This window comes from Chenopodium quinoa, unplaced genomic scaffold, assembly GCF_001683475.1.
Source record: "Chenopodium quinoa cultivar QQ74 unplaced genomic scaffold, ASM168347v1, whole genome shotgun sequence".
NCBI classification, from domain to species: Eukaryota; Viridiplantae; Streptophyta; class Magnoliopsida; order Caryophyllales; family Amaranthaceae; genus Chenopodium; species Chenopodium quinoa.
In genome coordinates this window covers 75,513-136,153 of record NW_018744572.1, presented here as the reverse complement: position 1 = coordinate 136,153, position 60,641 = coordinate 75,513, and the positions used below count along the sequence as shown (strand labels likewise).

The 60,641-nt window shown below is 39.4% G+C and overlaps 1 protein-coding gene across 2 annotated transcripts; it reads left to right on the top strand.

Annotated features, from left to right (window-relative positions):
• The first annotated feature begins 9,936 nt into the window (after positions 1-9,936).
• Positions 9,937-39,413, top strand: LOC110699115. 2 transcript variants are annotated; one of them, XM_021876607.1, is made up of 11 exons: positions 9,937-10,221; positions 10,298-10,381; positions 22,363-22,517; positions 22,611-22,704; positions 30,152-30,222; positions 30,333-30,439; positions 32,857-32,978; positions 33,459-33,547; positions 35,262-35,321; positions 38,215-38,340; positions 38,916-39,413. In XM_021876607.1, the coding sequence occupies exons 1-11, from the start codon at positions 10,095-10,097 to the stop codon at positions 39,033-39,035; spliced, it is 1,155 nt and encodes a 384-aa protein (XP_021732299.1). In that variant the 5' UTR covers positions 9,937-10,094; the 3' UTR covers positions 39,036-39,413. The 2 variants fall into 2 exon arrangements, with proteins under 2 accessions (XP_021732299.1, XP_021732300.1); XM_021876608.1 differs by having other exon boundaries at positions 9,938-10,221; positions 38,236-38,340.
• Positions 39,414-60,641: the final 21,228 nt, after the last annotated feature.

The window sequence follows — 60,641 nt, the reverse complement described above, 5'->3', positions numbered from 1 at the left end:
AACCCTTGAAGGTACATCAGGTTGGTGAATGCCATCAGATGGTCTTCTGGGTTAGTAGTGCCGTCATAGGCACCTACTAGTACATTTTTCACTTTGGCCGGCTGAGCGGCTTCAGTAATTTCCTTGGAGAAGGCCGACGGCTGTTCACCAAGTCTAAGCAACCGTAGCTGCCAGTCCATAGGTTGGACGTTTTTTGCTGCAGGTCCACCAAACGGAGGTGGCTGCAAAAAATACTGTTGTTGCGGCACAAATGGTAAGTTTGGTACCGGCTGGTCACTATGAAAGCCGGACTGACGGGAGGTGCCGCCTGACTGACTCTCATGGTACGACTGAGTATGCCTCATCGAGGCATTTCGCAAACTGTCTTGAAAGTTTGAAGTAGAGGCCGACTCTGACAATCGGTCACTCTTCTTCTGCTCTGTGAATGTTTGCTTCGACCCGTCCGCCTGAATATGACGAACAGGTTTCCTATTTCCTGTAGGATAACGGAATTTTGCGAAATCAAGGGCAGGTGGCTCTCGCTTCCTAGATTTAGGATGAGGAGTCGCCTCTCGCCCTTGAACTGGCTTCCTCTTCAGTGAAGTGAAGGGTTTCTTGGCCGACTGCTCCTTGACTGGAGCAGGCGGCTTCTTGTTGATCAACTCTTGAATCTCTCCCTTGAAGTCCCTCATGAAGGTCATGAGTTCGTTCCTTGTGATGGGAGCAGACCCATCAGTCGGCTGTTGCCGAACAGGCGGTGCGCCTGCTGGCTCGCTTCCTGTTTGAAGATGCTCCCGTTCCCTCCTTTCGGTATGACGGGTACGTCGGGCCCTTAGGGTCCCGTCTGAAGCTGTATGAGCTTCAACTTCAAATTCACTTTCGGTATCATGGTCCGACTGAACTTGAGGGTCGTCTAGGGGACGCCTCTCTTCAGGAGTCGGTACAGACTTGGATGCCATCTCAGAAGTACTCTCCCCACAGACGGCGCCAAATGTTTCGGGGTTTTCTGATGTCCTGCGGGAGAGTTACAATTCCGAGACTGGAACCGGACGCCTGTACCTGCAAAATAACGGAGACTCCTGGGAGCTCCGCCTCCAACGGTCAAGTTAGTACCTGATTAAGGAGTAATTAATGCGGAAATTAAAGTGATTTGGTCTCTCTAGGTGAGAGTGTTTAATGTAGGTAATCTGCTTTGTTAGCGAGATCAGCCGGTTATTACTGTGTGTAATTAATGTGTTTTTTCCGTAATGTTTCTGTTCTCTTCCTTAATGAGGATTAAGGGAGGTATTTATAACCTTGGAAAACGTGCCCATCCTAGGTTTAGGTAAACCTAGGGCCGATTGGGCTTCCCTCGGAAGTTGGGCCTGGGTGGCCGGTTTCTCCATTAGGCATGGAGTATGCCACATGTTTTGACATAACAGGTCCAAGGTGGACGAATAAGCGCGTGCCACGTCGGAAGCCCTGACTGTTCCAACTTGGGGACACTTGGCAAGACCTGATTGGTCCACGTGGCGCATTCCGATTGGTGGGAGCAAAATCCCCTAATCAATACACAAAACACTTTTATGCATAAATCTATCCGATTAAAATTATGAATCATAAAATAAATCGAATTAAATCAAAATCAAGCACAAAAATCATATTTTAGGGCTAGGATTTTCGAAAAATTCGAAATTTAGGGTGAGGGGGTTCGAAAATTTCGAACATGTTAGGGCTAAAATTCGGTCTCTTCATGGCTATTTTGAGCATAATTAAATCACATTTAATCGAATCCAAAAGTTTAATCACATTAAATATAATAATTAAACCATACTTAAATTAATTTCTCTCTCTTAATTGATTATAAAATTAACGTGGACATCAAAAAATCGTATTTTTATGATCTAGCGCGTTCATGCAAGTGGCTAACTGATACCACTGTAGGAGTTTATAGTTACTACGCAGCGGAAAAACATGAATCATATTCAATCTAGTACCAATCCCAAGAATCACATGCATAACACACAAGACACATAATCATACCTTTGACACGTGAATTCCACGAAGCTATTCGACAGGCAAATCAGGGAGAGAATAGAGCCCCGCGTTGCTCCTCTACTTAGTCCACGAGATTCGAACGAGCCCTCCACCAATACTAGATTGGTCGAGTGATTGAGGAAAACCGCGATCACCACCTTTACGGACAACCGACCACCGCACGAACCACCACCACCACGACACACCACCGACGCCTAGGAAAAGGAGAGAGCCGTGTGAGAGAGGACTATGAGAGGGGTTGGGTTTTGTGTTTGCTAATTAGGGTTTGATCACACTGATCAGTTAATTGCTTACTTGCTGCAAACCTAGGCACCTAGTCTATTTATAATCTCATTATAATTAGACTAGGGCACGAAGCCCAAAACTCCCTTGTCCACTCTATATGGCCGGCCACCTAGAGTGATGAGGCCCGTGATGTGCCTCGTCCTCTAATGCTCGATCTAGCCCCTTTGTGTGACCTTATAGGATCCGTCCAATTGGGCTTTGGGCTATTTTACTAGTCCAAAGATCGTTAGTACCTCTAGTTATGGCAAAAAGACGACCCAAATGTACGAACTTAATTATCTCCATAATTTGATCCAATTATATATCTAGTAATTGCACACGACGAAGACATAACTCCTTCAGAGGATAGTGTTAATGGATGGGATCAACAATATGAATTTAGAAGGAACATGTGGGATGCATTAGTTAGGTAGTTTTTAATGTACAATCACTGACTTTGAACATTTGTAAGAAAATTAGAATTATAAATATAATTTTTAATGTGCTTGCTTTTAATATAACATGATATGCAACAAAACATTAAATAAAAAAATAAATCAGTGTCCAGTTTTTACATTACATGAAAAAAAAATCAGTTCAACAAGTAATTAAAACCACTAACACGACTTCCAATCAAAATAATCTAAAGCCCCATTTTTTACTTCCAATCGAATACAAGCTGCTCAGTCATTGTCCGAGTCTCACTCGACATGTGAGGATACTTAGCCAGTGCTCTTTGGTGAATCTCTATGGACCGACCCATCCACTGCAAATCAAACAATAACATATTATATACAAAACAATTAGTAGAAGTCATTCTTAATATTATAATAAGCATCGAGACTTACATAATCAGTGTTAGTCCACTCAGGTAGGTTGCTTGTAACTCTTACACCAGGAGATACCCGCGGGTGAGAAAACCTGTACAGCCACTGCATGTAACCAGGCGCTACCGAAGGAGCTGCAGCACTAAGCCTAATGAGGGCACCTAAAACTACACTCTGAGATACCCTAGGGACAAACCTCTTCCACATCACATCTGTCATCTCGGTCGGGAAGTCTACCCGGTACATCTTCAAGTTGGTCGGCCTCTTGGCCTTCTCTGGCCTGATGATCTCACGGGGAATGCCTTGCACGAAACCAAGATGTCGCACCACTCTATCAGGCATGTACGGCTCAATGATGTTACGGTACTGGATGCAGCCAATGAATAAAGTGGGGGGCACTCGTAATGCAGGATCAGCTCCGTACGGTAGCCAGTTCACCTCACGGTCAGTAAGCGCATCAATTCTAGTACGAAAAGATAACAGGCGCTCCAGGTTCTTGCTAGGACATCCCTCTCCAACATCCCAAGCAGACGCACGAGGCATTTGAAGGTCCCGGATCAAGGTACCCTAATGTGGCCGAAAGCACGGAAAGTACTCGTAAATCCACACTTGCAGAAGCGTGAGACAACCAGCAATCTAATCAGCACCTTTACGTGATGTCGTGCCCAGATGCCGATACAAGTAAGCCAGTGCAGCTGTTCCCCAAGCATACTCGTTAATAGGGACATCCATATAACATAGCTCGTGGAGGAAGGAAGTATGCGTACGGTTACCACTCTTGTCTACAGACAATGTACCTCCAAGCACTAATCACAAGTATCCATTAAGCTGATCACTAAACTCCCACTGAACCTCCAATGTCGACTGAAAAATCTTATCAGTCAACACCCCACTACCCTGCCAAATCGTCTTTGTGCCGCAAATCTTAGACAAATCATCTGGAGTCAATCCATGGTGATCGAGCACGCGTCCCATAACACGTCCATGCTAGGAGTAGTGGTGACCATATTGCCTTTGACACGTAACCCAAGTATGTTGTACACGTCGTGCAACAAGATCGTAATCTCCCCAAATGGAATATGAAAGGTGTTCGTATCTAGCTGCCATCTCTCAACAAATGCAAAAATTAGCGAACAATCAAGTCTTTTAAACATCAGCCCGGGTAAGTGAGACAACCAACTACCATTAATCACCACGATGTTCTCCACTGATTGACGACCTCGCCACGTAAACAAGTCAGAACATAACTTTGTCCTACTCAAATAACGCAAAACGCTACGATCCTGCTAGATCTAGATACATCGTGCCACGTGACCACCAAAACTAGGGATAACAGTCCCATCCTCAGGACCACCCGGCATCGGTTCCTACACTAACCATGCCTCTGTAGAGCTGGTAGTAGGCTGACTCGATCCACTACCAACAAATCTCCCAAACTGACCCCTATATACCATATGGTAATCCCGAGGGTCCGGTTCTTCATCCCGGTCACCTGCATGACTAGCCGAGAATTCGTCTTCCTTGTCAGATGTAGGTGCTCTACTTGCAGAGTACAAGGGCCGACTACTACCAGACTGTGGGTCTCCCGACCAACCACTAATAGACCCGTATTGCTGCTAGGGCTGAAACGGTGCTGAACGAGATGACTGTCTCCTAAAAGACGCATTCAGACGTTGTGATATTGCATGTCGAGCACCAGAACCCTCGATCTACATAAAATAAGTACAAAATCCAATTTTAGTAATAATTACAACAAATACTACTTGTTTAAATTTGGACTACAAAAAATACTATTCAAATTAATTAATTTCATACCAACACACCATTAACAACAACAACAACAACAACAACAATAATAATAATAATAATAATAATAATAATAATAATAATAATAATAATAATAATAATAATAATAATAATAATAATAATATTTATCAAACTTACAAATAATGTACTAATAACATAATAATCACAATTACAACAACAACAATCATAAACACAACAACAAAAATCATAATCACAAAAATCATGCTAATAATAATAATAATAATAATAATAATAATAATAATAATAATAATAATAATAATAATAATAATAATAATAACAACAACAACAACAACAACAACAACAAAACAACAACAACAACAACAACAACAACAACAACAATAATAATAATAATAATAATAATAAGGAAAAATTGCTCCCATTAATCTGAACTTTGCCTCATCCGCCGAAATTAATCCCAACTTCAGTTTATTATCTATCACTCCCAACTTTGGGGGGTATTAATTTTCGTTGCACCCAACAGGTCATCTAACCTGATGTAGTAGGTTACCTAGACACATGTCAACACGTGATAGGTCCAAAAAAAAACAAAAAAAAAATTAAAAAAAAGGAAAAATACCCAGCCCCCCACCCCTATCCCGGAATACACCACACCCCCACCCCCTACCCCGCCGGAAAAACCGCCCCTTCCCCGAAAACCCCTCCCCTGCTACCGGAAACCGCCGCCCTGCCACCCCTTCCCTTCCCCCACCCCCGATAACCCCTCCCCAGCCCCGATAACACCCCTCCCCATCCCTAATAACCCCTCCCCAGCCCCCGATAACCCCTCCCTAGCCCCAATAACACCCCTCCCCAGCCCCGATAACCCTTCCCCCGATAACCCTTCCCCAGCCCCCTAATACCCCTCCCCAGCCCCGAAAACCCATCCCCAGCCCCGATAACCCTTCCCCAACCACTGATAACCCCTCCCCACCCTCGAAATCGGCGAACCCAGCCACGAAATCGGCGACGCCTATGCACGAAATCGGCCACAAACGGCCGAAATCGGCCGGTTTAGGGTATTCAGCCCCAACATCGGCCATTTGTGGCCAATATCGGCCATTTTTGGCCAACGGTGGTGGTGGTTTGATGTGCGGCGGCGGTGTTCGTGTGGTGGTGGGTGCTGCTGGGTTGTTCTAATTTTTTTTTTTATTTTTTTTTACATTTTTCTTTATTTTTTTTAATTTTCTTTACTTTAATTTTTTTTTTAATTTTCTTTATTTTCTCAACCAATTACATATTGACACGTGTGCAAAAAAAAATCACAAAGGTTTACTTGCTTTACCGGTTGCAAGTCATTAGGGTGCAACGAAAATTAATACCCCCCAAAGTTGGGAGTGATAGATAATAAAATGAAGTTGGGATTAATTTCGGCGGATGAGGCAAAGTTCAGATTAATGGGAGCAATTTTTCCTAATAATAAAATAAAAAATAATAATAAAAAATCATAAAAAGAAGAATAATAATAAAAATCATAAAAATAAAATAATCACTACAACAAAAATTATAATCACAAAAATCATGCTAACAGTAACATACTACTTATAATAATAGTAATAATAAAAATAATATAATCACAATAACAACAACAACAATCATAATAACATCAACAAAAATAATAATTACAATAATCATGTTAATAATAACATACTAATAATAATAATAATAATAATAATAATAATAATAATAATAATAATAATAATAATAATATTTATTTACAAAAAAAAATTGAAATTGGGACTTCCGCCCAAAATTTCCGGAAGGCCCTTGGAGGATCCGCCTCCAAGGTTTTTCCGGAAATTTCAAGCGGATCTGACTTCCGCCCTGAATTTCCGGATAAACCAAGGAGGATCCGGAAATTCCAGGCGGATCCTCTAAGGGTCTTCCGGAATTTTCGGGCGGAAGTCCTAATTCCGATTTTTATTTTTTTTTTCAAAAATTTTTAGTTCAGTACAAGCCCTCTGGGCCAAAGAAGCAACAAAATCAAAGCCCGAAGGCAAAACAAAGACAACAACTACGGAACCTCTAACTAACAAAGGGAGAGGAAACCGAAGCTACAACCAAAAGTGGGTAAAGAAAAAACCTAAACAACCAAAGATAACAAATAAGGTGAGTATAAAAAAGCACCAGCTTAGCTTGAAAGCATACACCATCCGCCAGCATCATCATAAAAAGCAGCTTGATAACAATCCCACAGTCAGTCTGCCAGGACAGAACAACAACATGCATGCAGTACAAACCAGGACAAAAGATCACAGCTATGAACCATCATCCAGCAACACAAACATAAGGAGGCCCAAGCAAGGCAGAGAAGCATAAGATGCCACGACAAAGGTAGAGCAACAATTACCACAACAGAACAGGCATAAGAAGGAGTCCTGGTAGAAGCAACAAACAAGGTAGTAATAGGAATACCACCCACCATACAATCCAGGACATCAACTAGCACCTCATGCTAGGAGACAACACTAAAAAAGGGCCTCAACCCACTACAGACCAAGCATGCTAGAATAACAAAGACACACCCATGACAACCAACCTCCACCACGACAAACAATAACAAAGCATACACCATCCACCAACATCACCATTAAAACATCTTGAAACCAGCCTCGAAGTCAGCCTGCCAGGACAGAACTATATCATACATGCAGTACAAACCAGAACAAAGGATCGTAGCCATAAACTATCAGCTAGCAACACAAACCCAAGGAGGCTCAAGAAAGACAGAGTAGCATAAGATGCATAGATAGAGGTAGAACAACAACCACCACAACAGAAGAGGCATAAAAAGGAGCCCGGACAAAAGCAAGAGACAAGGTAGAAAGAGGGATAAAACCCACCATACAATCCAAGCCAACAACTAGCACCTCATGCTAGGAGACAACACTAAAAATGGGGCCTCAACCCAACAAATACCAGGCAAGCTAAAATGACCAAGACTCAACCATGACAACCAACCTCCACTAAATAAAACAAAGGAAAAATGTCTTCCACCAGCATCACCATAAAATCCGCTTGATAACAACCCCGTAGACAGCCTGCCAGGACAGAACAATAGCATACATGCAGTACAAACCAAGCCACAGGATCGCAGCCATGAACCATCAACCATCAATACAACCACAAGGAGGCTCAAGCAAAGCAGGGAAGCATAGGATGCCAAGACAGAAAAAGATCAACAACTACCATAAAGGAAGAGGCATGAAAAGGAGTCCAGGTAGAAGCAAGCAATAAGGTAGTAATAGGAAACCACCCACAATACAACCCAGGCCATCAGCTAGCACCTCATGCTAGGATAGCAGAAAAAATAGGGCCTCATCCCACTACACACTAAGCAGGCTAACAAACCCAAAACTCAACTATTACAGCCAATCCCCCCAAAAAAACCATCCACCATCAATAGGCATAATCATAATATCACAACTAAATAACAACCCAGAAACCAGTTTGCTAGGACAACGGCATGGCAAGCATACAATACAAAACAGGACAAAGGATCACTACCATAAATCATCAACCAACAACACTGATCACTAGGAAGCCTAAGCTGAAAAAGTATTGCAAAACGCCTAGATAGTAGTTACAACCAAAGAAGCAATTCCCAAATTACATAAAGATAATAAAAGGAAAGCAGAAAACAAAATCAGCCTTCCTTTTACAGATGAAGAACAACAGGGAATACCCAACCTCTACAAATCTGCAATTCAAGGAAGCTGCCACCAACCCTCGAGTTCAACCACCAAAAAGAACCCGGCAAAATCCCCTGAGAAAGACGAACCCCAGGATACAAAGCAACCCCTAACACCAACACGCCAGCTAGGGAGGAAACCCATCCACCCGCAAACAAGACCAGAACACAGCAACAACCTTTAGCAAAACCCAGAAAATCGAGGGCTTAATCGCAGCCCCAAAAGCCTGAAATCAGCCCAACAAACACCAATTCAGCGATTTCCGCCTGCTGGGAAAAAGACCCGACCCGAAACACCGCCCAACAGCCGATTGAGAACAGAGCACAGCCCCGACAAAAGAACGCCAATCAAGGGTTGAAGACAACCGTCGAACCTACACTCGACAACCACTTTGAAGCGCACCCCAAACCCACACCAGCAGGGGTGAAAATCGACAGTCGAAACTCGCCGACCACCTTGAAACGCACCCCACATCCAAAGAACTAGACCCGCCACCGGCAAACCAGTTCAGAAAACACCATCAACCTTGAGAGAAAAAACCCAGAAAATCGCGGGTTTGAATAGAAAAATCGAACCCCCAAAATACCGGAATCAACCCAACAATTGATAAACAAAACTTCAGCAATTTCCGACTGCTGGGAAATCGATTAACCCCGAAACACCTTCCAGCAGCCGAATCTTCCAATATCGCCGCCGGAACAACGAACTCTGACCCTTCTTCAGCCTTGAGTGAGGAACCCAAAAGGTCGAAGAAAAATCCGAGAATTTCCAAAAAGCCCTTAGGGATTGTTTATTTTTAAGAAATTGAAGAACAAAGAAACCTACTTCTACAATCTAACCTTTTGGAGAACGAATCCGATGAAGGCAACCACCGAATCATTCTCCATTGGGTTAGAGAGAAGCAAGAGTTTCTCTCTCTAGAAACAAAACCCTGTTTTTATGTAATTTCCCTTTGCCTTGTTTTTCAAGTGGTGGTTGTAAGGTGGTTGTTGGTGATGGTTGTTGTTGTTGTTTTTTTTTTTAATTTAATTTAATTTAATTATTTATTTATTTATTTTATGAGATTTAAATTTCAGATTTAAAAAAAAATTCAGATTTCAAAATTCTAGAGAGATAAAATGAGAGTGAATGAGGTTAGAGAGTGAAATGTGTAACTCGTGAGTACAAAATTCGTAATTATATGTTAGGGGTAAAAAGGAAATTCTTTATAAAAATGGGAGCGTTAGTATGTAATTTGCAAGCGACGTTTAACAATCCCCATTATAGATTTATAGGTATCAATACCCCTTTTTTATCCTCCCTCCTTATCCCTGTTATTCCTATTCCTCCCACCAAACAGCCCGTTATTTGGTTAAAGGACTCGTGAAAGGTTCAATTCACTATTCTGCTTCTGCACCCCAACCTAAACCCTCCATTGGAGACTATAGTCGCACAAGAATCAACCAGACGACACCCAAGCTACTACCCGACTATGCAAATCGCCGCTTTAGCTCGCCGAGCTTCTCGGATTTTCTCACTTCATCCCTTCATTTCTCAAGATGCTTCTCTGAATTCCTCCTCTCATTGCAGAAATTTTCGCACCTTATCTCTTCAAAATGGTACTTTTATGCTGTTCTTAATATGGGATTTTTAAATTGTTGATTTCTGATATGGGGTTGATGATATTTTGTGTAGAAATTGGTTATTCCAATGGTTGTGGCTTGCAGTACCAGTGGCCTCATACCGCGTCTTTCTGCTCAGTACCGGCTGCTGTTGACGGTATTCTCATTGATTTTCATTCAGGATTAGCTTTTTTGAATTTGGGTTTTGTTTTTCTTGACATTTTTAATAAAATGTTGGATTAATTATATTGTATAAGTACTTTGTGTAATCATGGTTTTTCGGGTTTGAATTGCGTTTGTTATGTGGTGAATTGGTGATTTGTGATTTTATAGATAAGTTATAGGGGCTCATTCAGGATTAGCTTTTTTGAATTTGGGTTTTGTTTGTCTTGTCATTTTCAATAAAATGTTTAATTAATTGTATTGTATGAGTACTGATTAGGGGATTTTGCTCCCACCAATCGGAATGCGCCACGTGGGCCAATCAGGTCCTGCCAAGTGTCCCCCAGTTGGACCTCTTAGGGCTTGCCACGTGGCACACGCTTATTCGTCCACCCTGGACTTATTATGTCATGACACGTGACATACTCCATGCCTAATGGAGAAGCCGGTCACCTAGGCCCAACTTCCGAGGGAAACCCAATCAGCCCAAGGTTAACCTAAACCTAGATTGGCACGTTTCTTGAGGTTATAAATACCTCCCTTAATCCTCATTAAGGGAGATTACGCAGATTACGCAGAGAACGCAGATTACACACATTAAACACTCTCACCTAGAGAGACCCAATCACTTTAATTTCCGCATTAATTACTCCTTAATCAAGTACTAACTTGACCGTCGGAGGCGGATCTCCAATCATCCGGAGCATCCGTTTGTTTTGCAGGTACAGGCGTCCGGTTCCAGTCTCGGAATTGTAACTCTCCCGCAGGACATCAGAAAACCCTGAAACATTTTGGCGCCGTCTGTGGGGAGAGTACTTCTGAGATGGCATCCACGTCTGTACCGACTCCCGAAGAGAGGCGTCCCCTAGACGACCCTCAAGTTCAGTCGGACCACGATACTGAGAATGAATTTGAAGTTGAAGCTCACACAGCTTCAGACGGGACCCTAAGGGCCCGACATACTCGTCATACCGAAAGGAGGGAGCGGGAACATCTTCAAACTGGAAGCGAGCCAGCAGGCGCTCTACCTGTTCGGCAGCAGCCGACTGATGGGTCTGCTCCCATCACAAGGAAAGAACTCATGACCTTCATGAGGGACTTCAAGGGAGAAATTCAAGAGTTGATCAACAAGAAGCCGCCTGCTCTGGACAAGGAGCAATCGGCTAAGAAACCCTCCAGTTCACAGAAGAGGAAGCCAGTTCAAGGGCGAGAGGCGACCCTTCATCCTAAATCTAGGAAGTGGAAGCCACCTGCCCTCGATTTCACAAAATACCGTTTTCCTACTCCAGGAAATATTAAACCTGTTCGTCATATTCAGGCGGACGGGTCGAGGAAAACATACACAGACGCTCGGCTACTGCTAGAGCAGAAGAAGAGTGACCGATTGTCAGAGTCGGCCTCTATTTCAAACTTCTAAGACAGTCTGCGAAATACCTCGATGAGGCATACTCAGTCGTATCATGAGGGTCAGTCAGGCGGCACCTCCCGTCAGTCCGACTTTCATAGCGACCAGGCGGTACCAAACTTACCGTTTGTACCGCAACAACAATATTTTTTACAGCCACCTCCGTTTGGGGGACATGCAGCAAAAAATGTCCAACCTATGGACTGGCAGCTACGGTTGCTTAGACTTAGTGAACAGCCGTCGGCCTTCTCCAAGGAAATTACTGAAGCCGCTCAGCCGGCCAAAGTGAAAAATGTATTAGTAGGCGCCTATGACGGCACTACTAACCCAGAAGACCATCTGATGGCATTCACCAACCTGAAGGATGATCCCACGTGCAAGTGTTTCCCAGCGACTCTCAAAGGAATCGCACAACAATGGTTCGACAACCTGCCGACTGGTTGTGTAAATAACTTCAAGACGCTTGCTTACTTATTCACCTCCAACTTCGCCATGAACATCCCTGCGAAGAAGACGACCCTTGATTTAGGAACAATTCAGCAGGGCGAGAAGGAGGGGCTTTGTTCTTACATCAGGCGATTTAACCTGATGAGAATACAGATTCAAGGGTTACCGGATGAAGTAGCCTATACTGACTTTTTCAGAGGTCTCAAAGACGGGTCGACCTTCAAATTTGATTTGGTCCGAAAGAGGGTGGCGACTCTTCAAGAGGCCTTGATTGAAGCGGAAGCCTATATACAGGCGACTGATCTTTGTAGTACGGTAAAACAGTCAGACGGGAAAAGGTCCGACAAAAGAGAAGGACGACAGAAGCAGTCGTCAAACAAAGACGAGAAGAGAAAAGAGGTCTGGCAACTGATTTCTCTAAACAGCCGTCCCCGAAGAAGAAAAAAGAATTCAAACCATACTCCCCAAAGTATGTGTTTAACAAGGATAGCCAATTTATCCTAAAGGAAATCAAGGGACGGATCTCAATTGAGAAGCCGGTCCCCATGAAGGGTTCTGCAAACAATCAGAACCAAGAAAAATTCTGTGATTATCATGAAGATGTTGGTCATCACACTAATGAATGCATCACTCTCATGCGGTATCTGGACCGCCTGGCTGAGCAAGGTGACCTTGACACTTATGTCAAGAAATCTACGAGGAACACTTCCTCGAAAAAGCAGTCGACCAAAGAGAATCAACAGGCCGACAACTCCGATACAGATGATGCAGTCGTCTACACCATTGCAGGCGGCTTCTCAGGGGGCGGCCCCACTATTAGGGGCAATAAAGACAATATCAGACGGTTAGATGTAAATTCCGTTCACCAAGAACGACCCTCCAAATATTCATTTCCTAAGATTCTCATCACTGAAGAAGATCTAGGAGGGGTAAGAGGGCCGCATGACGACCCTATCGTTATTGAATGTAAAGTGGCCAACTAGAGAGTTGGCTGAATCCTCATAGATACCGGAAGCTCCTCAGATCTCATCAGTAGCAAATGTCTGTCGAAACTAAAATATCAGACTGATTGCATACATCCGGCATCCCACCCTTTAGTAGGGTTTTGAGGAGGAGGAGTCGTCCACCTAGTGGGACGAGTGGATTTATCCATCCGCCTGGGCGAAAAAGGGGAAGGACGACACATGGTAGTCCGGTTCCTGGTAGTAGAAGAACTCTCGGCCTACAACATGATTCTGGGACGACCAACCCTGAATAATTCCAAGGCTGTTATAATCCCATCTCTTATGTTGCTCAAGTTTGAGAGGGATAATGGAACAGTCGGGTCCCTAAGGGGAGATCAGAAGATGGCCCGAGAGTGCTATCTCTCGGATGTCAAGCCCACTGTTATGGCCACTGGGTCGAGCGGTGGAAAAATAGACCTTGACAATGTCAAAGGAGAGTGCGCCTGTTCAAGAAGCAGGCGGCAAGAAGAGAAAGACATCCCAGACAGGGGCCGCAAGAAAAGACAGAAAATAGCAATCATTGGCAGAGGAGCGGTCGGATAAATTCCGCCCTCAGCCAGCTGGTGAGCATACGGACCTGATCTTAGATGACTCGCGTCCTGACAGAACTATCAAGGTTGGGACGACTGCTCTAAGGGACCTGGGTGACGACTTGCACAAACTATTGAAAGAATACAAGGACATCTTTGCATTCGAAGTCCATGAAATGCCAGACATTAGTCCTGATCTGGCGGTACATAAACTGGCCGTGGATCCGAAAAAGAAGCCGGTACGGCAGAAGAAGCGGAACCATGGCGAAGAAAGAAGTCAGGCGGCAGCCGCCGAAGTTAAAAAATTACTTGATGCAGGGTTCATTCGGCAATGTTACTTCCCAGAATGGGTTGCAAATGTGGTGCTTGTTAAAAAGCCGAATGGCACCTGGCGAATGTGTGTAGACTACACAGACTTAAACAAGTCGTGCCCCAAAGACAGTTACCCTCTCAACAGCCGGCCATGCTTTGATGAGCTTTATGGACGCCTACTCTGGTTTCCATCAAATTCCTTTATGGAAGAAAGATCAGGAGAAGACGGCCTTCGTCACTGATCAGGGGTTATACAGTTACACGGTCATGCCGTTTGGTCTTAAGAATGCCCCGGCCACTTTCCAGCGAATGATAAACACTGTGTTCTTTGATCAGATTGGGAGAAATGTCGAGGCATATATTGATGATATGATTGTCAAGTCTAAACTTCAGAAAGATCATCTGTCGGACCTCCGAGAAACTTTCGCCACACTCAGGCGGCACCATGTCATGCTCAATCCCAAGAAATGTTTCTTTGGAGTTGGGTCTGGGAAATTTCTCGGATTCCTTATCAATCAGAGAGGAATAAAGGCGAACCCTGAGAAGGTGCAGACGGTCATCGACATGCAGTCGCCTCGTACCATCCGAGAGGTTCAGAAGTTAACAGGTTGTCTTGCGGCCTTGGGAAGATTTCTAAGCCGATCAGGCGACAAATGCCTATACTTTTTCCAGGCAATTAAGAAAAAGGCAAGGTTTGAATGGGGGCCGGATGCTGAGGCGGCCTTCCAGAAGTTGAAAGTTCACTTGCATTCCTTGCCGAGGCTGGTCAGCCCTTTGCCCAAAGAAGTACTCTACATGTACCTGGCCGTCTCTGATCATGCGTTAAGCGCTGTTCTCCTTGCTGAAAGAGACGGCTGTCAGCTCCCGGTCTACTTTGTCAGTCACGTACTGAAAAATGCCGAGTTGAGGTATCCCTTAGTGGAGAAATTTGGTCTTGCACTCTTCATGGCTGTTAAAAAATTGAAGCCCTACTTTTTGGCACATGCAGTCGTCGTGTATACAGACCAACCTATCAAGCGGCCACTGACCATCATGGAGTCGTCAGGCCGAATGATCAAATGGGCCATAGAAATACAGAGCCTCGAAGTTACCTTCGAGCCTAGAAAAGCAGTGAAGGGGCAAGCCTTTGCTGACTTTATTGTTGAGATGACTCGTCCTCCTGACTCTCAAGTTCCAGACCAAGTCTGGAAGGTATATGTGGATGGAAGCTCTACTTCAAATGGTTGTGGAGCAGGCGTCATATGTCAGTCGCCAGAGGGCGACAGGTACGAGTATGCTCTACGCTTCAGTTTTCAGGCCTCAAACAATGAGGCAGAATATGAAGCTTTACTAGCCGGAATCCGCATGTGCAAGGCGGCAGGGGCAAGAAAAATAGACGCCTGTTCCGATTCACAATTGATAGTGAGTCAGTACAATGGCGAATACGAAGCAACCCATCCGGCCATGATCAAGTATTTACAGGCGGTCCGACAAGCAGTCGGCTCCCTTGAGGATTTCCATTTGACCCAAGTGCCGAGACCAGAAAACAACCAGGCGGATGCACTTTCAAAATTAGCATCATCCGCCTCCTGTGATACTCCTCGAACTGTTTTTTGGGAAGTAATGGAGAGGAGAAGCATTGAGGAAGACCCTATTGGAATCTTAGACAGAAGCTCAACCTGGATGGATCCAATCAGGGCATATCTGACAAATGGTACCCTGCCGGATGATCATCAACAGGTGGCAGCACTGAAAAAACGAGCAACCAGTTTTGAAATAATAAAGGGAGAACTTCACAAAAGGGGGTACCTTCAACCCTTCTTAAAGTGTGTTACTCCAGAAAAGGGGCGAGAGATTCTCGATGATCTTCACTTTGGTTACTGTGCTTCCCATATAGGCGGTAGGACGCTTGCTCAACGGGCAAGGCGGCAGGGCTACTTTTGGCCTACTTTAGAAGCAGATGCGATGGAGATGGTGAAAAAATGTGACAAGTGCCAAAGGTTTGGCAAACTAATTCACCGTCCGGCTACTGACCTCACTACCATTCATAGCCCACTACCGTTTGCTAAGTGAGGCATGGATATTCTGGGTCCATATACGCCTGCTACAGGCGGAAGGAGGTACATACTTGTTGCCGTCGACTACTTCACTAAATGGGTAGAGGCGGAGGCTGTAAAGGGAATCAAGACGAAGGATGTAATTTCATTCATTTGGAAAAATGTCATCACTCGGTTCGGGGTTCCCATGTCTATGGTTTTTGATAATGGTCCCCAATTTGAGACGCCTGTTCTCAAAAGCTGGTTGGGTGACCAAGGAATTGCACACTACTTTGCATCTGTCGGCCGTCCACAAGCAAACGGCCAGGTAGAAGCCTTTAATAAAATCATCTCAGACGGTCTCAAGAAAAAGATTGAACGAGCAGGCGGCCTATGGGCGGATGAATTACCACATGTTCTGTGGGCCATTAGGACGACTGAAAAAGGGGCGACTGGAGAAACTCCATTCCTCCTAACTTATGGTGCGGAAGCTGTTCTTCCAATAGAACACTACGAGCCGACTCTTCGAGTAATGCTATATGACGAAGAGACAAACTGGGAAGCCATGCGCCTGGCATTAGACCCACTTCCTGAAAGGAGGGGCAATGCTGTCTTGCGCCATGAAATTTACCGCCTGAGAATGACTAGATCATACAACAAAAAAGTACACAGGCGTCCACTCAAAGTGGGGGACTTTGTACTTAGAAAAATGGAAGCAGTTGGAAGGGCTAATGAGTCTGGCAAACTAACTCCCAACTGGGAAGGACCCTACCGAATCTGTGAAGAGGTCAGGGACGGTACCTACCGTCTGGAAACACCAGACGGCCAACCGTTGCCTCGAACTTGGAATGTAGATAATCTTAAGAAATATTTCTTTTGAATGATATAAATAGTCAAGGGCTACTTAATAAAAGTTTGCATACTTGATATTCAATTTTGTACTAAGAGGGACACGCCTACTAACAAACAGTCGGCTACTCCCCATGTTTAATTTTTATTCTTACTTAAGAGGGGCAGGCCGCCTATACATTTACAGTCGCCTACTCTCCATTGAGTATTTCACTTTATCATCAGAGGGGCATGCCGTCTGTACCTTTACAGTCGGCTACTCTCCATTGAATATTTTACTCTATTATCATAGGGGCATGCCGTCTGGACATACAGTTGATTCCAAGACAGATGACCACCCTCCTATACTTAGCTAAAAAATGATGGTGGCCTGGCCGACCCTGTGCCTAAATAGGCAGCTGCCCTCCTCTTACTTAGCATCTGCGTTCACCGAAGGACTAACCAGGCGCCAAGCCAACTGATCCAATCTTCAAAACTAATACGACCTGTCCCAACATCATAGCAGGCGTCCGGCGGCATCCCTCCGGATGAAATTCGTCGCAGAGAGCAGCTCCCTTTTGGGTGGAACATTGCTCTATAAACTAATTACACGGCACCTATACGACTGTCCCCAAGGGCAACCACGTAGCCGTTTTTGAGACAAGGATAACTCTATCACTAACCAAACCAGTGGTAGCAGTTGACATCTGAGTCAGATGACCGCCTGTATTACTTGGGATAAATGCAGGGGGTACCTCTTGAGTTAATAGCCAACAAACATTGGCGAATCAAAAGGTTCAGCCGGCCTCCGCCGCCTGGTACCTTTACTACTCAAGCAGGAGTGACGGCGACTGAGTAACACCAAAGTTAACTCATAGTCACTCTCTCAAACTTAGTATGGAGCCTAAAAGGTATGAGTCGTCCGCCTGTTTTTAGCAAACAGGGGCTCTCAACCACTACTCCTGCTAGGTTAACAACCTATGAGTTAAAAGCCAACAAACATTGGCGAATAAAGGGGAACAACCGGTACCCACCGCTTGATACCTCTACTACTTGGCGACTAGGTAACAATCATGTTTACTTGGTCACTCCTTAAAAATTTAGTATGAAACTAAAAAGGTGTTCATACAGCACCTGTTCACACTAGATTAAATATGGCGGGGAACAATCGGCCTAGACGGCCTAAAGTCTCTAGCCTAAAAACATGACAAGTAGGAAACCACTTTCCTACTTGGTTAATTTTACAAATGACAGAACCGCCTGCCTAAAGGGGATCCAGTCTTTAAAATGGCCGACTGATCGTCTAGCCTGGAAACAGACAACCAGTCGTCCAGGGGCATAGGCGGCGTGACTAACTATCCGTACCTGTCTGCAACTATCGGCCATGTAAAACAGTCGGTATAGTGTACAATTGGATATCAGAATATTCAATACTTGAACAAATTTGAAGCAAAACAAAAATATTCATTAAAAGGAAGCCGATCATTAAAGACCGGCAAAATATTCAGAGCCCCGGCCCCCTGGCCGGGTAAATACAAACAAACGGCACGCAGGCCGGGGAAAGAAGACATAAAGCTTATGAAGGGGGCAGATCTTCAATATTAGCAGCTGCCGCCTGGTCAGCACTCTTTTTGCTGGACTCGGCTTTTGCTGCATCCTTCTTCGATGCATTACCCCTAAGCGGCACAAGCGCCACTACCGGCTGCTCCTCCTCCTCCAGCGCCTCTTCCTCAGCAGCCGCCAGGATCTCTTGATTATATCTATCAGGCGGTACGTTTTTTCCCAGGAGGCAAAGTCGGCATTGGGGAAGAGGCGGCCCCAAGTCATGCGCTGGATTTGAGCAGAGTCTTCCATCATCTCCCGGACCAGCTCTTTCTTTTCTTGCTCGGCCTTTTCCGAGAGCTCCTGAGTAAGACTCTTCTCCTGGGTCACCGGGCGTTCCTTTACGCTCGCCAAGGATTTCTCCAAGGTTTCGTATGAGGACATCTTTTGGCGAAGAGGTCTCAGCTCGGTCTTGAGGTTGTTGATGGCCGCCTCCAGCTCGCTATTCCTCTTCTGGGCCGCAGCGGCGGTAGCCTGCGCCTGATAATAAAGAATATCAATTGTCAGAACTTCATTTTGGGCAATTTGAAACATTGCCTTATCACAGTCAGAGGCGGCCATAGCTTTTGCAGCCTTTACCTCTTTGTTCTTCCGGTCAAGCGGCTTGCGAAGGCCGTTCACTCAGAGCAGGGCCTAAGTAAAAAGGGGAACAGGCGTCAGTTTCCAAACAAAAAATAAAACAGGCGTCCTGGAATTCAAATACTCAAAAATATGCTAAGTATACCTCAGCAAGGACCCCAGCAATCCCGTCTAGGTCAAGGGTGCCGACACCCCTGACCGCCTCCCTTTCAGCTGGAGGTACGACCTTGATCATAGACTTGGCCACTTCGACCAAGGCTCCTGAGGGCCGGCTGCATCAAGCATAAACAAACGGATTAGACCTAGTAAAGAAGGGAGCAAGTCTAAAATTTACAAGGACAATTTCATACTTTTAGGTGGTCCAGCTGGAGTTTTAGAAGAAGTGGCCGGCTGTTTCTCAGCCGCTCTCGCAACAGTCGTCCTCAGGGGCCTTGGGGTCCGGCTGTTGGGAAGAAGAAGCTCTTGGAGCGCCCGTCTAAAAAAGAAGAAAAGAGTCGGTATATGCATAAACACAACTCCAAAAAGAGGGTGAAAGGTTCGAAGCCCACCAAGGGTGCCCCCTTGTTGGGGGAGTCGGTTGAAGACTGTTGCATGATGGAGGCCCGCAACATGGCCGCCGCAGTCTTGGAGGCGGTAATTTTTCTCATGGCGTCCGCTGCAAAAACAAATAGCAAAGTTAATAAAAGTCATAACAAGAAATGCACGGAACAACAGAGTATTCGACAGGCCGGCTACCTCTTGAGCACCGACTGCTGAGGCCACAGGCGGCCAAAAAGTACTCGTCGTAGAGCCATTTGAAGCTCGGGACGCAGTGCAGGGGTACTTGCTCTCGTACCCCTGAAGTAGAGTTCACCGTCGACTCTACTTTGAAGAGTCCTTTATCAAGGATCTCTTTCTTAGCCTAGGGGGGAACAGGCGGCATGCTGCGGCCGCCTGCAAGAAGGGGAGGATTCCTGTTCCACCTGTTTCTGAACTCTCAATGATAAGGAAGGTGCTCCGCCAGTCCTTCCATTTGTTTGCTTTACCTCTCGTCATGAGGTAGCCCCTGTGGCTCGTCAATTGATACCAGCCGGTACCGCCTGCCTTAGGGGTCCGGCTGAGGTAGTTCATGTAGGCGAAAGCCTCGAAGTTCGGCTCCACCCCGTGCAGTTCGCACCCGGCCACATAGCCGAGTACGTTGACCCAGGAGTTCGGGGCTAACTGCCATAACCCCAACTCATACCCATCCAAGATCCGCTGAACAGCCGGATGTAGTGGGAAGCGCAGCCCAGCCTTAATGGCCGCCTCGTAGCAGCCAAAGCAGACGCCATCATAACTGGTACCAGCCGGCCAGACGACTGTGTCCTCTGGATCCGGCACGAACACTAAAAAGCCGGGGCCCATTGTGTGGTTTGCGATAAAGCTCCCCACTTTCTCTTGCATGGTCGTGATCCGGCCCCGAGGTACCGTGCAGTAGTAGGGGGTATTTTGCTCTCGGTGAGAGGCGGATGGCTCCGCCCAATCGTCCCCCTTCTCAACTGCGTGAGAAAGCCTCGCCTCTTGTAGGCGACTGTTTTTCTCTTCTGTGTCCAGAGAAGCATGACCAGAAGAGCTAGACTCGGATTCGTCCTCTGACGAGTCCGAAGAGGACGACTCCTCTCCTCTCTCGGAGGGGCCCGCCTCCTCTCCTTTCAAAGGAGAGAATGTAGAATTGTCAACTGTAAAGGGGTCACTTTGACTCCTCCCTCAGAACTGCCGGCTTTCAAGCCGCTTTGTTTCACTTCCACATCTGGTCAGATGTTTCACTAATCGGCACCCTGTGGGAGGAGCCGTCTGAGTTTGAGATCCTGGCAGTCTTTTTTGTTCTGGCCATCATGCTCTGCATAGACACAGATACAGTCAGACTTTGTATAAAGGGCAAAGATGGGTCCAGAAAAGGGCAGGCGGCACTCCTAGTCCTAGATTCAGTCGTCCCCGGTGACCGGCTGATCACTAACCTAGGTCGTGTCGTGTGTTTCCGTGGTGCCATTTCAAAAAAGAATAAAGTAAAGAGAAAATTAAGAGTAAGAGAACCGACGGTTACCTGAACGAGTGACGATTGATGAAGTTCTGAAAATCCTTTGCAGTCGGCTTGTCAGAGCAGGCGGTAGGCAGAAAGGGTCCAAAATGTCAGAGCAAGTTCAGGGGTCCGAATGTTCTCTCACAAAGTTTTCAATTGTGAAAATGACCGAAGTCAACACTCCTTTATATAGGCGAAGGGTCACTTCCAGAATTCAAAATTTTGGCGGGAGAATCTCTCGGCCTCTCGCCGAGTGACACGTGTAGCAGGCCGTCGTCGCCTGTTACAGGGCGATACCTGTCACAGGTAACACGTGACCAGTCACGTGCCACCTGTGAGGGGCAAATGATTAGGGGATTTTGCTCCCACCAATCGGAATGCGCCACGTGGGCCAATCAGGTCCTGCCAAGTGTCCCCCAGTTGGACCTCTCAGGGCTTGCCACGTGGCACACACTTATTCGTCCACCCTGGACTTATTATGTCATGACACGTGGCATACTCCATGCCTAATGGAGAAGCCGGTCACCTAGGCCCAACTTCCGAGGGAAGCCCAATCAGCCCAAGGTTAACCTAAACCTAGATTGGCACGTTTCCCGAGGTTATAAATACCTCCCTTAATCCTCATTAAGGGAGATTACGCAGATTACGCAGAGAACGCAGATTACACACATTAAACACTCTCACCTAGAGAGACCCAATCACTTTAATTTCCGCATTAATTACTCCTTAATCAAGTACTAACTTGACCGTCGGAGGCGGATCTCCAATCATCCGGAGCATCCGTTTGTTTTGCAGGTACAGGCGTCCGGTTCCAGTCTCGGAATTGTAACTCTCCCGCAGGACATCAGAAAACCCCGAAACAAGTACGTTGTGTAATCATGGCGTTTTCGGGTTTGAATTGCTTGTGTTATGTGGTGAATTGGTGATTGTGATTTTATAGATAAGTTGTAGGGGTCATTTGTTCAACTTTTGCGTTCAATTTCTGGCTTTAGTATTTTTTATCATCAAAATTGCTGCTGAAATGATAAATCATACAATGAGATGTTCAATGAATTATGCAGTTTGAGTGTTTTGTGAAATCGTTTTCTCTTGGAGTTAGATGTGCTTGTGCTTTTTGGTGCTTGTGATTTTGATAGTAAGTTGCTGCGGTGTTCAATATTGCTACATCTAAATGGAGGCCGGTTTGAATACTTGATATTTCTGAATTTATTTGCAGAGACTGTGAAGGAGCTGTATGATAAAATTCTTAAATCAATCAAAGTTGAAAGATCTGCTCCGCGAAATGCATGGTTGTGGTCACTCACTGAGAAATGTAAAAGCAGGGAAGACATTAAGCTTTTGTTTGATGTTTTGCAGCAGCTTCGAATTTTTGTTAGTGTCTAAAACTCTTTACAAATTGTAATTGATTTTCTTTCTTCAAATATTTTTATATATCCATAATCTGATCATCCCTTTTTTGTACAGAGACTGTCAAATCTCAGGATCCATGATAATTTCAATTGTAGCCTGTGCCAAGAAGTTGCAAAGGCGTGTGTTCAAGCTGGGGCTGTGAATTACGGTAGGCACCAGTATTACACTTTTTTTTATGGCTAGCTTGGAAATGTTATGCTCTTACTGAGTTTATGTAAGTATATGGTATTATGATTTTGTTCAAATTTTCTATTTGAAAATGTTGCATCTTTATTTTTTTAAAAGACTTTCTGGATTTCAGTCTCCTACTCTATGCTGCCGTATAGATAGCTTTTTGTGGGTTCATCAGTGTGTGTGTGTGTCAAGTAGTTGAAGCGTAACTAAGATCATAAAAAATAAAATAAGTACTGAAAATATAAATTAATACCTCTAAAAAAAATAAAAAATAAATACAAGCTAATAAATATATAAAGATCAAAAGAAAATCTGAATGTGAGTGTTATGGATGATGGAGTGCTACTGTATTTTTGCCATTGGAAAAAAAAAAAAAATTTATTCAGTTATCTGCTAGTCACAAAGCCATTAATCTTTATATTAAAGAAAAAACGAATAAAAAAAAAAGAAGAGAATAACTCATTTGTTTTGTCATGTTGGGGGATGCCTAATCAACTAGTTTACTGAAAGAAAAAAATTTGGGTTAAGGTACCACTTTTCTCTCTCCTCTTGACCGATGATAAAAGAAAAGGGGGTGGGGCTGGTAAAGTCACATATTTGACCTTATTTCTTTTTGAAATATCACCCTCCCTCCCTAAGAAAAGCAAACTTACCAAACAGTCGTGTTATCCAAAAGGCACTCACCTTGCTACTTAATCAAAGAGGCATGCTCCTCATTGCGCCTTTTAAAGGTCATCTCCGGAGCGCATTTTTTCCTAGGTGTGGCATCAACCCGCTTTTAAAAACTAAGATCCAACTCCATCATAAGTTTGTCTTATGTTCCCATATCTAGAATCAATCTTCTAATACAGTCTTACAAACCCTTCCCAATTTCCTTACAACAAACATCATTGGGTTTATCATAATGAATTCTTGGATTAAATAAATTTGGTAGCATGCTAAGGTTGATGAAGCTGGTATTCCTGCCTTTTAATAATGAACTCAAAAGCTCTTTTATAATGCTCGTCTTCTATACCTATACTCTTTTCAATAGCTTTCTTAGTCCTATTTATGGATTCATAAATACACACCATAGGTGGTTTTCTCCTTCGATCAACAATCCTAAGAACTTTAACAAGCCCCCATGTCTACTTAAGGGCATATATGATATCCCTCTAAAAGGTGTCTCGCAAAATAAATGTTGCTTCTTTCTTTCCAATTGGTTGCTTAAGTTACCATCTTCCTAGAATCGTTCTTATGCTTAGGAATTTTGTATGTGCATCATTGGAAGTTAGAAATTTTGTGACGACAAGCCCATGCATATTCTTTTGATAGCTGAATACCCTCATCATGTTCTCAAGAGATATATGGTTTTATATGAATACATGAGCTTGCACTGTTTTAGGGCATTCTTAACTTTTGCACTGTAGGAAGTGCTCCCCTTCGAATCAGTACCCTGTAGCCGAAACAACTCCCTCCAAAACGAGCTCAAGAACACCCTATCCCTGTCGCACAATACTCCCCGGAAAACCATGTAACCGAACCACCTCTTTTACAAAGGCCTCTGCCACTGTGAGGGCAGAAAAGGGGTGGCGCAACCCAACGAAATGGGCATACTTAGACAGTCGGTCTACCACCAACAAAATAGTGTCGACTCCCTTAGAGCGCGGAAGACCTTCTATGAAGTCCATTGTTATATCTTCCCAAACCTCACTCGGAATCGGCAGCGGCTGCAATAAACCGGCCGGATTTTGTTGCGAGTGTTTGTTTCTTTGGCAGGTACCACAAGCCCGCACATACTCCGCGACATCTTGTCTCATCCCTTGCCAAAACCATTCCACAACCATTCGCAAGAAGGTTTTTGTCTCCCCAGCGTGACCCCCTTCCACGGAGTCACGGTAAGCCCGCAAGAGGGTGGCTTTGATGCCGAAATTTTTAGGAATTACCACCCTCCCTTTATACAACAACCTTCCTCCTTCAACATTGTAGCCCGTAACCCCTGTTCCTTCCAAACTTGCGTCTTTTATAGATTTCAGCACTGCATCTTCTTCAATTTCCGCCTCTAGAGACTCCCAATTCACTCCCTGAATACTAACCAGGGCACCAAACTCGCCCTCATCTTCGCCGCACATCGAGAGGGCGTCCGCAACCCGATTTGCCGTGCCGGGTTTATATTGCAAGTCAAAATCAAACCCAAGTAACTTGCGAATCCATTTCTGATGTTCCATGGCAACCTCATGCTGTTGTGTGATAAATCTCAAGCTGTGCTGATCACTTCTCACTATAAATCGACGGCCTAATAGATAGTGTTTCCATTTTTGTACCGCGAGACAGACCGCCATCAATTCTTTCTCATACACCGATTTCCCGCGGCTCGTCGGACCTAAAACCTTGTTGTAGAACGCAATAGGTCGGCCCTCTTGCATCAAAACGGCCCAAGATCAAACCCTGAAGCATCGGTTTCCACAATGAATTCTTTGTGGAAATCGGGCATTGCTAACACTGGTGCTTCTGCCATGGCGTGCTTGAGCTTTGCGAATGCTTGAGTAGCCTCCACTGACCCTTTTTAAGACCCTTTTTAAGCTGGTGTGTTAGGGGATGGGCTATATGAGCATATTGGCAAATAAACTTTCTGTAATAGCCCGTTAGGCCCAAAAAGCCTCTCAACTCTCTTAAGGTTTTGGGAATGGGCCAAGTAAGCATGGACCTCACTTTTTCTTGGTCTACTGTCACCCCATGCTTAGAGATTATATGGCCTAAGTAAGCAACTTCCTCTTTCCCAAATCACATTTTTTCTTATTTGCATACAAAGTGTGCTCCCTCAACGTGTCTAACACTATACGTAAATGCTTGACATGATCTTCCTTACTAGTGCTATAAACAAGAATATCATCAAAAAATAAAAGTACAAATTTTCTCAAGTAAGGGCGGAATACCTCGTTCATGAGTGATTGGAAGGTGGCCGGAGCATTAGTTAGGCCAAATGGCATGACCAAAAATTCATAGTGACCCTCATGGGTGTGAAAAGCCGTCTTGTGAGTGTCTTCGGCTTTTACCAAAATTTGATGGTAACCAGCTTTGAGATCAAGTTTAGAAAACACTTGGCCCCATGGAGCTCATCAGGGAGTTCATTTATGATCGGGATCGGATATTTATCCGGTACGGTCTCCTTGTTAAGGGCCCTATAATCCACACAAAACCTCCACGAACCATCTTTTTCTTGACCAAAAGGACCGGGCTCGAGAAGGGGCTAGTGGATGGCTTGATAATTCCGGCGGCCAACATTTCACCAATAAGCTTCTCTATCTCATCCTTTTGAAATTGAGGATATCGATAGGGCCGTACACTCACCGGATTACTCCCATCTTTAAGAACAATAGCATGATCTCGCCCTCGGCTCGGGGGTAATCCCTTAGGACTCTCAAAAACCTCCGTATAGTGCTCAATTTCGGGCCTAAAAAATTCTGGAATTCCCTCTCCATCCTCACTGCCCACGCCCTCCATGTGGCTAAATTCCACCAAGAACCCACCTTTTTCCTTGCGCAAGTTTTTAACCATGGCCTTTAAGTGACTCCGGTGCATGCTAGGGAAGGATCTCCCTTAACACATGCGGTTTGGCCATTCAATGTGAAGCTCATTTCTTAAGTCTTCCAATTTGTGAGAACCGTTCCCAATTTTGCACACCAAAGATAACTTCCGAGTTTCCCAATTGTAGAGGAAAAAAATCCTCCACTATCTCCACCTTGTCACCCAACTTGAGGTGCACCCCCGTACACAAGCCTTGCCCCTTTACGGTTTCGCCATTTCCTAGAGACACGCCGAAAGTACCACTCCCCTCCACCGCAATCCCCAACTTCTCTATCGTATGCAAAGAGATAAAATTATGAGTAGCCCCCGAGTCTATCATCACCACTACCTTTACTCCATTAATCTCTCCAGTCAACTTCATTGTCTTAGGATTCGTAATTCCTATTAATGAGTGCATCGACATAGACGCGGGAACCTCGACCTCTTCACTTGGAGGGGCTTCAATGGCAGCAAACTCATGCCCTTCCTTTTCCTCCTCCTCTTCTTCTACCAACAACACACTAAACTCCTTGGCACGACACACATGGTTGAAATCCCACTTCCCATCACACTTAAAACAAAGACCTTTAGCCTTTTTGTCTTGAATCTCTCTTTACACCTCCAGAGAATGCTTGAAGTTGATCCAGTGGACCCAATGGAACTTTGGGCCTTACTTGCTGACGGCCCAGATTGGGAAAGGGTAGGCTGGCCGGCCCACTTCCTCCCAAGATGGTGCTGGTCGGGCTCTTGTTGAAAAAAGAGTATGGGCTGGGCTTAGAGAAAACTCTATTGGGCTTCTTCATTCCTTGGACTCGGTTTCTTTCCTCCACCCGAGTAGCCAGGTCCATGGCCTGCTCCAAGGTGAAAGGATTTAACATTCGCACTTCCGCACGTATATCCTCCCTCAACCCATTAAAAAATTGACCCTTTATCAGACTCTCCGGCACATCGGAAAGCGGTGCGGCCTTCTCGATAAACTCCCTTCGATACTCTGCCACCGTGGAGGTGTGTTCGACTGCCAGCCACACTGCTCGTGCAGTGACCCAACGTTGGTTGGACGAAATTGTGTTAGAATGCGATGCTTCAGATCCTCCCACCCTCGCAATGGACGCCGACGATTCTCCCATTGATACCACCTCAGACCATCTCCCTCCATTGACACCATCCCAGCTTGGAGTTGCTCCTGCCGGTAAAACTTGAAATACTGCCCTGCCCTCAACAACCACCCGTCGGGATCGTCGCCGGAGAAAGTGGGCATGTCCAACTTCCGAAATTTCCAATTTCCCCGACTTTCGAAGTTTTCCCCTTGGTCTTGCCCCCGAACGGTCGAATGGGCGTCTCTGTGTTTTGACTCTCGCCGTGGTTCATACCAAACCCACCGGCGCCCGACGCTTCTGCCTCCTCCTCCAACGTCACCGGTGGCTTCTGTCTGGTACGTATGGACTCAATGGCCCCACGCATCTCCTCGAAAATTTTTTCCTGGTCGCGCCTCACCAAGGCCACGTGTTGGGTGTGGTCCTCCCGGATTCGTTCAATCCTCCCATCAAGCCGCTGAGCTTCGGTGTTCTGTTGCTTGGTGAACTGCTCTGTCAAGGTCTTCTGGAGAGCCTCCATACTTTCCGTGATGGTTTTGGACAAAATGGCTTGGATGGAATTTTCACCATCTCCCACCTTTGAGGCCATCTCCAACACATGACCCTCAAGGGCTTCAATGCGTTGAGTGTTCGATGCCGGAGCCATACCTGCTCTGATACCAATTGCAACGAAGCGCGCTCTACACAGATAAATTCTAAACAACAAGAAGATAAGCAAGGCAGAAGACAGTTGATTGAATTGATTTGGCCGAAAGGCTTGAAGAGTTTTCTACTACAACTAAGGCTACTACTAAGATGTTACAACTTTTCTGAATGAATCCCTCTTTCCTTCCCTCTAGCTATTTAAGTCTCTTCTAACATACTACATGTGACTAGCCTTAATTACTAATAACAACTAAATTTGTCTTCTTCCCTTGGTGCCAAAATAAAGCTCTGAAAAGTGAATCTGTTCTGATTACATGTCCCCTGCTGCTGGCTGTTGTTGTTGCTTGTCTTGTGGTATGCTCGGTTTGTTTGTGTTGCTTGTACCCTCCTGAACTTGCTGCCTTCTCCTGTGATATGTGTATACAATAGGCAGCCTTGATTGGTTCGTTACATTCTGCATATGGAGTCCTATAAAGATGTTGTCTTTTGGCCATTTTCTAGGAATTTACAAAATAATGAAAAAGACATAATTTACAAATAACCCTAAGGAAGAAATTCATTACAAAAGTTAGGAGATGAACTAAGTTTCTTACTTGCCGCTACCTGGATAGATGGATTGTCCATAACCACTTGAATGATAGTTTTCTCTCCAAATTCCTCAACCATTGCATCATTCACTAATTCAGAAATATTCATGGAATTTATGAGCACAAAGCCCTTTAAGACTTGACAAAAGTTCGCAAAGTCCTCATAGGCAACTGAATCATGCCATCCACTGTATAAAATTGAACAACCTTTAGTTGCCCACTCCTTCTTGTGACTATCCACTAGCTTGTTAATGTATTTTATTTTCTTTTTAAGAAGATGAACTTGTAGCTCATGCATACTGGGTAGCTTAAGTTTAGGACCATATCGTCCAACTGATTACTCATGACTTTAAATCTATTATAAGTTTCTACATTACATGCTATTCTTGTATTATAAAACCCTGCAAAGCCCTCACAAGCTTTATCCGTTAATTGTTTATAACTAACTCAAAAAATTCCTTGACTTTCTTTTAATTAGGATTTGGCTTTCCATTTTTTCTTGCTGGATCACAAGAGTTGGTTGATCTTTTCTTCCTGTGGATGGAGTGCCCATATTACTATTTTCCATATCAATCAGCAAGTTGGAAGTATATACATCAACCTATATAGTAACCATGCTACTGCTAGAAAATTAAAAGGGAAAAAAATTGCTACTGCCAGAAAATCAGAACAAAAAAAAAAAAAAAAAATACAAACATAAAGAAAGGAAAATAAAAGAAAGAAAACAGAGAATGGAAGAAGAAAAAAAAGAAGCGGAAAAAAGGGTAAAAATTGTTACTGCATGAAGGGAAAAACTCTACACAAAAAAGGACGTAAAAAATAGACAAAGAGAAGGAAAAATGTAGAGGATAAGGGCAAGTATTTGATCAGCAAGAAAATGTAGAATCGAAAAAAAAAAGATAAAATGAAAGAACAAAAAAGGTTGTTGGAGAGTGGCAGTCAGAGAACTAGAGAAGGGCTAGGGTGTTTTTCAGATTTCCAATATATTTTGGCTACCAAATGTAAAATGCATAAGTGTAGGGCTACCAATTAGTCTTTCCCTTCTTTATTCTTAAATCGAAAGTGGCAGGTGTTATATTTATTTTGTAATAAAGTAGGTATTTGCATTTGAGTTGTTTATTCATGCATTTTTGTAAAGGTTTCTATATGTGATTAATTTCAGGTGTTGAAAGTATTGTTCTGCCTGTCAAATCCATTCCCACCCAATAACATGGGCCTTAAATTGTTTTTGAAATTGGCACTCTTAATCCTTTTATGTTTCATATGTTGGGCCAAATTAATGTAATGTCTGAAAACAATTGGTGGTGATGTATCATGCGGCAGGATCTAACTTAAACATGTAGCAGCATTCAATGTCCCATTATTCTATAATTCTATGGTAATTATTCTGTAAGATGCTGTTCAGCTGGTCATGTTCTAACAATTCTACTTCATGTTTGCTTCTTCTTTCAACTTGAATGCTTGGCTCTGTTTTTTTTTTTTTTTTTTTATTTTATTTTTATTTTTATTTTTATTTTTATTTTTAACCCACCTAAGTACTTCATTGCAGGAAAGAAAGCATTATTTAGGCATAATGTTTATGGTTTGACTCCTACTAGTGGTTCTGCAAACCAACTATTGGTATGTATTGACAAGCTATAATTGTGGCAGAGTTTGTGCTCGTTGAAGTATATTGTACCATAGAATTAAAATTTTGCATGCAACTTGAGCTATTGTATGATACTATGCAGTCCTATGCGAAGGCGCAGAAGGATGTTAAGCTCATGGTGGACATAATGAATCATTTAAGAAAGAACAATTTACCATTACAACCTGGAACAGCAGACATCGTTTTCAGGTATTCCATAAATCTGTGAGATTGTCACATGAGGAGTTATATACCTGTGAGATTGTACATGCATGCGTGTATATTTTGTTACTCTTGAATGAGTACTATAGCCCTTTCCTGGTTCGCTTCAATTTTGCTGAAGGATTTTCTAATTGTTATTTATTTACCTTTATAATGTTGCCTAAGTTAATTAAATTAACATCATGTCTATTCATTGTATAGTGTGGATTTTTTTGGTTCAATTGCATCATTACTTGATATTTGGGACTTGGAAAGAAACAATTACTTTGTGCTTGTCCAACAAGAAGTTCAAAATCCCATTGTTAGGGTAATGGTGTTAGTATGACAAGGTGATAAACTTGCATGCTACATTGTCTTAAAGGGGTAGATGGGCTTCTGCTATAGGCATCAACATATTTTGAGAAAAGGCTAACAAAAGGTCAAGTGATACCAGTCTATTACTATAAGAAGTCCAATTTCAGTCATGATTGTGGGAATAGTCACGGTGATACTGGATTGGATGTAATGCGTTCATCGTGGATTGGGTTGTGGTTGTTGTTGTAGGAATTTGTTTTCATAGTCTATTTAGGTGTATTTATAATAATTTTACCCCAAACAAATAATTTACTTGTATGTTTAGGTGTTTTTCATATCTGTTAATATAACTTGCGAATAATAAGAAATTTAATACGATTCACAATATGTAATAATAGAAATGATAATTAATATTAAATACGACTTGTACTAAAATTCAATAAATTTTGGTTTTATAAACTTATTAAGAAAATCATACTTTTTTGTGTTTAAAAATAGGCTGTTATATTTGCTTCCCCATGTAAAAATAAATTGTCGAATTGCTATACATGAATGAAAGTGTCGGATCCAGAAGTAAAGAAACTCTTCTCCATAGATATTCTGATTCTGCTATTACAATCCCCGTTTGTAAAGGGAGAATTTACGTTTTTTTGAGTATTAGTAAAGTGGGGTCAGGAAGTGATTGTAATTTATTGTGCCTTCATTATTGGTCAAAAAAGTGAGAAAAAAAAGGAGGTTCATGGAGAGCCTAAATCCTCAGAAGTCCTTGCCTTATAACTTCGTTGATGAAGTTTTGGTTCGGAACAACGGGAGGGGACAAGGTGTCAAAAATATTGCCCTGAATTAGTTTATTTCGTTTTGTCAACTTTTGGTTCATTACAGACTGGCCGCCTTGCAATGATACGGCCTTAACGAAAATCATAATAAAATATCAAACATAGAAATAATGCAGAAAATAGTTACAATAGTCTTAAAATGCTATTGCATGTTAGAAAAATTCTTGGGGAAAATAGTGATGTGCTTTGTAAGGCACCCATATTAAAATACATATATGTAGCAGCAACCAAACTATCTCAAAAGGACCATGGAGTATTGGAGGAATTAGAAAACTAATAGCTAGTGATGGAGGTGAATTATGGGGCCAAACCAGTTTTAATTTTGTATTGTCTTTTTTTTTGTATTTTTTTTTTCTTTATGATAAGTCTTTATTGAGGTTCCTATTGTTTTCTCTTGGAATATTCAGTTTGATATTGTCTGACCTCCTCATTAAAACAATAAAATGCTTCTAAAAAAATAAATAATAAGAAAGCTTCACAAAAGCTGGTGTAACAATAAGAAAAATTTGGACCCTAATTAATTTTTTGGCAAGTATTTGTTTGCTTAGATGTATGTGATTGAGGTAGCATGAGCTCGGCTTGGATGATTAGCTTGTATCTCCTTTAGTTTGAAATACAACACAGAACTTAAGTTCATACTCCCTCCGTATTTTATTACTTGCTCCATTTCTTTGGACATAGAGTTTTAAGAGGATTAGTAGAAAGTATTATTTTATGAGGAAGTGAGGTTGGTTGAAGAATAAAATATTTTGAAAAAGCAAAAGTGAGTATAAGTGGGGAGGAGAGAGAATATGAAAAATATTAAAATATGATATGAGGTGACCACTAGTTGGTAGGAAAATAGTCAAATTTTTGTTAAAAGTTTCCAAAAAAGAAAGTAGAGCTAGTACTAAAGTACGAAGGGAGTATTCTTTATATTTGTAGGGGACCATTTTTATAGGCATGACATGAGTCTGTTGGTGGATTGGCTTTTATGTAACCAGAGTTGTGAAATTCTATCTTGGTTCTTCTGTAGTTTATCAGAAGTTCAACTACTTGGTGCGAAGTTTAATATGATTTAATTATAAGGCTTAGTTTGTATCATGTGAAGTCCATACACAATTTCCCTTAGCTATAGTCTTATGAAGAAAGATTCTTGGTTAAATTCTTGAAAGTGGTATGTATATCCTTTAAAAGAGATGCTTGATTGCTTTGTCACAGATTCAAAAAAATCTTCCATTACTTGTATAGGATTGTGCTTAAAGTTTCTCTAATCTTTTTACATTCAATTTGCAGCATTTGTTCTGATGTTGATAATTGGGAGCTGATATCCAAGTATTCCAAAAGATTTGTCAAGGCTGGAGTCAAATTGCGGAAAACTACATTTGACATTTGGATGGAATTTGCTTCTAAGAGAGGTTCTTTTGTGTTTTAATTTGTATTATCTTTCTTTAGTTTATTTTGTCCTTGTTACATGGTTCTTATTGTCAATTGGCATTGTTCGTCGTTAAGTACATGTGTGATAGAGTTCTTCTATTTAAGGAAAATTCTGAGTTGCATAAGGGAATCTTATTTAAGTCAGAGAGTCAATTATAATTTAGGTAGTTTTGATGATTGAACAGTCATGACTAGTGACTAGTTGACTATTTTTTAGTTGATAAGTAATTAGAAGCATAAAACAATCTTGTATGCTTTGAGATGTAGTCTAATACTATTCCATGCACAACTTTTGTTTTTATTTCTATTATCCTGAGATGCTCTCTTTGAACCCTTTGGGTAGGATAGGAATCATGCATAGTTACAATTTATCAAAATAGTTTTCAAAACTATGTATACAGTCTTATCTTAAGTTGGACCAACCCATTACAGCTGACCCTGATTGCCATATTCTATTGCAGGTGATCTCAAGTCACTGTGGAAAATTGAAGAGTTAAGATCTGATATGTACAAGCAACACACTATTAAGAGTGGGTTTTGTTGTGCTAAGGTAATGCCTTTCATATACCTCCATTTATGTCAGATGGTGGTACTTAACCTATATAATATTGATTTAAAATTGGGATAACATTTCTTGTTTTTGAGTCCATGATCCCAATCGCCTTCTTTGTGAGGCAAAAGGGATCGCTACATTGGAAACATTGACAAGTAAAATCTCACCTTTTATACATTTTAGAGAATTCCACCTATTAATTTCTGAAGAATAATTTTCAAGATCCAGGCCTTCCAGCATCGCTTCCCTAATTGGACATTATTCCATTGTGGCACATTTTTTCCTTCCTAAATTATTATTCCAAATGAATTTACAGTTAAACAACCATCCTTTTTCCCAGCCCACATTACCTCTCCTTGCACCACCCATTTCCTTTTATGTAGTCTCTCCAGCTTCTGCTCTAACCACTAATTAAGCCACCTCCTTCAACCACCACCACCCCCTCTTACCCCATATTCTACTTCTTAAATTTCCTCCATAACCACTTATTTGTATTGTTTTGTTTAATGTTGCTGAATTAGTTTGTGTTTATTGGTTTTTTTGCTAGATTTTGCTATATGCATTAGGCAGTGGTTTGCATTTACGCCATTTAGGGGATAAGATAGTGGTGATGCTGTGATGGTAGAGAGAGGTAAGAGATGATCGTAAAGGAGTGAGATGTGGGGTGGGGGCTTTTGTGTTTAAATTTGATCAGACCATAGTGGTGGTTGTGGATGCAAAAGAAAATATACATTAGGAAGTGGTTTGCATTCCGGGGCCTTTTGTGTTTGAATTTGATCAGACCATAGTGGTGGACCTGGTGGTTAAGAGATAATTATTCCTATCAAGCTTTCTCAATATATCACCTTGCACCTATAGTGGGAATTCACTAATTAACTTCAGATCACCCATGGCCAGTAATGTCTTATTCAGCCAATGTTTCTTAGGTGTCAGCTGTCTCTATCATGTTATAGCCAGTAACTCATGAGTTATCTCAAAGCCCCCCTTTCATGTTTTTCTGTTAAGTAATGACGGATTATAACATAAAGGTACCAAGGGGTGACAGTGATGCCCATTTACAAAAGGAAGGCTAAAGACAAAATAGTTCATACCCTTAAGCTATCTGTCATTTAATTATCTACAAAATCGTGACGAGTCATGCAGCAAAAACCCAACTCCAGCTAATCAAATGCCTCACTAGATGGAATTCAAAACCTTGAAGAGGGGAAGCATTACATTAAAAAATTCTGTTGGTTTCTTTCTTTCCAATTGCTCCGCCAAATGAACAGTGAAATTATGTGTCAAGATTAAGCTCTTTCCACACTTCTTTTCCATGAAACAGAACAACTTTACTAAATAAGGTCACAAAAATAGTTTATCATTATGTTTCCAACCCCAGATTCTCTGTTGAAAAAAATCATCTGATGTGAAAAATAAAATGTTGTGATGGGTTACAGAGAGAATTACTCAATTTAAACTGTATATTGCACTTCAATGTGGGAGCAGCCCCTTGCACTCCTGCAACTGAAGGTCACTTGTTAATGTACTCTTTACTTAAAAATCTCGGAGCTCTTTTGGGTGGTGGAGATCCCTTGTAAATTGTAAAATTCTGCCTATATCTTAATCAAAGGAAGTACGACAATTAAATCAGGTTTTCTGTGCTACGTAGTATAAGAAATCTGTTACCTTTTGCTATAACGCATGCTCTTATGATGTCTCTTTGAATGTATAGGGATTCTTACTTGAGCAAAACCCTGATAATGCTGCATCTGTGATTCAAGCGGTCAATCAGGTAATTATATCAGCTCACATAATGATTTGAACTATGTACCACCTATTCTCATTATCTGTAGTATTAAACTATTATTCTGTCTTAAATGCATACTAAAATTAAACCGGGAAAGAGGAATGTCTTGCCAATATTTTTTGAAATCCTCTTTCCATTTTTTTTTTTTCATTTTAGCTATTAATTTGAAAACAATTTTCATATACATGACTAGAGTCTTGTCATTCCCGATTGATCTTCTTTATCATTATTTAAACTATGATAGTGTGATAAAATTATATAGGAAAAATTGCAGGGAATAATCCCACCTTTAGGGCGTCGGCGAAATATAATCCCACCTTTGGGATATAATTTAAATAATCCGATCTTTGTACCCAATCCGCTCAAAATGGTCTCAACCATTCCATGTAACCTGGTATAACAAGTTACATGACATGTGGCAGCTTGTGATTGGTCAAAAAAATAAAAATAAGTAAATTAAAATATTTAAAAAAGTTAGATTTTCTTAAAGAAAAAATAAAAAAATAATTAAAAGACCACCCATCCAAGCCACCGCCGCTGCCGCTTGAGCCCAATCCTCTGCCCCACGGCTTCGCCACCCAGGCCCCAACTAGCAGCGGTGCTAGTGTCACGATCGACCCCCTACCCTTGAAAACCCCTATCCCGTCCGATCCTAGCCCCTCCCCATCCCCTGTACCACCGAGCACCTTCAATTCGAAACCCTTCCCCGTCCCAATCCTGACCTCCCACTTTCTCCGCCACGTTTTAGCCCCCCTCCCTTTTCCGTTCCCCTTCCCCTTTTTTGGCCTTCTCCCCTTCTCCTTGGCCAGATTTCGGCCTTCACCCTTCCCATGTCTCGATTTCAACCCCCTCCTCTTCCCAGCCTTAGTTTCGGTAAGAGGTGACGGAATGGGGTAGGGTAGGGGCGGCGACAAGCGTGAGGGAGTTGCGCTCTGGGTGCAGCGGAGGTTGGCGGCCGGTCTGAGTCAATGGTGGGGTGGAGAGGTGGCTGGTGTTGGGGCTAGGGCTAGGGCTAGGGCTAGGGCGGGTGGTGGTGGTGGTATTAAATTTTTAATTAGTTTTTTGAAGAAAGTTAGTTTTAAATAAGCTAATTAATGTTAATTAGTAATAATTATATCCTTAAAAAGATAAAAGTAAGTTTTTTTTTTTTTTTTTAATTTTTTTAATTTTTTTTTTACCAATAACGTTGTGACACGTGTAGATTAGGCTTAATTAAAAAAAATTTCCTATCCAACCGGGTATAGGTTATTTGGGACCATTTTGAGCAGATTGAGTATAAAAATTGGATTATTTAAAAATATCCCAAATGTGGGATTATTTTTCGCGGATGCCCCAAAGGTGGGATTATTCCTAGCAATTTTTTCAATTATAAAATGTACACTTATTTTGTTATAATTTCCAATATTCGTCAAATCTATATACTAATACATCTATCATTGACTATATTATACTAAAAGAATCATTGTGAATAACACTTGCCAAATCCTGGCTATAATTTTCTTTGGGGTTTTTTTTGCTGTTTTTTGGAGTTTTTTTTTGGGAATTATTAGATTTAGATATGACAAGATATGACTGTATAAGTGCTATACCTTGACACATACTTCCGTTCTTTCCTATCTTCTCTGTATCCGTTAGGCAGCAAGATCCTTTCCAAAGTTATGTCTTTGTATATCTCCACTTTATTACTCTTTTTATATAAGTATTGAAATTGTTTAACATTAAATAAGTGATCACTGGGTACATACTTTTAGCAGACTGCATGAAAAATAATTTTAGGTGAACTTTTTGATAGTAATATTATATTGTACAAGTGAGGCAAGTGGATGGATTATTTCTTATGATAAAAGGGATTCATAAGAGAGACAATAAATTGAAAATTCTTGAAGACTTATGACACTTTTTTTTTATCCAGCTTTACTAAATATTTGGAAGATTATTATTACTTTCGCTCATTTTATTTGTTAGGGTGACATAATCAATACTAGCTCCATTATTGTGTAGTCTAATCCTTAATTTCCATGTTATCCAATCTCACATGATTATTCAAATTTAGTTTATTCCATACAAGTATGGAGTTTATATTACCACGTGTCCCTTATTTCCCATGTATACCCAATATCACTTGCTTATTTATGGTTTTTTTTTTTTATTTTTTTTTTAAAAAAAATTATTTATTTATATATTTATATTTATTATTTATTTATTTTTTGAGGAATCTTATTTATGTTATTTTATTTCATACAAATATTGATTTATTAGTATGCACACGTTCTAAACTACTAGTACATAGATTATGCTTGTTTACTCTACCAATTAATATTACTACCTCCGTTTCATATTTTTTGCAACTTTTGCCAAAAAATGGATGCTACACATTATTTGCAACTAATGTTTTATTTCCTTTTTAGGTTGTCATTTCTCTCTTTCTCTCTTCTCATCACATGCATTCTTTTTTTTTCTCTCTCTATCTTACACTCACAAACAAATTTTTTCTAGGAGTTCATGCACCCTTCAAAGTTGCTAAAAATGTGAAACGGAGGTAGTATAAGCAATAGCTGTGTTCTGTGTGGAAGTATGCATGCATTGTTAGCTAATTGTGTTAGAGATGTGAATGATATTAAAATATACCGAGGGCCTTTAAATGCCTGCATATCTCATTTCTATATGACGTGTTTCATTTATAGTACCATGTTAAATCAGAATAGGACTATAACTGGATAACGACAATTAATCTTCAAAGCACACAGACCCATTCAATTCCATTTTGCTGAGCTGTAGAATCTGTTCATTTTATTTGCAGTGATTTAGCATGCTCAGGTACATCTGAATTAAATAAGTGTGTTATTATGTTAGTGACGGTTTACTTTTTTATATGGAGCTTCTACTTTGTGCTTGTCAGAGTTTTCCTGATTCAAAAAGGCAAGATATAGTTGATGAACTTCAAAAGCTGATCACTGAATGGCCTGCAGAGGTCTTGAAGCATCAGAAGCTGGATGATCAAAAGGTAATAATATTTTACAATTAGTTTTTTGTTACCCATTTCTTCTGTTATATATTATTTTTGATTATTTCATTACCCATAGTAACCCGATTTATTATTGCCAAGGTATTAGTTATTATATTGGTATTTTAACAAGTGCGTTGATATTTCAAAAAAAAAAAAAAAAAAAAAAAAGAGCATTGATACTATAAATAAGAATTAGTTGAGGATTAATTTTGTAAGTGGCAGATTATATTAAATGAGAAAAGTTCATTTAGGGTTCAATTAACATGAAAGGTTTTAAATAGGTGGATTTAAGATGATCTGAGCTGTCATGCTTATTGTACTGGAAGCAATTGTTTATAAACTGCTGTATATAGGTATTGTTATAACTACTTGTTTCTGAAATTCCTGATGAATAAGGTTTCACTTAGTATGCGTTGGATGTGTTTTGCAAAAATAAGGTACTGCTGTTTTGTTCGTTCTCTGCACCAGCAGAAAGCCAGAAACAAGCAAATCGATGCATGAAATAATTTATTGTGGTTGTTCCTTCATTGGGTTTACTTTGACTCATGTCATCTCTGTTCTCTGCTGGACAGGCATTGATTTCTTCATTGAAGGCTGATATTCCTGCTTTGCTTAGCTCCCTCTCCAACATGGGTGTGAAATCGAGTGTCAACTTGAAAGACCTAAATATCACAGAGCCTATGTCATGTTAATTTTGGCACAACTACTGGATGAGGAATCAAATCACAATCATTGTCGATAATTGCATGAGGCATGGTGCATGGCATTGTTCTGGTGCAATAATTTGCTCACATGCAAAGTTTTCGTCAAGCCATCTTTTTTCTCAACAAGCCAGTAGCAGGGAAGTTTTCTAAAAATTGTTTTAAACGAATAATATTGATATTAGTGTTAGAAATTATTTTGAAATGTTATTGATATTGGTCATGTATCAATGTATCGCCATTTTGCTAGTTCAAACTGTGATAGTGTAAAATATTGTGTGTGTGGATGACATCTATGGACCAGGTGATCAGCCTAGTGAAGAGTGAGGCACACTGCACATTTCAGTGAATAAAAGTATGCTTGCTCAATTTACTCAATTTTGCATGCTTGCTCCGCAAATATGCAAATTGTCACAATTTCCTCTCGTACATGGACCTAGCTATCCTTTGCATTCTCTGATTTGGTTTGCGATAAGAATACTTTTTTAACACAAAAGGGAGCATACTTGTATTATATCATAATAATTCTGATGATATAAATCATCAGATTAGGCAAAACAGATCTGCTGTTTATAACTAGCAGAATAGCAGTAGTACTATACTCAGATAGTTTGTGAAAACACTCTGAGACAAAAGAGCTTAAGCTATTACAGAGAGTAGAAACTAAAAACAGATATATAAAAGCATAAAGATAGTAAGCAGCAACATAGTTGGTATTGTTGATAGCAGCATGAGGAGTTAGCAGCTGCAGGATGGTCCTAAGTTGCTGTATCTGGAGGTATTTCAGCAGCATAGGTCTGATAGACTTCAGGTGGAGGATAGGGGAAAGGAACCACCTCACCCGTCTTGTACTTAGTCCTTCCCATAAAGGCCAACTTATCAGCTACAAAGTTAACACAACGATTAGCATGGAACACAGTAACAGTCCAATCTCTATTCAAAAGAGCAGCAACATCACGTATAATGTTGCCTAAATCACCATCCTCAAAAGACTTCGGATCCTTAAGCATCTTGGATAAGCTGTCAGCATCAGTCTCAAGCTCCAAGTTTCTCAAATTCTTATCCCAGGCAAGGAGAAGACCCTCCCTAATAGCTAGGAGTTCAGCAGAGGCAGCAGTTAAGGCATTGAATTTTGCAGCAAATCCAGCAAACCAAATCCCTTTTGCACACCTGATAACACCCCCTCCACCAGCATTATCCACACTAATCCAACTCCCATCAGTATTAAGCTTATAAGAGCCACTGTGAGGAGGTGCCCAAAGTCTGGGGACCTGGGTAATTGAAGACGATGGAGAGTCACTACCAGCAGCCTGATTCATTCTCAAACAGAAGATGTAATCCCCATAAAATTTGTTAAAAGTAGAATTAATGAAAAGCATCTTTTGTTCAAAAATAGCCATATTCCTAGTGATCCAAATATGCCAAATGGCTACTGTAAAAACATTTTTCCAAGAAGTAGAAAAGGAAAGATTAAAATGTAACCAATCAGTTAAGTTGGTATTGTAAAAACGATGTAAATCCACATTTAAAGACTTAAATTTTGCAAACACTAAAGACCAGAAAGCTGAAGAGTTAGGACAATCCCTAAAAAGATGAATAGTATCCTCCAAAGGAGCTTTACAACGCATACACATAGGATCTAGGAAGTTCATTTTCTTTTTGAGGGTACTACCAACAGGAAGAATGTCTCTAATTAGGTTCCAAAGGAGCATTTTGTATTTATAAGGAACTCTAATCTTCCACATATTTTTCCAGTCAAAAGAAGAAAGAAAAGAGGTGTTAAGGTTAAAGGTAGGGGTAGTACTATTATAAGCAGATTTAATATTAAAACTTCCAGAATGATGGAGATTCCATTTTAATCTATCTGAAACTTGAACAAGTTTAGGAAGGGGATAGGCTAGGATTAAGGGGATTAAAGAAGGAGGAAGGAGATGTTCAACACTATCCAAACACCAATTATTATTCCTAATGATATCGGAGACACGCCAATGGGCTTTAGAATTAGGAATATGAAAGTTAGGAATTTGATATAGGGGACACTCACCAATCTAATGGTGGAACCAAAGAGAAGTATCTTTCCCATCTCCTATGTTTATAATAACTCCTTTCTTAAGAACATCCCTTCCGGCTAAGATATCTTTCCAAATAACCGAATCAGTAGGCTTAGGGTTATAGTCCATGAAATTAGAATATTTTAGATATTTGTTTTTTAGAATTTCTATCCACAATTTATTATTTTGAGTTAGAATTTTCCATCCGAGTTTAGCCATGAAAGAAATATTCCATCTTCTAAGATCCCTAATACCTAAACCTCCCTTAGCCATAGGATCACAAACAACTTTCCAATTGGTTCTAGGGATGTATTTAGTACGGTTAACCCTATTCCAAAGAAATTGTTTGCATTTTTTCTGCAAATCATAATGACATTGATAGGTAATAAGATAGTTTGCATAGCATAAACAGGACAAGAACTTAAGACAGATTTAATTAGAGTGCATCTTCCGGCCATGTTCAAAAGTTTGGCTTGCCAACCTTTTATTTTAGCACAAGTTTTATCCAAAAGAGGAAAGTAATCTAAACTATTAAGCTTCTTATGGGAAATAATAATTCCTAGGTATTTACCAAAATTTGTAGTATTAGCAATATTACAAATAGAATTTCTCACATTATGATTCATTTTCTTAGGGAAGACAGCAGAAGACTTTTGAATATTAATGGAAAGACCCGATATAGACTTGAATTGATCAAGGACTTCCATCATAGTGGCTATATTAATAGAGGTAGCTTTTCCGAAAAGAAAAACATCATCAGCGTAGAAAAGGTGAGAAATATTTATATTTTTAGCAATTTTCATAGGTTTCCAATCACCTTTATCAACTCTATCTTGAATCATACAAGAAAGGCGATCAAGACATAGGACAAAAATATACGGGGAAAGGGGATCACCTTGTCTTATTCCCCGAGATGGAGAAAAAGATTCAGTAATTTCCCCATTCCAAAGAAGGGAAATCTTCGGAGTGCATATACAACTCAAAATAAGATTAACTATATTAGAAGGGAGATTAATACTTAGAAGAGTATCTTTAATAAAACTCCATTCTAGACAGCCAAAAGCCTTAGAAAGATCAATTTTAAGAGCCATAAGCTTGGCTTTACTAGAGGCTTTATTAAAATGGTGAGCAACTTCTTTAATGATAATAATATTTTCCTCGATAGACCTATTGGGAATGAAGCTAGATTGAAAAGGGCTTATAAGGTCATCCATAATTGGTTTTAACCAATTAGCTATGCATTTAGTGATTAGCTTATAAATAGAGTTGCATAATCCTATTGGCCTGAAATCTTTCATAGTACTAGGGCAATCACACTTAGGTATGAGAGAAATGTAAGAATCATTAATGGCACTAGGAATAGACCCATTTAAAAAACAGTTAGCAATAAAACTACTAATACAGTCACCTAGATACTTCCAGTGATGTTGAAGAAAAATAGGTTGGAGACCATCTGGTCCCGGGGATTTGATAGGGTCCATCTGAAAAAGGATCGACTTCACTTCCTCTTTAGAAGGAGGCAGATGAAAGCTTGGATCAGAACAGGCAGAGTTAAGCTTTGGAAATTGATAACTACTCATCAAATCAGGATCAATATCCACACTCTTAAAAATATTTTGAAAATAGGTTCTAGCCATATCTTTTAAAACAACCAAATCATTTATCCAAATATTTTGCGATAAGAATACTTAATTTTATCATCTCCATCAAATCTGCATTGGTTCAATCTTGACACCGACGGCCCTATTTCTATCATTGCCTTCATTTGTCTTGCCCCTTACAATGTTGAAGTTTTATGATTGATATAAATCAGAAATGGATTGGAAAAGACACAATTAACTGGGGGTTGGGAAGATAATTTGTTTGGTTTAACCATAGAAATGAATAACTTTAACTTAATTCCCTTTCTTGTTTGTGGAGGGTAAGGTTATTGATGTCTTAGATTTTGAGAGGTAACAAATATGTTAAAACCATTAACCTCAAATAATGATTGTTATCCAAATCTTTTAACAGGGTTGAATAGTCCCAATTTTAACTTTCAAATTTGCCGTATAGTTTGTTCATGTTTTGTTAATGTGCAAATATAGTTTCCTCCTTTTGTCTAAATGAGCAGATATGTTAATTTGTTTTATTTGGTTTTATTTGTGGCCGGGTTACTTGAGTTACTCGGTCATGGATTACTCGAGTTATTCGGTCATGGATTACTAAAGTTACTCGGTGAGGGACTATTTGAGGGGTTCGGTCAGGGCTTACTTGAAGGAGTTGGTTGGAGGTTAATTGAGGGGTTACTCGGTCAGGGGTTATTCGAGGGGGTATTCGGTGAGAGGTTACTTGTGGGGGTATTAGCTAAGGGGTTACTTGAGGGGTTATTCGGTCAGGAATAACTAAAGTAACCCTGACCACACGATGTGACCAGTCAAACAGAAAAATCCCCAAAATAATATTACTTCTTCCGTTGAAAGAGAAAATGTTTCTGGTACGAGTATATGAGGTCCATATGCAGAGATATAAAGTTTGATGTGTAATGAAGAGAATGTGTTTGGCAAAAAACATTTTTTTTTGACAAGTTTGGCAAAAAACATTAATTGTTATTTTATTGTCAAAACTCATTAATTCATGACAAATTCCACCGTATTTTGACCATTAAAATCAAATATGGAATGTAATTTAGTGGCAACTTTAAATAAGTGATAATTTAATTATTTTAAAGGTTATGTAACATTACAAAAAATGAAGATCATATTTTACGTGTACGTGAATGAGTTAACTTACTTTATTATACTATCCCGTTTCTTTTTAATTGACACGTATTCCTTTTTTAGGAAGTTTTTTTAGTTGACACTTTTTTTTTGGGATAACTTTTTTTTACCTTGCATTTAAAAGCTACATCACTTGCCTTTTTATTCTCTCTCACTCTTTCTTCTCTCCTTAATATATGTGCCTAAATCAAACGCGTCAATTAAATAGAAACGGAGGAAGTATGTGAATATGCTCAGTAACACGTAGAAATTTATGGATTTGATATATTATGATTAGGGGCAAGATAAGGGACTAATAAATAGTGAGCTGCTTAAAACTTTTTAAAGGATTGTAAAATCATTTTATGATGAGAGACAAAGACAACTAGGGACGCAATCCATTGAGGTTTCACCCCTGGAATGATCCATGAAATTGTTGACTTTGTATAGTCTTGAACCATCTAAAATTTGAGTAAATGTATTGAACCATTTAAAATTCGAGGATGAAGTTATGAAATTAGATCATGACATAACATAATGATTATAAGGTTTGATAAGCTTAAACTAGTAATTACTCATTCGGTTACTATTATTGTGTTTAATTTATTAAATATGCAAATTACAAGGTACTTGATCCAATTGTTCAATAAATCTTATTAGGTGTGAGATTTAAATCTCAATAATCTTATCTATCTATTAATAAGGTGTTCAAAATAATTCAATAATATATTGCCTCTTTTTTTTTTATACTTGCAACACATCCTTGTGGCACGCACTTTGAGGTCGAGATTATACAATGAAAATGATCAAATTAATTAAAATAGTTTTTAATACATGGTACCTAAACCTTTTATAATCCCAGTGTTAAAATTATTTTGAAAAATAAAATCATTCGTTTATCTTCACTAATCAACTCCTGAAATTGTGTGGCTAAAGTCTACATTGCAAGTAAAAGAAAATAGAGGAAGTATAATGCAATAATAAGAAAATCCTTCAATGCAATAATTAATATTATGTAAAAGAAATCACATACTTTGATTACGTTTTTTTGAGGTTATATTCGTGAAATAAATTGTTAGAAACTTCTAAATTTAATAAAATAATTTTAAAAGAAACAATTAAGTTAAACATAAAGGTTTTATACTTTTATTGACCAATTTTTCCACCAAATAACTAACCCTCAGTTTTAAATTTATTTACCAAATACCCACGAAACCATTTAGTTTTTATACAATACCTTGCAACGATAATTTGATAACAGATATTAGGTTATTGTTTAGGTGATTTTAATAATTTTCTACTCCCACATTTTCATCATATCCTCATCATCCACCAACTTCAACTAAAGGCAAATGAGTAAAATCACTTAAACGACAGCCTAACGTCTATTAACAAAAAGGGCATTGTGAAATATTGTATAAATCCTGAATAGTATATGGCAAATTTAAAATTTTCCGTGGATATTTGGTGAATAATATTTAAACTCATGATGATTTAATCTTATGCTTTCGCCCCATCAGCGCTTCTTGAATAGTTGAGATTCTCTTTCGGAAGAGGTTGAACTTGAAAGTTGACCCGTCTTTTAGATCCTTAAAGAACTCTATATAAGTAACATCGTCAGACAGTCCTTGGATCTGGATTCTCACCAGATTTAACTGTCTGACATAAGAACGGAGCCCATCCTTGTCTCCCTATTGTACCACGCCCAAAGACTTCTCTTTTTGGAGGGTATTTTCATGGAGAAGTTAGAGGCGAACAAGAACTTAATCGTCCTAAAATTGTTGAAGAACTCAGCCGATAGATTGCTAAACCATTGTTGGGAAATGCCCTGTAGTGTAGCTGGGAAACACCTGCACCATGCGGCATAATCCAACCCCTGCAGGTACATAAGGTGGGTGTATGCCATCAGGTGGTCTTCCGGGTTGGTGGTACCATCATAGGTACCCACTGTGACATTTTTAACCTTGGCCGACTGTGCTGCCTCGGTTACTTCTTTGGAGAATGCAGAATATTGTTCTCTAAGTTTTAGTAGACGAAGTTGTGATGAGTGTCATTTATGGCACTCATTTAGCCTATTTTAGGATGAATTTTAATCGCTTTTATAGCCTTTTTATCTCTTTTTCTTTAGTTTTACTTGTTATTTCTCTAGTTTGTGTTTTCCTTAGTTGTTTTCACGTTTTCTTGCATTTCTTAGTTTATTTTGCCTTTTCTCTTTTATTTGTTTGCTTTTCTTTGATTTTAGAAGATTGGTGATGTCTAATGAGCTCAATGGCTTTTTCTCAGGAATTGCAAGGCACAAGATGCAAGCTGGTCCCTCCCTTTAAAGCTCAAAGTGTTAAGAGATGCAAAATCCAAGTCTTCTAGGCCGCGCTACCAAGCTGCGCGGGCATAAAAAATAGTGTTGAACCCACCGTGGAGGCCTTTGGAAATTGCCACCCCCAATGTTCATCAAGTGGAGCGCACGGAATCATAGACAGACGCATGAGTGGAGCTTCCCTGGTCCCAGGCGCAAGTGCGCAGGGCAGGGGTGCAGCCGCGCAACTTTGCTTCCCCTATTCCGTACCCATTTCTTCGCGGCCGCGCATATTGAGGAGAGGGCGCGCCTATTGGGGTTCTTTTTGGACGTCTAAATTACTTCTTCTTTGTTAGTTTTACTATATGTAGATTTTTTTCCTTTTAGAGAGTAGATATTGATGAGGATTATGAGAATTGTATGAGATTTAAAATAGTTTTAGAGAGAAAAGCTCAAGATTTTGGGAAACTTTGTTCTTAGATTTTAGAGAGAGAAACTTGGTAATTGATGATTGTTCTACATTTTTTTTATCTTCATTCCCTTTGATATTGATCAAAGTTTTGTAAGAATTCTTTTTCCTTTAATACAATTTCAGTGTTTGATCTTTGATATATTGTTGAATTTCTGTAGATTGTTTAATTTGATTGTTGATATTTGTATTACAATGTTGATGATGAAATTGATGATTAATTTAGTTATGATTTTAAATATTACCATGTGTAGTGTGGGTAGTTCATTTGCTAGGGATGTGGTGAATCATGTATGAGTGATAAGCTATTGCTAATTTGGGGATTTTGATTAATTTGATATTGTTGTTAAATTAGTTGATGGAATTTGTGCATGTTTTTGATTTGTTGATGAGTAGCTAATCTTGATTATCAAGCTAGACTGCATTGTAGTTTTCATTGATATGACACATTGATTTGGAAGCTACTATTATCGATTGATCTTGTTTTGTGATTTTCCTTTGAATGTCATTTGTTGAGACCACTAGCTTGACCCTTAGAAATAACTCTTCAAGTGATTTTGATTGCAAATGTCGTTTTCCCTTGCATTATTTGATTAAGCAATTTCCCGACAAATTAGCAAGTTTATCGTAAATTCATGTGGATCCTAAATCCCTAGTACCCTTGATATTTTTTTAGTAAGTTAAATTTTATTATTAAAAAAGAGCAAGGAAAACCGTACAACTTACAAAAAGCTACGTTGTACACCCGAACTACACAAAACCCTAAAGGGAAAACAAACCACCTAAGGTTTCTAAGCCAAGGCAACTACCATCTAGGATGGGTTTTGCAAAGGTGAAGAAAACCCCTACTGGATGGACTCAGGGACACAAACCACCTTCAAAGAAGGGTACCTGAACCTAGGACCAGACAACATATAAAATCAAGCTCACAGCTAAGCAATAAGGGAAATCTTATCACTAGTAGAACACCTAAAAGCAATATTGAAAATAATGTCATTTACAACACAATCAACAGGTTTACATCAACCATTGAACATGCATGGTGCTATTCTCCCAACTCTAAATACAGTGCACAATTAATGCAAAAGCCATCAAAAGTAGCTTAGCTTTCCTTCTGTTCTTCTTTCTGTGCAGCTTCATCCAATGCACTTCATTTGAGGATCAAGAAATAGACTTGCTGCATTTAATCTTAGTAAGCACATCCTGCCATATCCTCTTAGAATACCCATAAGAGAAAAATAAGTGTTGAACACTTTCATTTTTCTGCAAACACAACAGACAAATAGGATCACAAGAAATATTCCAAGACATCAGCCTGTCCTTTATCAACAGGCTGTTCCACAGAGCAAGCCACAGGCTAAACACACATTTTGGAGATGCAGCATTATTGCAGATCAGCCTTCTCCAATCCATTTTTGGACTCTGAGATCTAAGGAGCCTGTAAATCTTACTAATTTTTTACAGAATGCCCATGGATAATAGAGCTCCGATCCAACCTCCCAAATTATCTATCACAGTCTTGCATTGCAAAATTTTCCTCAAAACCCAAAAGCATTTCTTGGGAATAATAAAATCCCAGCATTGTCTATGCTTGAAATAATACTTGATTTAGGTATTCATACCCCGCCAAGTGGCCCCAAGGAGCGTGTGACACACGTTGCTTTAACAGGCGTCCAAATGGACTCCCCAGATACTGACACGTGTCCTGAAGAAATGGCTCCTGGGAAATGGCGGCCTTCAAGGCCCAAATCCAAAGGTAGCTGCAAAACGGCGTTGCCCTAATTCCTAGGTCATCAAACCCTAGGAAATGACACACTTTTATAGGACCCTATATATAGGGAGATTCCCCCAGTAATTGGGGTAAGGTTTTAATCATTAGGACATTTATTACTCTCGAAAACAGAGAACACCTGATCTTGGAATCTGAGAAGATACTTACTTTCCGCACGTTTTACTCCAAATCCGTACTAACTTAATCTTCGGAGGCGGACCTCCGACCATCCGGAGCTCCGTTCACTTTGCAGTTACATGCGCCTTTGTTGGATCTAATCTTTGAGTCGTAACTCTCCCAAGGGATATAAAAGCACCTAAAACATTTGGCGCCATCTATGGGGAGGGTCGTAACTCTCCCAATTGATCTAAAAGCACCTGTACCATCTCTAGAAAACAACTGGACTACGGTTGAAGTAGAGGTCCATTCGGACCATAACTCTGGTGAAGATGAAGACATCAAAACCTATGTGGCCCATAATAGTTCATTCATCTCTAAACGCATCCGTCACAAGGACAGACGGGAGCGCAATGCTGACCAGTCGGGTACAAGCAAGCCCCCCTGGGTAGCCGTCTGATCCTATTAAGGCGGCAGGATCAGCCCTAGTCACCCGAGATGAGCTCATGAAATTCATGACAAGTTTCAAGGGTGAAATCAAGGATTTAATCACCAAGAGGACGACCGCTCCTAGGGAGGAACATTCGGCCAAAAAACCAGCCTAAGCTAAGAAACAAAAGTCGGTCAGGGACCGCCAGCCCATTCCTCACCCTGCTTCAAAGGAAAGGCTCGGCCCTAGATTGACCTCTCCAGACTGCGTTTCCTAGAAACGATAGAAAGGAAAGCCATCCGGCATGTGCAGCCGGACAACAGCAAAATGACATTCTTTGATGCTTGACTCTACATCGAGCAAAAGAAGAACCACTAGCTGTCTAAGTCGGCATCCACGTCGAGTTATCCAGATAGCTTCAAGAATACCTCAGTGAGGAATTCTCAATCTGTGTACGGGACTCCGTCAAGCGGCCCTCTCATTTTATTAGGACCCCATGTAATCAAGTCAGCGCAGTATATGGCTCAGCCATTATACAGGTCGTCGGCTTTGCCTTACATCCAGCTTACCTTCTTCGGAGGACATGCGGCATATAACTACCAGCCTATGGACTGACAGCTTCGGCTACAAAACCTTGGAGAAAAACCCTCTACGTTCTTTAGGGAAATAGCCAAGGTCAAACAGTCGGCCAAGGTTAAAAATGTGTTAGTAGGGACATACGGTGGTACCTCTAACCCAGAAGATCACCTTCTGGCATACTCCCACCTCATGTACTTACAGGGGTTGGATAATGCAGCATGGTGTCGCTGCTTCCCAGCTACCCTGAAGGGCATAGACCAACAGTGGTTCAGAAACCTGCCGACTGGTTGTATCAAAAGCTATAAGACGCTTGCGTTCTTGTTTGCTTCCAACTTTTCTATGAATATCTCTGCCAAGAACACAAGTCTCGACCTGAGCACTGTCCAGCAGGGGGATAGAGAAGAGCTGCACTTCTACGTCAGGCGGTTTAATCTGGTGAGAATTAGATTCAAGGGCTATCTAACGAGGTAGCCTACATAGACTTCTTCAAGGGTCTGAAGGACGGGTTAACCTTCAAGTGATTCAAAAAGCTTTATTTTAATGTGTTTGACTTTCATTTTATTTAATTAGCTTTGTTTAAATGTGTTTGACTTTCATTTGATACAAAAAGCTTTTTTTTAATGTGTATTTCTGTGATATGACTTAAGTAGGTTTGTTGAATGCATTTGACTTTCATTTGATTCAAAACGCTTTGTTTGAATGTGTTTGACTTTCATATGATTCAATTACCTTCGTTGAATGCATTTGACTTTCATTCGATTAAATAAGCTTTGTATGAATGTGTTTAACTTTGACTTGATTCAAAAAGCATTATATTAATGTATTTTACTTTCCTTTGATTCAAAAAGATTTTTTTTTTTTTTTTTTTGGTAAGTAAAGAATTTTATTACCAAAAGTAAAGAGTTACTACCCAAAAAAATAGCAACTACAAGAAATGAAAGTGCAATACATGCCCTCTATGTCAAAGAAGCAACAAAACCAAAGCCCGAAGGCAGAACAAAAATAACTACTACGGAATCTCTAACTCCTAAAGGGAGAGGATACCATACCTACATCCAAAAGTGGGTAAAAACCCATACATCTTAAGATATCAAATAAGGTGAGTACAATAAAGCATCAGCGTAACTTGAAAGCATACACCATCCGCCAGCATCATCATAAAAACAGCTTGATAACAACACCACAGTCAGCCTGCCAGGACAGAACAGCAGCATGCATGCAATACAAACCAGGACAAAAGATCGCAGCCATGAACCATCATCCAGCAGCACAAACATAAGGAGGCTCAAGCAAGACAAAGAATAAGATGCCAAGACACAGGTAGATCAACAGCTATCACAATGGAAGAGGGAAGAGAAGGAGTCCTAGGAGAAACAGCAAACAAAGTAGCAATAGGAATACCACCCACCATACAATCCGAGCCATCAACTAGCACCTCATGCTAGAAGACAACACTAAAAAATAAGGCATCAACCTACTACCCACCAAGCAAGCTAAATATCCAAGACTCACCCATGATAACCAACTTTCACCATGTCAAGACAACAACAGATAATACACCACCACTAGCATCACCATAAAAAAAACAGCTTGATAACAACCCCATAGTCAGCCCGCCAGGACAGAACAATAGCATACACGCAGTACAAACCAGAACAAAAGATCGTAGCCATGAACCATCAGCCAGCAGCACAAACACAGGGGAGCTCAAGAACATATAAAAGCATAAGATGCCTGAGTAAAGACAGATCACCAACCATCACAACAGAAGAGGCAAAAGAAGGAGTCCTGGAAGAAACAGCAAACAAGGAAGCAACAGGAATATCACCCACCATACACTCCAGGCCATCAACTAGCACCTCATACTAGGAGACAACACTAAAAATAGGGCCTCAACCTACTACACACCGAGTAAGCTAGAATAACCAAGACTCACCCATAACAACCGACTTCCTCCACGCCAAAACACCACCACCAGCATCGCCAACCACTACAACAAAAGAGGTAAAAGAAGGAGCCTGGACAAAAGCTAGAACCAAGGTAGAAAGAGGGATACCACCCACCATACAATACAAGCCATCAACTATCACCTCAGAAGACAACACTAAAAACGGGCTTCATCCCACTACATACCAGGCAAGCTAAAATGGCCAAGACTCAACCATGACAGCCAACCTCCACCAATTAAAACAAAGAACACCTTCCACCAGCATCACCATAAAATTATCTTGGTAATAACCCTGTAATCAACATGCCAAGATAGAACAAAAGCATACATGCAAAACAAACCAGGACAAAGGATCGTAGCCATGATCCATCAGCCAGCATCACAAACACAGGGGCCTCAAGCAAAGCTGAAAAACATAAGATGCCGAGGAAAAGATAGGGCAACAACTACCACAAAAGAAGAGGCACAAAAAGAAGTCCAGACAGAAGCAAGAAACAAGGTAGCAATAGGAGAAACACCCACCATACAAGCTAGGCCATCAACTAGCACCTCATGCTAGGAGATAGTACTAAAAAAAAACGGGCCTCAACCCACTACACACCAAGCAAGCTAACAAAACCAAGACTTAACAATGACAACCAACCTCCAAACCACCATAAATACACATAAACATAATATCACAGCTAACTAACAACCCAGAAATCAACTTGCTAGGACGACAACACGGCAAGCAAACAATACAAAACAGGAAAAAGGATCGCTACCATAACCATCATCCAGCAACACTAATCACTAGGAAGCCTAAGCTGACAAAATAACACAATACATCTAGACAGTAGTTACAACCAAAGAAAACGATTCCCATTTTAACATGATAATAAAAGGGAGGCAAACAAGAGAAATTCAACCTTCCTTTAATAAATGAAGAACATCAGGGAACATTCAACATCTACAAATCTATAATTTAGGGGAGATGCCACGATCAACCCCCAAATATAGAGCAACATTAACCAAACTGCCACCAGCAACTAGAGCAAACAAACCACAACAATCGCTGAACAAACCAGCCAAAGAACACAAACCCATATAACCGAGAGTTTGAGAAATAAAAAAACCGACACTTTGAAATTCCGGCTGCTGGGATAAGAAAACGAAAACCCAAAACACTGCCCAGCAGCAACTTCAAACGACTATTCACCAGCCAGGGAGAAGCAACCAGATGGCAGCGAACTACCTCAATAGAGCCTCGACAACAGAACACCAGCAAGGGGGAAAAACGATAGTCGAAACTCGCCGACCACCTTGAAACGCGCCCCACAACCAAAGAACCCACTAAGCTAGACCTGTCACCAACAAAATAGGCTAGAAAACCTAGTCACCAGCAAGCTAGATCATAACACAGCAACAACCTTGAGCAAATAAACCCAGAACACCAGCGAGGGATTGATTCAAAAATCGAAGCCTTTAAAACCCGGAATCAGCCCAGTAAAACAAAAAACAACACTTTCAGCACTATCCGATTGTTGGGAAAAGGAATAGACTTGAACCACCGCCCAGTAACCAACCGGAATCAGCCAAGCAAATGAAAAATCGACACTTTCAACCACAATCCGGCTGCTGGGAAAGAATATCATGAAACAACGCCCAGCCGCTGCGCCAAATAGGACAACCACCGGAACACCAAACTTAAACCCTTCTTCAATCTCGAGCAAAGAACCCAGAAAATCGAAGAAGGAACCAATAACTTCGTAGCACCGTCCATCAGCTTTGTTTGATTTAGATATCAAACCCAGAAAACCCAGAAAAAACCCAAAAAGAGAAATTAAAACTTTAAGCACAACCCGACCAAAACAGCCGACGCTTCTTCGACCTTGAATGAAGGTCGAATAACAGATTAAAGTTCCAAAAACCCTTAGGGTTTGTATTTTGACATTGAAGAACAAGAAACAAGCTTCTCAATCTAACCCTTTGAAGAAAGAATCCGATGAAGGCAACCACCAGGACTCTTCTTCAAAGGGCTAGAGAGAAGCTAGAGTTTCTCTCTCTAGAACAAAACCCTAATTTCCTGATTCAAAAAGATTTGTTTGAACCTGTTTGACTTTTATTTCATTCAATCAACTTCGCTGAAAGCATTTTACTTTTATTTGATTCAAAAAGATTTGTTTGAATGTGTTTGGCTTTCCTTTGATTCAAAAAGATTTGTTTAAATGTGTTTGACTTTATTTGATTCAATTAGCTTCATTGAATGCATTTGACTTTCATTTAATTCTAAAAGCTTTGTTTGAATGTGTTTGACTTTAATTACTTCAAAAAGTTTTGTTTGGATGTGTTTGACTTCCATTGATTCAAAAATCTTTGTTAATAAGTTTGAATTTCATTTAATTCAAAAAGCTTTGTTAATGTGTTTGACTTTTATTTGATTGAAAAAGCTTAATTAGTTTCAATATGTTTGTCTTTCATTTGATTATAAATTTTTTGTTTGAATGTGTTTGACTTTCAATTGATTAAAAAATCTTTGTTTGAATGTATTTGATTTTCCTTTGATTCACAAAAATTTATTTGAATGTGTTCGACTTTCATTTCATTGAATTAGCTTCGTTGAATGCTTTTGACTATCATTCGATTCAAAAAGTTTTGTTTGAATGTATTTAACTTTCATTTGATTATTTTTTTTTTAATTTGTTTAACTTTCATTTGATTCAAAAAGCTTTGTTTAAATGTGTTTGTCCTTCATTTGATTTAAATATCTTTGTTTGAATATGTTTGACATTCATTTGGTTCAATTAGCTTCGTTAAATGAATTTGACTTTCGTTCGATTGAAAAAGCGAATGTGTATGATTTTTGTTTTTATTCAAAAAACTTTGTTTGAATATATTTGACTTTCATTTGAGTCAATTAGTTTTGTTTGGATGTGTTTGACTTTCATTTTATTCAAAAAGATTTATTTGATTGTTTGACTTTCATTACATTCAATTAGCTTTGTTTGAATGTGTTTTACTTTCATTAGATTCAATTAATTTCGTTGAATGCATTAGACTTTCATTCGATTCAAAAATCTTTGTTTGAATGTGTTTAACTTTATTTAATTTTTTTAAAATTTATTAAATTCAAAAAGCTTTGTTTAAATGTGTTTGACTTTCATTAGATTCAATTTAGCTTTGTTGAATTAATTTGACTTTCATTCAATTCAAAAAGCATTGTTTTAATGTGTTTGACTTTTTTTTATTCAAAAAGCTTTGTTTGAATGTATTTGACTTTCATTTATTCAAAAAGTTTTCTTTGAATGCGTTTGACCTTCACTTGATTCAAAAAGCTTTGTTTGAACGTGTTTGCCTTTCAATTGATTTAATTAGCGTCGTTGAATGCATTTGATTTTTATTCGATTCATAAAGCTTTGTTTAGATGTGTTTGTCTTTTATTTGATTTAAAAGGCTTTTTTCGAATATGCTTGACTTTGATTTGGTTCACTTAGCTTCATTGAATGCATAGGTTTTTCATTCGATTCAAAAAGCTTTGTTTTAATGTGTTTGACTTTTATTTGATTCAAAAAGCTTTGTTTGAATGTGTGTGACTTTCATTAGATTCAAAAAGCTTTGTTTGAATGAGTTTGACTTTCATTAAATTTAAAAAGTTTAACGTTTGTTATTGTACTATGATTCAATTAGCTTCGTTGAATGCATTTGACTTTCATTCGATTCAAAAAACATTGTTTGAATGTGTTTGTCTTTGATTTGATTCAAAAAGCTTTGTTTGAATGTGTTTCAATTCCCTTTGATTCAAAAAGATTTGTTTGAATATGTTTGACTTTCATATGATTCAATTAGCTTCGTTGAATGCTTTTGACTTTCATTCGATTCAAAAAGCTTTATTTGTATGTGTTTAACTTTCATTTGATTCAAAAAGCTTATGTTTGAATGTGTTTGACTTCCATTTGATTCAATAAGCTTTGTTGAATGCATTTGACTTTCATTCGATTCAAAAAGCTTTGTTTTAATGTGTTTGACTTTTTTTTTAATCAAAAAGATTTGTTTGAACGTTTTTTACTTTCATTTGATTCAAAAAGTTTTGTTTGAATGTGTTTGAATTTCATTTTATTCAATTAGCTTTGTTTGAATGTGTTTGACTTGCATTTGATACAATTTACTTTGTTTAATGCATTTGATTTCATTTTATTCGAAAAGCTTTGTTTTAATGTGTTTTACTTTCATTTGATTCAAAAAGCTTTGTTTTAATGTGTTTGACTTTTATTTGATTCAATTAGCTTCTTTGAAAGCATTTGACCTTCATTTAATTCAGAAAGATTTGTTTAAATGTATTTGACTTACAATTGATTCAAAAAGCTTGTGTTTCACATTCCTTTTATTCAAAAAGATTTATTAATGTGCTTAACTGTCATTCAATTTCAAAAAGCTTTGTCTGAATGTGTTTGACTTTCCTTTGATTCAAAATGATTTGTTTGAATGTGTTTAACTTTTATTTCATTATATTAGCTTCGTTGAATGTGTTTTTCTTTCATTTGTTTCAATTAGCATTCGATTAAAAAAGAGAATGTATTTGAATTTTTTTTTTGTTCAAAAAGCTTTGTATGAATCTATTTGACTTTCATTTGATTCAATTATCTTTGTTTGAATGTGTTTGACCTTCATTTGATTCAAAAATATTTATTTAAATGTGTTTGACTTTAATTTCATTCAATTAACTTTGTATGAATGTGTTTGACTTTCATTTGATTCAATTAACTTCGGTGAATACATTTGACTTTCATTCGATTCAAAATGCTTTATTAGAATGTGTTTAACTTTGTTTTAATGTGTTTAACATTTATTTGATTCAAAAAACTTTGTTTAAATGTTTTTGACTTTCATTTGATTCAATTAGATTTGTCAAATACATTTGACTTTCATTCGATTCAAAAAACTTTGTTTAAATGTGTTTTATTATTTTTTTATTCAAAAAACTTTAATTGAATCTGTTTAATTAACTTTCATTTGGTTTAAAAAGCTGTATTTGAATGTGTTTGACTTTCGTTTGGTTCAAAATGCTTAGTTTGAATGTGTATGACTTTAATTTGATTTAATTAGCTTCGTTAAATGCATTTTACTTTCATTCGATTAAAAAAGCTTTGTTTGAAAGTGTTTGACTTTCATTTGATTTAAAAAGCCTTGTTAAATAATGTTTGACTTTCATTTGATTTAAAAAGCCTTGTTAAATAATGTTTGACTTTCATTTGATTCAAAAAGAATTGTTTGAATGTGTTTGACTTTCATTTTATTAAAAAAACTTTGTTTTAATGTGTGTGAGTTTCATTTAATTTAAAAATTAAACACATTCAAACAAATGTTTTTGAATAAAATGACAGCTAAAAACTTTCAAACAAAGTTTTTTTAATCAAATGAAAGTAAAAAACATTCAACAAATTTTATTCAATGAAATGAAAGTCAAACACATTTAAACACATCTTTTAGTATCAAAGTTAAGTCAAACACATTCAAACAAACATTTTTGAATCAAATGATAATCAAACACATTCAAATAATTTTTTTTTAATCAAATGAAAGTGAATCATATTGAAACAAAGCTTGTTGAATCGAAAGAAAGTTAACACCCATTAACAAAGCTTTTTGAATCAAATGAAAGTCAAACACATTCAAAGAAAGCATTTTCAATCAAATGAAAGTCAAATGCATTCAACAATTCTAATTGAATCATATGAAAGTTAAATACATGCAAACAAATCTTTTTGAATCAAAGGAAAGTCAAACATGTTCGAAATAAGCTTTTTGAATTAAATGAAAGTCAAACACATTCAAACAATGCTTTTTGAATCAAATGAAAGTCAAATGCATTCAATGAAACTAATAGAATCATATGAAAGTCAAACACATTCAAACAAATGTTTTTGATTTTAAAGTCAAAAAAATTCAAACAAAGCTTTTTGAATCAAATGAAATTCAAGCACATTCAAAAAAATCTTTTTAAATCAAATGAAAGCCAATCACATTCAAATAAAGCTTTTTGAATCAAATGAAAGTAAAATAGATTTAAACAAAGATTTTGGAATAAGAAAAAAAGTCAATCATATTCTCTTTTTGAATTGAATGAAAGTCTAATGTATTGAAAAATTCTAATTAAATCAAATGAAAGTCAATCAGATTCAAACAAAGCTTTTAAAAAGGAATGAAAGTCAAAAGCACTTAACGAAGCTAATTGAATCAAATGAAAGTCAAACACATTCAAACAAAGCTTTTTAAATCAAATGTAATTCAAACACATTCAAACAAAGCTTTTAGAATCTAATGAAAGTCCAACACATTCAAATAAAAAAATTTTAATCAAATGAAAGTCAAACACATGGAAACAAAGCTTTTTGAATCGAATTAAAGTCAAACACATTAACAAAGCTTTATGAACCAAATGAAAGTCAGACACCTTCAAACAAAAAAATTTTAATCAAATGAAAGTTAAACACATTCAAACAAAACTTTTTGAATTGAATGAAAGTCAAAAGCATTCAACGAAGCTAATTGAATCATATAAAAGTCTAACACATTTAAAAAAATCTTTTTGAAACAAAAGAGAGCCAAACACATTGAAACAAAGTTTTTTAAATCAAATGAAAATCAAGCACACTCAAACAAAGCTTTTTGAATTAAATAAAAGTGAAACATATTCAAATAAAACCTTTTGAATAAAACAAAAGTCAAACACATTCAAACAAAGCTTTTTGAATCAAACAAATTCAGACAAAGCCTTTTGAATCAAATGAAAATCAAACACATTCAAACAAAGATTTTTGAATCAAATGAAAGTCAAACAAATTCAAACAAAGCTTTTTGAATCAAATGAAAATCAAACACATTCAAACAAAGATTTTTAAATCAAATGAAAGTCAAACCAATTTCATAAAACCTTTTTAATTAAAAAAAAATAGTCAAACACATTAAAACAAATCGTTTTAAATTGAATGAAATTAAATGCATTTAACGAACCTAATTGAATCAAATGAAAGTAAAAAAACATTCAAACAAAGCTTTTGAATCAAATGAAAGTTAAACAAAATTAAAAAAAGGTTAAACATATTCAAACAAAGTTTTTTGAATCGAATGAAAGTGAAATGCATTCAACGATTCTAATTGAATCAAATAAAATACAAACAAATTCAAACAAAGCTAATGGAAGCAAATGAAAGTCAAACACAATAAACACATTCACATTGGCGGCGTTGACTTTGCGTTGACTTTTCTCTCTTCTCTCTCTTCTCATGGTGGTTTGAGCTTTACTGGTTTCTTTAGCTGGATCTTTCTAAAATGGGCAAGATGAAGAAACAATCCACCCCCATTCCACAAAATAACGTTCCTCAACTTAATCAGAATACTTTATCTTCTTTGATTACTTCAAATACTGATCAGAATCAGTTTTAAAATCAGGGGTTTGCTGGAGCTACATCTGTAATTCTAGAAGATTATCTTCAAGAGATGGTCACTCCTCCAGCTCACCTAGTTCATCCTACTACTGGGATGATTAGTAGAGCAACTTTGATGGCTATTGAGAAGTATCTTTCTTCTTTGATGGTTGTTGAGAAGCATCATTCATCGTTGAAGAAAATCGATGAGATCTTAGCTCGATCTACTGTTCATTGGGTTTCAGCTCAATCTTCTGTTCCGTTTATTTCAGTGGGAAATAATAATCATTTAGAAGAGCATACTGAACAACCTAGTAAGGATTCTGAACTCTTTAGCTGGTACATGTAATGGTATTTCTGATCAATCTAATGGTTAATCTAAGGAGAATCAAACTAAGGCTAATAATCCATGGAGTAAAGAGGCTCAAGGTAAGCTTACTGCAAAAGGGCTCAACTTGTCTTATGTGTCTCCTATCATTAAGGATGGTAAAACTATAGCTCAGTTGCTGAATTATGAGTTTGAACATGGCAACTGTAAATGCAAGAATGCTATAGTGTTCTATGTAGTTGGTAATTAACCAACTATTTCTACTGTTCATAGGTATATTGGTGAAAACTGGAAATCTGTTCTTAAACCAGATATATATTGGCATGATGATGAACATTTTATGATTAAGTTTCAGAACTCGGATGATTTAAATACTGTCTTGACTTCTGGACCTCATATGTTTTTAGGCTGGCCTGCTATTGTTAAGCCTTGGTTTAACAAACTTAATTTTCATAATAAAGTGCCTAATATGCCTCTTCATTGCTGGGGTATTGAGACTATGAGTAGAGTAGGTAGTGTTATTGGTAAACCAATATGTGCTGATGAATGTACATCCAAGCAATTAAGAGTCTCTTTTTCTAGGCTATTAATTGAAGTGGATGTTCCTAAACCTTTTCCTGGAAGTGTTTGGTGGAGAGTCAAGCAGGTGATCTGGTTGAGCAAAAGGTTATATTTGAATGAGCTCCTCCTTTTTGTAAGAAGTGCAACAGGGTTGGCCATAAATGTGAGCAGCTTGTAGGGCCTAAGGTTCATAAAAAGGCTACAGCATGAAAGCAGTCTCACAAGGATCCTACTAAGTTTTGGGTTCCTAAACAAGTTTCTCCTATTCCTGATACTACTATTCCTGCAGCTGTTGATATCTTTGTTCATGGCGTTGTGGTTATTACTCATGCCCCTGCTGCTTAACAGCATGATTCTAATGATTGGAGGGTTTTTGGTAGGAAGAATAAGAGTCATGGTGGTGCTCCTACTGTTAGTATGGGTAATACTAACTCTTTCTCTGCTTTGGATAACAATACTGGCCTATTTCCTATTGGGGGTGATGGTAATCCACCTCTAGGGTCATTATTGTCCTATCTTGGAACATAAGGGGTCTTAATGACCCTAGCAACGTAGCTTCTACTAAGAAGATGCGTGCTGAGCACTCTGTTAATGTCATTAGTATTCTTGAAACCAAGGTTAAAATTGAGATTTATGTCAAGCTTCAGAAGAAATTTGGTATAGCTTGGTCTTGGTTTTGCAATTTTTCTGCTTCTCCAAAGCGTAGAATTTAGATTGGTTGGATGCAGGATTAGGTGAATCTGACAGTTCTTTCTTCTCATGAGCAGTGTATTCACACTGCTATTGATTCTATTCACTGTCAGCATCAGGTTTTCTACACTTTTGTTCATGGGTTTCACTCTATTTAAGATAGGCTGCCTCTTTGGAATGAACTCTCTAATCTTGTGATTACTGGTTCTCCTTGGTTGA

Coding starts and splice junctions, on each gene's coding strand:
- LOC110699115 (XM_021876607.1), top strand. CDS start 10,095: ATGCAAATCGCCGCTTTAGCTCGCCGAGCTTCTCGGATTTTCTCACTT. Junction 10,222..10,297: donor CACCTTATCTCTTCAAAATG/GTACTTTTATGC, acceptor TATTTTGTGTAG/AAATTGGTTATTCCAATGGT. Junction 38,341..38,915: donor AGAAGCTGGATGATCAAAAG/GTAATAATATTT, acceptor TCTGCTGGACAG/GCATTGATTTCTTCATTGAA.